General features: G+C 54.7%; 1 protein-coding gene across 1 annotated transcript; it reads left to right on the forward strand.

Moving 5' to 3' along the window:
• Positions 1–10807: 10807 nt before the first annotated feature.
• Positions 10808–35356, forward strand: SDC1 (syndecan 1). The gene is made up of 5 exons (XM_081253669.1): positions 10808–11177; positions 30909–30990; positions 31943–32421; positions 33025–33160; positions 33280–35356. The coding sequence occupies exons 1-5, from the start codon at positions 11112–11114 to the stop codon at positions 33447–33449; spliced, it is 933 nt and encodes a 310-aa protein (XP_081109795.1). The 5' UTR covers positions 10808–11111; the 3' UTR covers positions 33450–35356.
• Positions 35357–69881: the final 34525 nt, after the last annotated feature.

Here is a 69881-nt window from a genome sequence, read left to right on the forward strand (position 1 = left end):
GGGGACAGCGATACTCACCAGGGCACGGATGGCCCTGGCTCTTCCAGGCCTGGCAGGCAAGCCCTCGTCCACCTGGAACAGACCTTCCCGCTTGCTGCTCTGCCCAGCAAAACTCTACTCTTGGGAAGCCTTCCCTGTTCAGTTCTGGGCCCCCATGGCTCCTGAATCACCCCATCATAGGACCCTAAGACTGTATCCCTGCCAAGAGCTGTGTCAGGACCTGGGTCAGGACCAGGACCTGGGTCAGGACAGGTGTTCAATGCCATTTTAACAGCCCTGGGAAGGGATGTGGAAGCCCAGCCTGCAGGAGGACCAATTCAGCAGAGTTCTCAGAATCTCCTTCCATGCAGCCCATCCGCTGCCATCCTAGGAAGGTTTATCCCCTGCATGAAGAAGCCCATGTGAGGATATTCAGCAGCATTTTGTTTGTTTGTTTGTTTTGCGGTACGCGGGCCCCTCACCGTCACGGTCTCTCCCGTTGCAGAGCACAGGCTCCAGACGCGCAGGCTCAGCGGCCATGGCTCACGGGCCTAGCCGCTCCGCAGCATGTGGGATCTTCCCAGACCGGGGCACGAACCCGTGTCCCCTGCATCGGCAGGCAGACTCTCAACCACTGAGCCACCAGGGAAGCCTTTCAGCAGCATTTTTTGATAGCAAAGTCTTAACACCACCACCCATCAGAAGGGAGATGGTTAAAGATCAACATAGAGCCAAAACAGGGAATCGCCACAAGACTGAGTCTGGTTATAGAGATTGACATTTCTAAGACATGTTAAGTCAAAAAGGCGAGTTGCAGATGTTTTTGTAAGTACCATTTATGTGTGTAAATGCAGAGGAAAAGGTCGGAATAAACCCCACCCTTCTCGTAGCGTTTGAATTTGTTTGAACTTTTGATAGCCTGAATATATACTTGGGTTACTTGTATTTTTAAAAAATTGGATGGATCTATATATGTTGACTTGGAAATAGGCCCAATATATATTGTTAACCTAAATATTAACACACACATGCAACTGTGTATACATAGGAAAAAACCTGGAAGGATCCATAACAAACTTTTAACAGTGGTTACCTTGAGGAGTGGGCTAAAGGAACTTTTCAAGTTTTGTTGTTTGCTTTGACACTGTTTGAATTTATTATGACCAGCAAACTTTAAAATAACAATAAAGCCCATTTTCTAAGGAAGGGTTTGATGAATGAATAACTGAGCGATTGAATGGATCAACAAGATGGGTAAATTAAGAGACCCTTTGGCAGGAAGTTCAGGCTCTCACTCCTAGCCTGTCTCCTCCCCAAAGAGGGCTCATCTAGAGGACTGGAGGGTGGCCCAGACCCTCCCCCTCAGGCCAGGAGAAGTGTGGGAAAATTGCCTTCTCATCAGAGGGCTCTCCACCACCTGCGGGTGCAGGACCACCACCCAGCGTTGGCATTCACAGCCCTCCACGACCCCAGCCCACTGCACCTTCCCAGCATAAGCCCAGTGATCTGGTTTCCAGTAAAACAAGGCACTTTCCAGCCCCTCCCACTTTGCTCACTCTGTGTCCTCTGCCTGGAGGGCCCTTCCCTTTCTGCTCTGCAGAGACAAGGCCTACTTGTCATTAGAAGCTCCCACTATCTCAGGGGCCTCCTCTGAACTCGCCTGGCCTCACTGCCTGGCTCCTATTGGGCCGAGTATCCTGAATAAGTGTCCGTCTGCCTGCATGTCCATCTATCTCCTCCTCCACTGACCCCACAGCTTAGTCCTGATATTCACTTAAAGGAATTACTTTTCAGCGTCACCAACATTCCATACCACGGGATTCCAAAAGGAGGATAGGGAGATAAACAAATATGGTACCCCATGAGAACTCACAGGGGTTCTGTGTCAACAATAAGTGTCTTTCCTGATTAGGCCTAAAAAGTCTGGGCAATGTCGGGGGACAATATTGGGTGGTCAACACATACACATGTGGAAACATCAGGTCTGGGGAGAGAGTTCTGGTTCCTACAGTGCGGTCCCCAGGGATTATCAACCGGCAGGGGTGAGACCAGGGAAAACAAGCTAACCAAATTAAGGAAATTTCCTCCCAGTCTTCATAAAGATCAGCTTTGATCTCAAAATCATGGGCTGGTACCAGAAGCAATAATAACAGCAATAGGTGGAAAGTATAGCATGCTTCCTAAGGGCCAGGTGCTAAGTGCTTTACATATAATATCTCATTTCACTTTCATCACAATGCATGACAAAGGTACAATTATTATACCCATTCTACAGATGAAGAAACTGAGGCTTAGAGAGGTTGTATGATTTGTCCAGGGAGGCAGGGCCAGAGTTCAAATCCAATCTGATGGCAGAGTCTGGAACTCAGACCCCCGCAAGGCCCAGGAGCTGGTGGATGAGCTGGAAATGCACATACTTCACGACTCGAGACTTCGGCTGGTCCTTGCCATGAAGGGATGTGGGTCCGTTGTTACTAGCTCTTCTCATTCGTCTAGGAAAGCAGAAATCTGGATTCTTATGTATAATCACTTATGGAAATCTCTTTTAAAATACTGTGAGGGTGGGAATTACCTGGCGATCCAGTGGTTAGGACTCGGCGCTTTCACTGCAGGGGCCCGGGTTCAATCCCTGATCAGGGAACTAAGATCCTGAAAGCCGTGTGATGTGCCACCTCTCCCCCGCCAAAAAGTAAAACACTGTGAGGGCAAAACACTTTTACAGGCCAAATGCAGCCCTAGAAGCTATCAGTTTGCAACCTCTGCCTCATACAGTCTCTGTAAAGTGTGGACAGAGAATGTCACCTGCCATTTCGGTAAACAAAGGATGTTACAGCCACCAAGCCATCAGCCACGGGAGCCATTCCCCCACCCTCCCCATGGTGTGCCCTGAAGGGAATTCAGAGAAACAGGATGCTAACCCTAGGTAGTTAAGATGCAGATCAAAGGAACAATTTCAATGAGCCCAGACTCTTGCATCTTCTCATACCTGGAAAAGCACTAAAAGCTTTAACTTGAGATGTCTGGTTTTTTATGAATGGCAGTAATCTTTTGAAGTCCAACAACATGTTTGTTTGTTTGTTTGTTTTCTTCAGCAGAAACTCTTATATATCCTGGCTCCTCCCTTACCCCCTTGGAACTGTCTCTCGGAGCCATCTGAGAGGTGTATCCTGGGCTTAAGTCCTCAGTGAGTCTGCCGAATGAAACATAACTCACAACTCTTAGGTTGTGCATTTTTTTTCAGTCGACAGATGGAATTCAAAGTCACAGTCTGTGGAGTGAATCTGCGTATGTATCCTGGGGCTGGACGTGAGGCTCACGTGTGTGTGCAGATGCGCACACGTGTGTACACACAGGTACCTGCACCCACATAACACCATGTTTTCTACAGCCCAACTGCTGTGAGTTCAGGAATCTCTTCAGAGCCCACCTCGGGGTGTCCCCTGGGGGGCTTTAGAATGCTTAACTTCTCTAAAAATTATTTCTATTTACCTGGCCTGGAACCGGGTAAGGTGCTAATGGTCGTTATGTGCATTTTCTCATTCAACTTCACAACAGCTGGAGTTCAGAATACTTAAGGAACTTGCCCCTGTGCCCCATGCCTGCCTGCCACCCTGTCAGAGCAGTCCCCAAGAGGAGCAAAGGGGCTGCACACCCTTCAGACTCTGAAAGAACCCCCTCACTCCAACAAGATATTTCTTGTCTATACTTCTTTTGGGGACGGATGTTGTTAGGTGACTCAAGTCAAATCCAGAATCTAACTCACAGTCCAGGACCAGGAAACTGGCTGGGTTTCCTCCTATAGGGACGTATTGGTGGCATCCTCAGAGCCATTCCTCTCTCCGTCCTCCCCAGGGACAACTGTCTTCCCACACTCCCTTCAGTCCTGTGTAGAAGACTGAATTGATCAGTATATGGTTAGATTGGATTAGCTGGTGAGGGATAGAAAATACAGGATAACAGTGTCTGAAGCAAAGCAGAAGTCTATTTCTCCATCATGAGTATGTTTGGGTGGGCAGTCCAGGGTTGGCGTGGTGCTTCATGGGTCAGGGACCCATGCTCCTTCTAACCTGTTCTTCTGCCATGCATGCTTTGGTTCCCAAGTTCACTTCGTGGTCCAAGATAACTGCTCCAGCTGCAGCCATCATATCTGCATGCCAGCCAAAAGGAAAGGGAAAAGGGAAGGAGAAGGTCATGCCTCCTCCCTTTGACGCTTCCCTGAAGGTGCGCCACTTCTGTTCACGTCTAATCAGCAAAACACTGATCACGTGGCTACACCTAGTTGTAAGAGATGCTGGGAAAGGTAGTTTTTATTACAAGGGGCCATGAGCCCAGCTGAAATTTAGGGGTTCTTTTACTGAAAATGCGGAGTAAAACAGATGTGGGAAGCAACCAGTAGCATCTGTCCAGTCAGCAACAAAAGGCCTCAGCAAAATGTTTCATAACAAGAGAGCCATTCAAAATCAAAATGGCGATGAGATATCATTTTACATGCATCAGATTGGCACAGTACAAAAGGTCCAATAAGTGTCAGGTGACGTAGAATGTAGAAAAATGGGAACTCTCATAATTGCTGCTGGGAGTGTAAATTGCTGTAAGCCCTTTGGAGAGCTTTAGAGATTTGTTTAGAGAAATTGCTTAGAGCAATTCCTAAGAAAACCAAAGATATTTATACCTATAGCCCAGGAGCTCTATCTACTTCTAGAGAAAACCTCACATGCACTCAAGGAGAAAGGTAAAAGAATTGACTGCAGACAGGAATAAAGGTGCAGACGTAGAGAACGGACTTGAGGACACGGGGAGGGGGAAGGGTACGCTGGGACGAAGTGAGAGAGTGGCATGGACATGTATACACTATATACACTACCAAATGTAAAATTGATAGCTAGTGGGAGGCAGCTGCGTAGCAGAGGGAGATCAGCTCGGTGCTTTGTGACCACCTAGAGGGGTGGGATAGGGAGAGTGGGAGGGAGGGAGACGCAAGAGGGAGGAGAGATGGGGATATATGTATATGTATAGCTGACTCATTTTGTTATAAAGCAGAAACTAACACACCACTGTAAAGCAATTATACTCCAATAAAGATGTAAAAAAAAAATTGACTGCAGCACTGTGTGTAATTTTGAAAAACTGGAAACAACCACGTGTCCATGGATGAACAAATTGTGGCATATGCATGCAAAGAATTATAATACAGCAATTAAGATAAATGACCCAGCACCATATGTATCAACATGGACACATTTCAAAATAGAAATTGAGAAGACTCAGTCGAATCTGTGATGTTTCATTTCATAAAAAAAGAAAAAGAAAAGACATCATGTGAAGATTGGACCAACTGGGTGTTCATCATCGTATTATTATTGTACAGGTGTTCATTATAGTATTCTTTTTTCAGGGTTGCAGTTGAAGGTTCTTTTTTTGTATTCTTTTTTACTGTAAAATATACATAACAAAATTTACAACTTTTTTTTTTTTTTTTTTTTTTTTGGCGGCGCGGGATTTCAGTTCCCTACAAGGGATGAAACCCCGTGCCCCCTGCAGTGGAAACGTGGAGTCTTTTTTTTTTTAACATCTTTATTGGAGTATAATTGCTTTACAATGGTGTGTTAGTTTCTGCTGTATAACAAAGTGAATCAGCTGTATGTATACATATACTCCCATATCTCCTCCCTCTTGCATCTCCCTCCCACCCTCCCTATCCCACCCCTCTAGGTGGCCACAAAGCATCGAGCTGATCTCCCTGTGCTATGTGGCTGCTTCCCACTAGCTATCTATTTTACATTTGGTAGTGTGTATATGTCCATGCCACCCTCTCACTTCGTCCCAGGGAAGCTCAGAGTCTTAACCACTGGACCGCCAGGGCAGTCCAAGGCATTATTGTTTAATAGATATGGAGTTTCATTTTGGGAAGATGAAAGAAGATCTATACTGTAGATACATGGTGATGGTTGCACAACAATGTGAATGTGCTTAATGCCACTGAACTGTACACTTAAAATGGTTAAAATGGGGACTTCTGTGGCCATCCAGTGGTTAAGACTCTGTGCGTCCACCGCAGGAGGCATGGGTTTGATCCCTGTTCAGGGAACTAAGATCCCACATGCCGCATGGTACGGCCAAGAAAAAAACAAAAAAATACAACAACAATAATGCCTCATTCTCCCATCTCTCCAGCCCCTGGCAACCACTACTCTATTCTCTGTCTCTGTGAGTCTGACTACCCTAGGAACCTCATGTAAGTGGCATCATACAGTATTTCTCCTTTTGTGACTGGCTTATTTAACTGAGCAGAAAATCTTCCAGGTTCATCAGTGTTAGGGCATGTACCAGATTTTCCTTCCCTTTTAGGGCTAAATAATATTCCATTGTATTTATATACCACCTTTTATTTATCCATACATCTGTCAGTGGAAACTTGGGTTGCTTCCACCTTTTGGCTGTTGGGAATAATGCTGCCATGAACATGGGTGTACAAATATCTGTTCTAGTCCCTGCTTTTAATTCTTTTGGGTATATATCCGGAAGTGGAATTTCTAGATCATATGGTAATTCTATTTTTAATTTTCTGAGGAACATTATTATTTTTCTTTTTTTTAAAATTTTTATTGCAGTATAGTTGATTTACAATGTTGTGTTAGTTTCTGCTGTACAGCAAAGTGAATCAGTTGTACATATACACATATCCACTCTTTTTTAGATACTTTTCCCATATAGGCCATTACAGAGTATTGAGTAGAGTTCCCTGTGCTATACAGTAGGTCCCTATTAGTTATCTATTCCATATATAGTAGTGTGTATATGTCAATCACAATCTCTCAGTTTATCCCTCCTCACCCCTCTCCCCCTTTGGTAACCATAAGTTTGTTTTCTGCATCTGTGACTCTATTTCTGTTTTGTAAATAAGTTCATTTGTACCATTTTTTTAGATTCTACATATAAGGGAACCTTATTTTTTATTATATGTTTGAAATGGTTCACAGTAAAACGATAAACGGTATTTTAAAATGCTTCATAATGGGAAGAAGTTACTCTGAAAACGCATCGTCTGGAAGAATGCCCATACATGCGTCTAATACTCTTTAAGAACTCGAAATATTTAGTGGATGTGGCATTGGCTCCGCCAAATCAAAGCCCCTAGAAGGTTAAGCTACACCCACACTGGTATTCAAGCTCCCCTTGCTAGTGCTGGCTTCATGAAGGCATGGGACACACTTCAGGTCAATGAGATGGGAAGAGAAGTGTGTGTGTGGTGGGGAGTGAACTTCAGGAACTATTTCCTTACTCCTAAGAAAGACACTAGGAGAAGGTGGCCTCGGTTCTGGGCGTGGCTGTAACGCTGCCATTCTGCCACCATCTTGAAGGTGGAGCCACAGAGGAGAAGGCAGAGCTGAAGGGTAGGAGGGGCTTAAGTTCCAGTGTTGTGGAGGTTTTGGCTGTTGAGGGGGTAATACAGGTATAGGTACATGCAATAAATGTCCTATTGTTCAAGAGACTTGAGTGGAAGCTATTAGTTGAGGTTGAAAGCATCTTCACTGATTGAGTAAATAACCTCTAATTTAAAAAATTAGATAAGTAATATATATATTCTAATTATAAACACTTTATAATACTGAGAAAATTTTAAAGTTCTCCTTCACTTTCCCCATCCCATTTTCCTTCCCTAGACCTTTTTTACTATATACATATGCAGTCTATGTTTACACACTTTTTTTTTTTTAGTTTCTGCTTTATAACAAATTTAATCAGTTATACATATACATATGTTCCCATATCCCCTCCCTTTTGCGTCTCCCTCCCATCCTCCCTATCCCACCCCTCCAGGCGGTCACAAAGCACCGAGCTGATCTCCCTGTGCTATGCGGCTGCTTCCCACTAGCTACCTACCTTATGTTTGTTAGTGTATATATGTCCATGCCGCTCTTTCGCTTTGTCACAGCTTACCCTTCCCCCTCCCCATATCCTCAAGTCCATTCTCTAGTAGGTCTGTGTCTTTAAAACACACGTTTTTGTTTTAAGAAAATGTTGGCTATACTACATATAGATCATTGTTTACATCACTTTTTTTACCTAAAAATAGGTTTTGAAAAATGTTCCATACCATTTTCTTATTTAAAAAAGTGTTGTATAGTATTCCATGGTGTGGGAATACCCACATTTATTTCACTGTTCCTTTATCAGTGAACATTTAGACATGCCTCTTTGGGCACTGGTGAAAATACTTATGAAGAGTGAATTCACTGAAGCAGAATTCCTGAGTTAATGGATAAATGCATTTTAAGATTTGATAGATGTCATTTTGCCCAGAGAATCCTTGTGCCAATGTAGGTGACTAATGCATCAAAGGGGCAGCCCCCGTGCCCAAGGTTCACCCTCCCCCCGCCCACACACACAGCTGCCGGCCTCTTCCTACCCTCTCTCCTCCAGCTGCCACCCCAGTGGCAACAGCAAGCCTTTCTCCCAAAAGGAAGCCCTGTGTGTACGTGGGAAGAACGACAGAAACGAGGGGAGGGGACACTGGCCCTGCCTTTCAGGAACTTCTTTTCTCTCATGGGAGAAGGAAGCAACACTGAAGGCAGTTAGTGACTCAACAGGGATGATATTAAAAATATTTAATATCCCCTATTAGGAACACAAACCAGGAGGAGGCCTTGCCTTAGTGCCTCCAGATGGGAGGCTAGAGGCCCTCTGCTCAGCCAGACATTAACCCTTTAGTTGTCAGATCTATGAAGGTCTGGGGGAATCCCAAGGAAGGGGCTGATGAGAGTGCAGACAGGGTGGCCACAGCAGTGCATATGGGCTGACGTCCCTGTGGCATTCCAAGGGGTCGTAGGGGATCTGAGGAGGCACATGTCCTGGGTACTATGGGACTCTGAGAGAGCTTCTGGGAGGAAGATTTTCTTGCAGAATTTGGGTTGGGAGGAGAAGCAAACAGGCCAGGAATCAGCTGGGTCAAGGCAAGCCCTGACCCTCCACTTCCTTTCTCTGTTTAAGTGTCCTCCTTGAGTCCCCTCCTCTTCCTAATCTGCCCAAAGAAATATACATTGATCTGGGGCCAATTTACTCAGTTTGAAAGAAACAATGAATGGTCGTTTTTATAATATAAAAAGACTCCATCAAATGCTCCCTGACCTCAATTTTTTTAAATTTTGTGCATTAGAGAAAGGCAAGATTTCAAACGTACCTACTTTTCCTCCATATTGGGTTGAAAGGGCTAGAGAGCTGACTTCAGACCATGAGCCACCCCCTGGCAGACACACTCATGGTCTTCTACCAAAAGGGCATTTCACCCCACCAGGACCCCCTGAGCTCCTTGGAGGAGCCCTGCTTGGTGCCATGCCGTTGGACGATCCTTGAAACCGAGGCACTAAGAGACCCTGCAACAGGCCTCAAGAACCCGGATGAGGATCTGTCGTCCCTCATAGACAGATCCGGGGACACTGAGACCCCGGAAGGGAGAGCTGCCTGAGGTCAAACAAGTACACAGGAGCAGAGGCAAAACCAGGGCTGAGTGCTGGGTGGGGGTGGGGGTGGGGCATCACTGTTTAGTGGCCTGATGGAGGAGCGGCTAAGATGGGGACGCAGGAGGTGGCTTAGCTCACCGCAAACCTGCAGGGTGGGTGGAGAAGAATCCAGGGGCCCGCAGCCAACTGTCCCTACTTGCAAAACCCAGGACCCAGGAACGTTTAATCCGTTTAAAGACAAACACGGGAGACTGCCCAAGAGGCCAAGACGCCTCAGGAGGCTTTTTGGTTCCTAGTTCCGGCCAACCGGGTGGGCCTTGTCCTCTGCATGGGGAGGGCGGCTGGGGAAGACGCCATCTTTGGTCTCCAGGTCCAAGGTCGTTTGGCACCTTCTCTCCCGCCTACCAGATTCCCGGCAGGGCTCCGCTGGTTCTTCCCCTTTTCCTTCCCTGCAGTGGAAGCATGGAGTCTTAACCACTGGACCGCCAGGGAATTCTCCCCCCCTTTTCTTTCGGGGCCTTTTGCACTACACCCGCAGGTCTTCCATAGTCTTTTTGCACCGAGGTTCCAGATTGGTGATGGGAAGACTGAGGTCTGGGGCCGCTCAGGGAACCATGAAGGAGCAGAAACCTCAGTGGTGCTTCTCAGACCTGCAGGCCGGAGACCACCTGGACACAAAGCCGTTTATTTTTCCTTTTAGCTCGGAGAATGAAGGGAGAGGGCACTGTTTTCTACAGAGACACCGGAAAGTCCTTTCTTAATTCCCCACCCCGCCTCGGCAGGCGGAGGTGACCGGAGATTCTTACATTTTTTTATTTTTTAACAGCCCCTCCTGAGCGTGTCCAGCTGTTTAAAGTAAGGCCCCGCGTTCCCAATACTGGCAGAAGGCGAGCGCATGTGGGAACCTGTGCTGGGGGGACGGAGGGGGGGCGCTGACAGCCCCATCCGCAGCCAGGGAAGGGTCCATCCGTTTAAGGCCCCATCACCTCGGGGCCCCGCACAGCCTCGAAGTGTTCCTGCCCGGATCTGGGGGTCCCACGCACCTGGAGGGCGCTCGGTGTCCACTCCCAGAGGGCGCTGCAGACCGTCGCCCACAGTCGACAACCAACTGCCGCCCCTCCCGCCACGCTCCCGGGCAGAGCCTCAATACCCCGGGCCGGGGCGCAAAGGAGTGCGCTCGGCCCCCACCACCCAGCTGAGCTGCAACGCCGGAACCTCGGCCAGCTGGGAAGGTGGCTCCGGAGGTAGGCGAGGCTCTGCCCACGCACCGCGGGCCGGGGGCGGGGCGACCCTGAGGGGCCGGACCACTCAGGGGGCGGGGTCCTAGGGGGTGGGGACTGGGGCTGGCCCCAGGACCTGGAGAGCTGGGGGTGGGGGGCTAGTTTTTGCAACGGCTACGGGCCTGCGGCTTTATTATAAGGCGGAGCTCGGCGGGAGAGGTGCAGGCGGGAGCCGAGCTGAGCGGGGAGGAATCCAGCCGTAGAAAGCCGATTGCAGCCGGCGGACCCCGCAGCCCTCGCCTAGGACAGCCAGCCGCGGGCTGGACATCGCTCGAAGGAGCTGCGCGCAGCGCAACCCGCGGAGCCGACCCGGAGCCCCGTGCAGTCCGGGTAGCGCAGCGCAGCCCTGACCCGCGCAGCTCGCCGCGCTCCAGCCGCCGGTCCGGGCAGCATGAGGCGCCCGGCGCTCTGGCTCTGGCTCTGCGCGCTGGCGCTGCGCCTGCAGCCGGCCCTCCCGGTAAGTGTGGCCCGGGGCCGGGCTGTGAGGCGGCGGGAAGCCGGGGTTGGCAGAGCCGCCGATGTCGGCGGCTGCACGTGGAGGGGGAGGGGAAGCGGGGACTTCCCTTCTTCCCGCGCTAGCCCGGCGGGCCCCGGTACCCGGAGCCCCGAAATCAGGGCTCCTGCCCCAATTACCTCCGCCGTCGGGGGGCGCCGCACGAGTTCCGCCGTTCGGGGCGGGGACCCGGGGCCCGCGGCGCCCAGCGGAGCGGAACCTGCGCCGGGGCTCCGCGCTCAATTAGGTAAAACGGTTCCACAGGCGAAGGAGCCCGCCAGCCTGCGGCGGCGCCTGGGGTCTCCGGCTCCTACCCGGTCACCCCGGGCGCCGCGGCGCCGGCCCCCCCGCCTGTGACCCGGGAGGATGCGGTGATCGCGGCAACTACGCCCCGTCCGCGGACCCTAATTCAAACCAGACTCGCCGAGCCCCGGCTCCTGGCCTCTCGGGCGGAGGCAAGTTTGGGCGCAGCGGTGTCGGCGCGGGAGCAGGCGGGCGTGTTCGCTAAGGAGCCCCAGCCAGGGCTGCGAGGGGGACTGGGGCGGGCGGGCGGGCGGGCGGAGGCGGGGTCTTCGGCTGTCCGTTGGCTGCCCGAGAGGAGCCGGGCCGAGCTGGTAGAGGGAGGTTCCGGGAAGTTGGCCCTGGAATGCTAGAGACCCGCAAGAACCCAACTTCTGGGCTGCTGAAGTTGTGCTGCCCGGGGAGGGACGCGAGCCGGCGCTGGGCACAGCCGCGGCGCGCGGGCTGCTTCCCCAAGAGTGGACCCGCGAATGGCTCTTCCCCTCCCCCGGCCTGGCTTTGTGCTGGAGCCGCGCCGAGGGAAGGCGGGTCCCTTGGCCCGCCCAGTGGAGCTGGAGGAAAAGGGGGACAAATGTGGAGCCCGAGGCTGGGGGGGCGGCCTTTGGGTAGGACTCCAGCATCCACCTTTGGCGAGGGGTGAGTCCCCTCTGAAGAGGGACCTGGCCGACAAAGAGCATCCCGAGGGTCCCCAGAAAGTGATCTCCCGCCTCAGCCGCAGTCCGCTGGCCCGCCTTCCCCAAAGGGGGCGCTTTGTTCTCGGCCCCTGTAACCCTTTCCTGGGAACCGCCCCGCAGCGCCGTCCCTAATATGGGCTGGGACCTGGGCTGCCGCCAGGTGTCAGCCCTGGCCGCCGGTGGTCATGTCCACCCACCCCCCCACCCCAGTCCCCACACCCATTGCTAGAGTCCCGGGGTCCTCCCCGCGGGCCGGGTCGGCCATCCCCCAGGATGGAGAGGGGAGGTGCGGACCGAGGGGCTCTTCCCGTGCCGGAAGTGGCCGTCTCTGGCCACCACATCTGGACGGCTCGACTTCCCTAGCTCTGGCAAAAGGAGGCACGTGGGAGAGGAAGGAGCGGCTGCCGGGAGTGGGTACTCCGGTCCTCCACTTACAATGTATTATCTGGACAAGTCCCTCAGCAACGCCAACCCTCTGAAAGCGGGTCCCTCCATAATTAATAGTAACTCCCAGTTATTGAGAGCCTTGCGGTATTTTGCAGGGTCTGGCTCAGGTGAGGTGCTTTTCAGGCTGATCTGTGAAGTGCCCTCCTTGCTTCCCAGGTGACTCTTATGCTTGGAAACAGTTTGGAGTCCAGGAAAGGGTCCCTAATGCCACTTGAATTGCTGATGAGTTGGAGTGTTCATGTGGGGTGCCCTATCTGGGGGAGCCAGGGGGAGGGACAGGATTTCTGAGCTGGGTCTCCATAGCACGCCTGGCTTTTAGGTCCAAGAAGTTGGCATCTGGCTTCTCCTTCACTCTTGAAGAGCATGGCTTCTGTGAGATTCAGACTGCACCTTGAACCAACAGTTAATACTCTGGAGAAGAGGGTGAAGGTGTTTGGTTTACCTCCCTGGCCCACCTGGCCTTTCCTGGCTGCCCCCCTCTCTCCAGGCACAAGATGGGGCCTCAGCAGTACTCCACCTATTTGCAGCCAGAATCAGGAGTGCTGGTGGTGGTTCCTTTGCTTGCCTTAGGTGAAGCTGGCATTCCTGAGCGGGGATCCCAGAGCGCCTTTTAACACGGGGAGGCAGATGGGATTAGAAATTCTCTGTGGGCCACGTTTCCCGGACTTTTTCTGTGTGCTGGGAAGGAGCAGATGCTGCATTTTTTTTTCTACCCTAGAAAATGTGATACATTATGGAAAGGCAGGGCAGTTGAGTTTCAAGGGGGAAACGAGGAAGGGAGGGAGGCTCATTAGAGCTGCAGTGGTGGGAGGGCTTCCTGGAGGGGGTGTTTGAGCTGAGCCTGAAAGCACTAAGCTTTGAGGTCAGACACCGGCTCAGAACTTAGGTTTTTGTTTGTTTGATTGTTTGTTTATTAAGTTTAGTTTGTTTTCTCTTTCCCAGCCCTGTCCTCTCCCTTTTATAGTGGCTGTCCATATTTGGTTCAAAGTGGGGGCACAAAGTACCTTCCCAGAGCCCTCTTCTACCCTCTTACTAAAAGAAATAAGGCAGTGGGATTTGCTGAAATAGGAGAAGGTGTCCACTGGTTGCAGAGATCTGGCTTCTCCCAGGGTTCACTTTGGCCCCAGTGGGAAGCAGGTCAGAATCCCCTGGGGATCAGTGAGGTAGGGTATGATCCTGGGCGCCTTACTTTGGACAAGGGAAGGCTGCTAGGGCAGGAGGTTGCTCAAAACCACTCCCAAGAGACGAGAACAGGTTTGTCTAAAAAGGTTTCCGCGTGGTTGTGTGTGTGTGAGATTCCCATGGTCTTTTGTTTCTGCCATGCAAGAAAAATTGCTTGTTCTGGAAAGTTATTTGCTGTTTCCTCTCTTTCTCTCTTCTCTTTCTTGAAAGGCAGAAAATCCCTTTTTGCCTTAATTATGGGGGCTAGTAGAGACATTTCCCGACGGCCTGGCGGAGTGGGTGGGGCTGGGGGAGGCATTAACTTCCTCCGCCTGGGCTCAGAGCCTTCTGGAGGTGATGTCACTCCTGGCTTGAGCTCCACCGGGAGGGTGGGGCTGGTTTAAGTCTCTACCTGTGGCTCATAGTGGGTTTCAATAAAACCTCATTAACCCAGATTCGTGGGGAGAGGGATAAGAAAGGGAGGGAGAGGAGCCTGGAAAGAATTAATGAAAAGCTTGAATTTTGGAGTAGTTTATAGAGGAATCTTTTTTATTGCCGCAGAATTTTGGATTCTGAAGTCACTTGAGAATGAGGTATCCTTGGTGTCCAGGTTTTTTCAGGAAGCTAAGAATCCTTATTACCCTCAAAAATATTCTTACTTTGGGCGGGACTCTGAAATATTTATTTCCCTTCCTTTATTAACAAAAGAGTACTAAGCATAGTTTAATCTCTGGATGCCAGGGTCCTCATAGCTGTCACCATGTTAGGTTATGGCGTTTGTCTCCCGGGTTTATTGAGCTCTGAAGAGCACTTTGCCCCTGGGCCTGGTGCCTTTCTGTTGGTGCACTTGGAATTCTGGTTTGCTCTTTTTCCTCTTCCATCCCTGTCTGATAGCAGCCAAAAGTGACATTTGTGGGCCTAAGTATAGCAAGCGGCTTTTCAGTTCAGTTCTAACTGGCACTTTTCTCCAGCAGTACTAAGAAACTAGTCAGATTTGTTAGAATTATTTCTAAGACAAGAGTTTTCAGCGCTGAGTAAGGGTCTCACCTGTGAGCAATGACCTCTGTGGTGTCCTGATAGTACCTAGAATAACAAAGAAGCTGTCAAGGGAGGTGCTTATGGGCTCCCTGGGGGAACAGATGTCAGTGATCTCTGGAGTAAGCACCTGATGATGACCCCATATTCCAAGTTCTTCCACCTGGCTGAAGTTGTAAATGACTTGCCAGTCATGGGTAGCCTGGACCCAGTAAGGCTAACTCCGTCTAAATCTTGGTTGGCAAGGGCCCTCATTCCTTTTTTTTTTTAAATTTATTTATTTAATTAATTTATTTTTGGCTGCGTTGGGTCTTCATTGCTGCGCGCGGGCTTTCTCTAGTTGCGGCGAGCGGGGGCTACTCTTCGTTGCGGTGCGCGGGCTTCTCATTGCAGTGGCTTGTCTTGTTGCGGAACACGGGCTCTAGGCACGCAGGCTTCAGTAGTTGTGGCATGTGGGCTCAGTAGTTGTGGCTCTTGGGCTTTAGAGCGCAGGCTCAGTAGTTGTGGCACACGGGCTTAGTTGCTCCGCGGCATGTGGGATCTTCCCGGACCAGGGCTCGAACCCGTGTCCCCTGCATTGGCAGGCGGATTCTCAACCACTGCGAAGGGCCCTCTTTCTTAGCTTGGGCCCTGTCTCTATTTTTCACACTGTGTTTTATTCGGGTGGCAGTGCACCTGTACTGTTTGGCTGGCCAGAAACAGCTTTGGATGAGGTAGACCCCCGGTATTGGGTCTCTGCTCCGCCACTAATTTACCACGTAGTCTCAGGTGAGTCACTTCACAGCCAAGTCTTGATGTCCTGTGTAAAGAGAGCATCATACCTGTTCTTGTCCTCGTTCTGGCATTTGCGTATTCATTTCATAATGAAGGTGTGAAAGTGTTTGGTAATGAAAGCGCCAGAGGAAAGTTAGCTGTCGATAGAATTAAGATCACCTTTAATTGAGTGCCTGCTATTGGGTGCTCGATGCTTTTCCTGCATCCCTATTTCATATCTACCCCAAACCTTTACCATGTATGTCACTGTCCCCATTTTGTGGATGAGGCCTGCAGAGGTGAGCCCCTACAAAGGGCCGACGTGGGAGAACCAGGATTTGTACATATGTGTGTGCATATGTGTATGGCGTGAAGAAATTGAAGAACTGGCAAGTCTCCCCCACAAGCCTAACATAGGAGACTGGCTGAAACCAGCAAGGTTTGCCCTTGTGCTTGTCCCCAGGGCAACAACCAGCCTGCACTGACTTTCATCATGGACACTGGGGAGACATTTGTGGAATTAGTAGATCTTTTTTTAAGCCTCGAAGCCGGGCACCGTGGCCCCTGTGGGGCGACCAGAACCCAGGACTCGTGGCTCCTGTGCTGGGCTCACCTCCCGGCCCCTTCAATGCCAGGTCCCGCCGCCGCTGCTAGAGCAGCCACATGAGGAATTGTCATTAAATGATTTCTAGTGCTGGAACCCTGGGATTTTTACAGAACAAACGATTTCCTGATTTCCTCCTTCTTTTCAACAACGAATTTTGGAGTCTTGGGTTGAAAGCCGCCCCTTGAGGGCCTGCGTAAGTGTGTCTAGAGAGAGGGAAGGGGATTAACGGAGTCTGTGGAAAGAGGGCTTTTGGCGCCAGAATCCTGCACCCTGGAACAGATTCAGTGCGGTGTCATTTCCCTCTCAGCTGTTCCGGCAGAGGTTGGGCGTGCGTTCTGGAACCTCTGAGTGGCCATGAGCGCCCTGGCGGTGCGGAGAGAGGGCAGGCGTGTGGGCATCCCCTCACCCACGGAGGCACGACCCTGCGCTAGGGGTTACTTCAGCAACTGTGCAACTTCCAGCTCCAGGTGGATGTGCGGAGCCCCTTCCACTGCCCCCCAGAAGGGCTAGCTTTGTCTGTGTGGTGTTACCACCTCTGCCTGTCCTTGAGATGCTGACATTGGGTGGGGAGTCAGCACTAGAAAGTCCCCTGCATTTCCAGGTCCAAGGCAGGGGCACCTGGTCAGCTCCCTGGGGCTTGGTACCCTGCGGGGGAGCAGTGCAGAGGAGGGGTGGCACGGGCCAGGGTGGTCTAAGCTTTTTCTGGAAAGGGTCCTGCTGCCTGTCACGCTGTTGTGGGTTTGGGGAGCCAGGGGGTCTGGCAGGGCCTCAAGGCTGTGGAGGCACTGGGCAGTCGTGGGGCTCGGGGCCGTCGGGTCAGGAGGGGGTAGGCTCGAGGGGCTCTCTCCCACGTTTATGGCTCTGTGGTGCTGCCTAATTATATGGAGAGGCTGCTCTTCCTCTGGCCTTCAGCCCTGGGAAGAAACTCCTCTGCCCAGTGACTCACGTGAGGGTTGCAGCCCCACGAGAGGCCGTGTGTGCGTGCGCACGCTGCATGGGTTGCAGCTATGGCTGGGCTTTGCTTGGCCCGTCGATTTCCCCACTGGGCTTCCCCACAGGTTAGGCTGCAGTCTGAGATTTTGGGAAACCTGGTCACCACCTGTCTGCCACTTCCTCCTCAGAAACCAGGAAGCTGTCTTCCTCCCTCCCTCCCTTTTTTTTTTTTTTTGCGGTACGTGGGCCTCTCACTGTTGTGGCCTCTCCCGTTGTGGAGCACAGGCTCCGGACGCGCAGGCTCAGCGGCCATGGCTCACGGGCCCAGCTGCTCCGCAGCATGTGGGATCCTCCCGGACCGGGGCACGAACCCGTGTCCCCTGCATCGGCAGGCAGACTCTCAACCACTGTGCCACCAGGGAGGCCCCCCTCCCTCTCTTTTTAACTGCAGCTCTTCCTCTATCCCAGGCTTTAGAAAAGTCTGCGGAAGTTACTCCTACAGACAAGGGTGGCCAGGACCCCTGTCCTGCCTAGTCTCAGTTTAATCCTCCATGGTATGACTTGGGCAGGTCGGCGCCCCTCTGCATCTCAGTTCCCCTGTGCACTCAGGGGGCCCCTCTTACCTGCTTCAGCTCTAACAGCCATGTGGCTGCAAAGAGACCTTGTCCTGGGGAGGGTGAAGGTGGCACTGGGGGGACCTAGCGGGGGCTCAGAATCCCCCAACATTATTCCTCTGGGGACTCGAGGGGGCACTGCCTGCCTGAGGGCTCACCTGTGGGGTGGAAGTCACGGCAGGCTGCTCTTGGAAGAGGTGGACTTAGGGCTCAGTGTGGGAACCAGAGGTGGATGGAGGCCCCTGGGCAAGGTCAGGCTGGGGGTGAGGGCCGGGTGATGTTCTCTGCACACACCCAGGCCTCCTGGCCACCCGCCCCAGGTCCGCTCATCCGCAGGAACGGAAGCCGCGGCGGGCAGGTTGTGGCAGTGGGGTGGGCAGGCGTGGTTATCGCTCCACTCATCGGCTGAATCATGGCGCCAGGCCCACAGATCCTCCCCTGAGACTCATCCAACCAGCTTGTCCCTGAGCCCACCGTGTGTGAGGCAAGACTAGGGCTCGGGGGCCTGGCTTCCAGCCCCACCCCTTTTACCGCTGAGTGACTCTGGGCACGGGCCTGTCTTGGGCTCAGTGAGTCCACGTGTGAAATGGGAGTGCAGCTGAGAGGCGGAGGTGAGGTCACGCATTTGGATGTTGGTGACGTCTTGTGGCTGTGTCACAGGGCTGGTGGCGTCTGGGTGGGGCCTGCCTCTGCTCCTGCTGCCTCAGGAGAGTTCTGCCGCAAGCGTGGGGTGTTGGGAAGCCTACCTGGCTTGACCAGATCTAAAGCCCAGAGCCTGGCTGCCTGCCGTGCGCACAGCCCTGAGCAGGTGGGGAAGGGTCCACGCCTGGCCCGGGGCTGCGTGTAAGAGAGGGTGGCCATTACTGGGACCAGACCAGACGGCAGGGTCGGTCTGTGCAGACAGGCCAGGGGGCAGTGACAACCAAAGGTCTTTCAGCCTGAGAAAGGGTTCATCCCAGAGCCCCTCACATCAGGAGCTCAGGCCATAAGGCAGGGCATTTTCTGTGTTATGACAGGGGGCCCCCCGATGGAGGCAGCGGGAGTGGCGGAGACTGCCAGTCCTGCTCTGGGACCCCTCTTGGGCTCCCTTGTCTCCGGAGCAGTGCAGAGAGAGACTTGTCCCACCACGGGACGTTGAATTCACAACCTTTCCCGCTTGGGCTACCTGATGCTTCCTGTGGCCACGCTGGCCCTTGTTGGGTGCCTTCTGCCTCCAGCAGGCTTAGGAGACGGGGTTCTGGGGCCTGGCCCAGGGTGGGTGGGACGTGGGGAGGTGGGGGGGATCTTCTGGAGGGCCGAGGTGGCTTGTCCACCCCAGCTCCTAGCACGTGCTGGGCCCCGGGAGGCCTCAGGAGGACCTGAGGACCCGCACTGCTGTTCCCATGTCACGGCTGATGCCCTGGCCGCGTCTGACCTGTTTGGGGACTTGACTGTGTCAGTCCCGTGGCAGGGGCACAGAGTGCATTGGCTCTTCTTTCCAGTAGCTTCTCAACACCCCTGCTGCCCACAACACTGCCTGGGGCCTTGGAGTCCCATCTCTGGGGAGTGTCCCGGATGGACATGTGGTCAGGTTTGGGCTCGCAGGGTGTTTCAGGAACCTCTGAGACTATAGTAAAGGCTGCGGTCACTCCAGCTTCTCCCGGAGAAAACCGCTGGGGGCCATACTGCTGTCGCTGGTGACCACACTCCTCCAGGATGCCATGGGGGGAGGGCCTGGGCAGCACGACCTCCAGGCTGGCCAGGGCCTGCCAGGCTGGGAGAACGGGCCCGCTGGGGCTGAGCTGAGATCCTCAGGTGCTGCCCCTGCCTCTCCTCCCTGCCCCCCACAGGCACTGGGGAGCAGGGGACAGGGGTCGGAGGGTGAGCATAGGTGCAGAGTTTCCCTGGGGCAGGCCTGGTTGTTGTGAAGTCCCGGGAGGGCTCAGGCCAGGAAGTCGGGCCTGAGGTCTTCATGGTAACTCTGAAGGAGTGGCTGAGGCCGCCTGGGTTCTGGGAATTGTGTGAATAGCAGAAAGCCCCCAGCCTGACCCCCTCTCCCTTCCACCCCTCTGTGGAACAAGATCATCCTTCCAGAGCCTCATCTAGGGGCTGGGCGTTCAGTGGACGCCCTGGTCCAGCTCTCCTCCCAGGGTAGTGGCGGCAGCCTGAGCCTGAATGTCTGAGTCTGCCTGCCTGTGGAGTGGATTTGGGGCCCCGTCTGGGGTCCTGAAACCTTGGGCCTGGGCAGGCGAGGTGGGACCCAGAACTGGCTGGTCAGTCTGCCTTGGTTAGTCCCACCTGGGGCTGGCGCAGAGAGAGGTGCTGTGCAGAGGCCGGAAGAGCACAGGACGTGGAGTCTGGCCAGCCCACATCATTACCAGGCTCCACCGCTTCCTCCCCGGAGCATCCTGGGCAGGTTTCGTCACCTGCCTCGAAGCTTCAGTTTCTTTACACGTAAAATGGGATTTTTTAAGTCCTGCTTCGGAGGGCTTTTGAAAAGATCCTGTGAAATAACCTGTGTGGTGTGATTGGGAGCCTCTTCCTTGTCTGGGCTCAGAGGAGCAAGTCTGGGGGAGCTTTGGGGCTGACGCTGCTTAGGGAGTCCCCTGGGGAGAGCCCCCTGTGGCTGTGACTGGGGGGAGGGGCACAGTCCGACCTGACCTGTGTAGTCGGCACTCAGTGTAAATGGCCAGCTGGTCTTACCCCAGGGTGCTGATGTAGCAGGACCTACAAACACGGCTTTTGCCCCTTCTCAGAAATATGAGCCTTCCCTGTCAGGCCAGACTTTGCTCGCCTCTGCCTGAGCCTTTGCCAGGGGCCGGCTCCTGCCCCGAGGAGGTGTGGGCTAGGTTGGTAAGCAGTGGGAAGAGGCCCGGTGAAGCCAGATGCCTGGGTACCTGGTGGGGGTCTCAGGCCAGCTGAGCAGACCCCCCTGGCTGTGGGGGACCCATGGCCTGTGCCCAGAACTGCAGACTGAGGGGTGCCCTGGAGTGGGAGCGGGGCTAGGCTGCAGGGGGGAGGGGGAGGGCCCCACCCCTGGGTCCTCCTTCCTTCTGCACTTTCTCCTGTGCTGCCTCCAGTGGAAATGATGGCTGTTTTCTCCCTGAGGGTCAGAGAGCCCGCAGTCCTCCGTGTGATGGGGTGGCTGACTGCACGCCTGGAGCAAGACTTCCTGGCCCCAGACCCCCTCTCTAAGCACTTCAGTGGCTGTGTGCCCTGGGACAGATGACTCGTCTCCTTTGCCTCAATTTTCTCATCTGTAAGATGGGTTTGGTACTAGAATCTAAGGTTATCATGAGGTGTAAATGAATTCATTCAGGTAAAGTGCCTAGATTAGTGCCTAGCACGTAGTACTCAAGACATACTAGCCGTGATTACTGTTTTTCCCCCCAAGACCTAATTCCGATATTTCTATTTTTCAGGTGACCCCCCACCCCCACCCCCAAGCCCAGGTCAGATCCTTGGGTTCTTCCTTCCGCCCCATGACTGTCCTGAGTCCTGGGCAGGTGTTAGGGCTTCCTCCCCTTTCTGGGGTTTCTCTGAGTTCATAAGACTGGGGCTGCATCCACAGTCCTCCTTTTAACTGCCTTAGCACCTACTGTGTGCAGAGGCTGCCAGGGCCTGGGAACTCAGTGCCGGGCATTTGAAGCTATGCGAACCTTCTAGCCTCCAGGAAGCCACTAGAGGAGGGCAGCCTGACAGTGAAGGGGCCCAGGCTGCTTTGCTTCTTATTGGCGGGGGTCCCACCAGTAATCTGGGGAACAGGCCCAGCCTATTGAGATCTGGCCTTCACAGGAAATCCTGCCTCCCATCACTCAGGCCGGAAAGTACCAGCTCTGCTCGGCCACTGGACCCCTTCAAGGACACTCTGACCTTTTTCTTTGGGCTCCAGCAGCCTCAGTGCCTACTTGGTCTGAATCGTACTTTATCCCAGAGGCAGGTTCCCAGACTAGCCTATTATTCTTCTGGACGTGGGAGGAGAAGCCGTGTACACCTGTGGCTTAAGCAGGAGCAAAGGGAATTTCGTCGTTCGTTCTTGGGTATGGGGTTGGCTGGCAGCCACATTCTGACACAGGTTAAAAAACTTGCTCTTGGCATCTTTCAGCCTCCTTTTTGCAATCCTTTCCCATCTTCCAAAGCCCCTACCCATCCCCAGTGCCCCAGTTCCAAAACTACCCTTCCCCCATAGAGCTAGTTTCTGCTCTAGTGTGAGTGACTAGCTCCCCTTAGCCCTCCCAGAGGCATTTTCATCTTAAAAGGGATACTCTAACTGCACGGACACTGCTGGGGAGATTTGGAGGATAAAGTTCTCCCCCCCACCACCACATACACACAGCTGGCGCCCTGACCAGCGGCTGCAGGTGTGTCAAAAGCTGCAAGTTTCTGCCTCCTTGAAACTTGAAGACACTTTATTTAGCCAGATCAGGGGGAGGATGTCTCTAGAAGCCCATATGCCCCCTTGGGTGTCAGGCCCCCAAGCCAGGCGGAGTTTGGGGATTAATCAGCTAGAGAGCAGCTCCAGGGGCCCTCATGGGGTCCGACTGGGGGGTCCTGCCATGAGCTTCTGGCCTTAGCTGTCTCGTTGGGACAGCCAGGGCTGGGGGAGGGGGGGAGAGGCTCGGGGGGCTTTGGCTGCTCGTTCTGTCCCCGTGGGTTGACAGTTGCCATCTCCAGAGTTACTGATGTGGGACATCTCCAGCATCCTGCCTAGGCCATCATGCCCTTGGGAAGCAGAGAGCGGTGACCCCGAGTCACTGTGATCAAGTACCCCTCCCCCCACTTGCCATTGCGGGTCCTCCCCCTGCTGAGTGCCATGTTGGTGGTTGGCTGCCCCTCCAGGGCGGGCCTTGAGTCGCCACCCACAGACTTGGGACTTGGACCCCCATTGCAACCTCTTGGCCAAGCCCCTGTCGTGCAGAAAGGCAGCCTGAGGCAAGGTCTCTTCAAGGTCATCCAGTAAGTTGGAAATAGAGCCCAGGTTTTCCAGTACCAGGTCTAGTCACTCTAACCTGGCCAGCACTTGTCTGGCTCCCAGGACAGTGCTGGGCACAGAGGCTGGCTGGGCCGGGCCAGGCGGCCTTGCTGAACGCCCAAGTGGCATCCTACCCTGCCTGGCCCAGGTTCTGGCAGGTGGGGAAAAGCAGAGGAACTGGTCTTCCAGCTCCTGGCCTCACACCCAGCCCTCAGCTGGGCCTGTTCTAAGACGAGCCTCAGCACGCGGGCAGTGAGGCAGGCGCCAGCTCTCCGGAGGGGTGGGTACGGGGGTGCTGGGGGCAGCTCTGACCTGGCTTGGGCATCGGGGCTGGAGCTGGCTGCCAGGATCCCCCCTCCTTCAACACAAGCCTGACCCCTGGGGTACTCCAAGGAAGAAAGGCTCTATGACCTTGACCTTGGGTTTCCCTTGTGAAAGCCCTGACGTGCAGTGCCCTGGGAAATGCTACTGCAAAGGGTCTTTAAGCCAAGTGTGGATGGCGCCCTGCACCCCGGCCCTGTCCTGGAATCCCCCAGAGCGGTGAAATCTGTCTCCTAGGGGCAGGGTGGGAACAGCTGAGGTGAGGTGGTGTGTGTGTATGGGGGGGAAAGGTGCATGCCCAGGAGGTCCCCTGAAAGGTCTTCCTCCTCAGGGGGCCCTGCGGGTGCCCTCACCGATGCTCATTCTCAGGGTGAGGGCAGAAGCCCCCTCTCCCCTGCCTGTCTGCTCCCGGGCCCCTCCCGCCTTGAGCTGTACCCATCACCCCTCTGCAGGTCCCAGCCTGACTTAGTTCTTGGTGAGCTGATAAATCACCATGCCTGTCAGGCCAGGAAATGCTGATGCTGCCCCGAGGCACTGGTGGGGCCCCTCCCTCCTGGAAGTAGAGCTGGGTGGGGGGAAGATTTCAGGGTCTTGAGGCCAAAGCCGGGAGATCCGGGCCTCCTCGGTGGCCTCTGCAGGCCTCCCTGGCAGCTCCCAAGTGAGGAAAGCAGCATTCAGAGAGGAGGTGATTTCTCCGTCACCACCGTGACCTCCTGGGCCGGGGGGAGCCCAGCGTCTTCCTGGGCCCTGGGCTGCGGTCCTGCCCTCCCTCCCACCCCGCCATGGCCGTCCGTGGCCGGTGTATCACCCCCCACCACGCCACTCTGGCCTCACTGGTAAGGAATTGGGGCCGCAGGGCCCAGCCTAGCCTTTCAGAACCCTGAGAGGGTTTAGGGCTCTTCAGCCAAGCCCCTTGTATTGTCCAGGCGGGAACCAGGTCCCCCAGCAAGGGAACAGTAGAGCAGGACCTCCGCCTGGGGTGGCTACCCCTGGTCAGGGCTCTCTTTCCCCGGCATCCTTAGCTCTGGTTCTTTCCTGGAGACCCTTTTTTTTTTTTTTTAATTATTAGTTTCTGCTTTATAACAAAGTGAATCAGTCATACATATACATCTGTTCCCACATCCCTTCCCTCTTGCGTCTCCTTCCCTCCCACCCTCCTCCCGGAGACCCTTGATCCAAGATGCTTTGGCCCGCTTGGCCCCTCAGGTCCGTGCTTAGGCCATGTTAGCAAGGCCTGAGGGAGGGAGTACAAATGATCCCCCCGATGAGGGAAAGCAAGAGTCACAAACCCCACTGCTGCCGGGCACCAGGGCGTTTGGTGGGCCACGGGAGGGGGCTGGGTATTTGTAACATTCTCTTCCCCCGCCACCCCTAGGCAGGCAGGTACCCCGGGCCGACGGCACCGAGGCTCTGCAGCTCCCCATCCCCTCTCTGCTCCTTGGCCTCACCCCCACCCCAGAGAGGGCATCAGTGGCTCTGCGCGGCTCCTGTTGGTTTCAGCCTGGTCACTGCATCAGGCCAGCTGACGGGCTGAGAGTTGCCCGGAGAATCGAGGAGGTCCTGCTCAGTCCCGGGCAGGCAGGATGGAGGCTCAGCTCAGCTTCAGGACAGTCGAGTGTTGCTTTTCTTTGTTTCCTGTTTCTAGAACTACTGGGAATTGAGGGGTTCTCCCAGCTCTGCGGCGAGGCCTCTTCCTCAGACTGGGCAGGCACCACAGTGTACTGACTATAGAGAATGGATGTATCAGAAATGTAGAGAGAATGTTCTAGAACTTTCTCGGATCACTTTGTCCCTAGGACTTGTTTTCGGGGCTACTTGGTACCTCTTCTTTGAACACTGGACCTGAGTGGGGCTGGGGAGGGGGTCTTGCCTCCCCCAGCCCCCAGGCCACTCTGGGTGAGGCGTTCCCCTGTCCAGACTGTCGTTCTTCACGTGCAGTCTGCAGGCCACCTACAGGAGCTGGAGCTTGCAACGTGCAGTGTCCAAGGCCTTTGCCCCAAATCCACTGAATCAGCCTCAGGGATGGAGCTTGGAAGACTTCATCTACAGCAGTCTCCTGGTGATGCTTAGGGACCCCAAAGAAGCGTGCCCCTGGCCTGGAGGCAGGTGATGGTGTGAATGTCACCCTGGCCAGTTTGGCATCTTGATACACAGGTCAGGGGCAAAGGCTGAGGTCCTGTAGCCCAGACACCTCAGCCCCCAAGAGTTGTGTGGGGTTGGGGGAATCAGCTCTTTTCCCTTAGATCCGTAGATCTGGCCAGGAAACCGAGGCGGATAAAAAAGATTTCAAAAAACCATGAATCTCATTTCAGCCTCCCGAGGATGCCTGCTGTTGGGTGGGATTTTGGTGGGATGGGAACGAGGGGTGTTTATCCTGGTGTGATTGTGTGGCCCGCCTGCCTTTGGGCTCATGGAACAAGTTGGGCCCCTACCCTCCACCCGCTGTCTTCAGCCCCAGCACGGGCACCAAGGCTGGCTGCTTGGGAAAGGCTTTGACCTGGGCACTGTGACAAGGGGCAGCTCTTTATCCTTGTGGGTTCAGTGACTGAGCTCCCACCACGGCAGCCAGGGCTTCTATCGCCACACCCAAGCCTTCCAACCAACAGATACCTAAACCTCCCTTTCCCACTTTGCTGCAGAGGCCGCCACACCAGTGAGGCCCCAGCGTCGCCGAAGCTGTGATTCAGGGCCGAACGTTGTTCTAATCTCTCCGGGGTCTGGCTGGAGGCTTCATCTGCCGGCCCTAGCGTCCCCAGTGGGGTGGCCCTCTGTGCAGCTCCCCCTTCCAGAAGCGTCCTGGAGTGGGGGCTATACCTGGGAGCTCACCAAGGCCAAGACGAGACCATTTCTTACCCTCTCTTCTCCCCAAAACCCCTGGATGATGGTCCCCTGAGTTTTGAAGTTGAAGACCCTCTTTACTATCAAAGGACCTTGCATGATATTGTACTTTCGGCATGTGACCTCAGTAATGCTTTTTTTAAAAAAATTTATTTATTTCGTTGTGCCAGGTCTTCTTAGTTGTGTCAGGTGGTCTCCTTAGTTGTGGCATGTGAACTGTTAGTTGCAACATGCATGTGGGATCTAGTTCCCTGACCAGAGATCGAACCCAGGCCCCCTGCATTGGAAGCGCGGACTGTTAACCACTTCGCCACCAGGGAAGTCCCTTCAGTAATGCTTTTGAAAGGATTTGTGTTTATCCATCACTTAGATCAAGCAGCTGGTAACACATCAGTGATTCAGGGTGTGGGTTGGAAACCACAGGTCTTTGGATCTGATGGCTGCGGGTTGATGGGGTGCTGGGGTCAGGGGTCAGACAGGCAACCTCTTCAGTCAGCCTGGAGTTAGAAGCCCCTCACTTGAACATCTCTGAGATGCCCACTTGGTGTCCTGACTTGTGACCCTCCCAAGGAACTTTCATGCTCATGCCCAAGGTGTCTTGGAGGGATGCTGCAACACAGCCCCAGGCCCCCTGGGCCAGCCTGGGCAGAGGTCTGCTCAGATGGAGGTGGCCCTCCTATGGCCAGTGTGGGGTGAGAGATGGCAGGAGTGGGCTTGAGGCTGCCTTCTTGAAGCTTCCTCTGCCAGCCCTCTGCCCGCAGACTACCGACATACTCTTGGGAATGGCTGACAACCTGGTGATGGAGACCCTTAGCCCCCTGGTAGCCCTGACCCTGCTTGTCCATGCCCTCCTGTCTCCACCTCTGAAGCTGGGCTGGCATCTTGGTCTCAGCTGCTGGCAGGGGTCAGGAACTTTTTTTTTTTAATGGCTTGCCTTTTAAAAAATTTTATTTATTTTATTTATTTATTTTGGGCTTCATTGGGTCTTCGTTGCCGTGTGTGGGCCTTTCTCGAGTTGTGCTGAGTGGGGGCCACCCTTCGTTGTGGTGCGTGGGTGGCTTCTCGTTGTAGAGCACGGGCTCTAGGCGCACGGGCTTCGGTAGTTGTGGCTCGCGGGCTCTAGAGCACAGACTCAGTAGTTGTGGCGCACGGGCTTAGTTGCTCCACGGCATATGGGATCTTCCCGGACCAGGGCTCGAACCCGTGTCCCCTGCATCGGCAGGCAGGTTCTTAACCACTGCGCCACCAGGGAAGTCCAGGAACTCTTACTTGGTGAGGATGACATGCTCATCCCATGGCTCCTGGGGCCTGCGGTGCATTGAGGAGATTTAGGCAAGTTTCCCTTAAAACAGCTGGACCATCAGGGAAGGTGGTCCTTCGGGGCAGGGGAGGGAGAGAAATGGCAGGTGAAGGGAGCAAACACTGCCTGCAAGTCTGCAGATACTTCACTGCCCGGTGACCCTTGGCAAGACCCTCACCCTTATCTCTGGGAGATGCTGATCTCAGCCCTGCCTGCCTCAAATAAAAGGATAATGGTAGGAAAGGGATGGAAAATGCTTCCAGTGTCAGAGAAGGCCTCCCTCCGCTCACACTCCCTTTCCTGCTCCGCCAGACCCCTGAGCCCAGGTCCTCTCTCGGAGTGTCCTCCTCACGCTGCCCCAGGTGTGGCCCGGAGACCAGTTTGGCTGAGATGAGATGGGCTGGCCGTTCCTCTCGTGTTCCTTGTCCCCCAGCCTCCACGTGTCTGCCCCCCAACCTGAGCGAAAGATGCCAGCAAAACCGGGGAGGCCCAGGCTCTCGCCTACACAGAGAGGCCCCAACAGGTTAGCAGTTTCCCAGGAGAAGGGCTTCTCTCGGGACTAGGTAAGACTTTGGATATGCCCAGTCCCTAAAACAATTTGGGACAATTTGGCTTTGACCTTTCAGGCCCTGGGCTTCCAGGGTCTGTGCTGTGTGTGGGAAGGGCCAAATTCGCCTTTGCCCTGAGCAGACCCAAGGTGTGGACATCTAGACCTCCTCATATGGCTTTTGATTTGTTGTACAAAAAACTGATTTTCCTGGGCCTTACAGAGGTTAAAGGGCCCCATTAAAGGTACAGCTGGCTCGCCTTTGTCTTCCCAGGCTGTTTGAAGTGTGTTCCAAACTGGGCCAACCCACCCCTGGCATCCCCGAGTTGTGGCCAATGTGGTCTCAGAACAGTGTCAGAGGCCGTGCCGAGGAGAGCCCCATATGGGGCCTTGGAGGCAGCTGACCACAGGCTCTTAGCACAGCAGGCCTGCTGGTGAAACCGGAAGTCTCACCCCAAACTCCAGAGTCAGCTGGCACCTGGTGATCCAAGTTCAGCCTCAGCAGTTTCTGCTAATTTCCTCCCCAGAGAGCTGAGGCTGTCACTGGAGGTTCAAGCTGGAGGTCTGGGAGATCACTACAGCCTATCCCCTTGGTGGAGACCCAGCCCCAAAGGGGAGAGGCTGCCCTGAGGCCTGGGAGCTGGTTTCAGGGGAGAAAGTGTTTGCTTAAGAGCTTGTTGTATAAACAAGATCACGATAAGATGAGGGGACAAATTGTTTTAGGGACTGGGCATATCCAAAGTCTTACCTAGTCCTGAGAGAAGCCCTTCTCCTGGGAAACTGCTAACCTGTTGGGGCCTCTCTGTGTAGGTGAGAGGCCGGGCCTCCCCGGTTTTGCCTGCATCTTGGACGGTGCCTCCAAGGTGGACGGGGTCCTGGTGCATTGTGTTCTCTGCAGGCCTCAGTGCCCCCATCTGTGAAACAGGGCCTGGGCCCGGGGACCCTGGCTTCTGCTTCACAGTGTACGGCCGAGGCTGGTATGGCTGCGGCCCTGGCCCCCTGCTCCAGGTCCAGCTTTCTGCCCAAGGCTGGGAATTGGAGCACTGCCGCCTAGGGTCTCCTTCAGAGCTGCAAGGGTATTGGGCGAAGTGAAAGGGGGTCTTGGTGCGTGTGGGTGGGGCGTGTCCCCCGAATGCTTGTCCCCCTCAAGCTGCCCTATTGGGAGCATCTGCCGTGGGCCTGGGGCGCGGGTATGTTAGGGTGTGGGTACCCACTCTGCGCCTGCCCGGGGGACAGTGTTCTTTGTTACTGGAGGGGGTGAGCTTTGGGGAGGCGAGGGTCAGCTTCGACCGAAGCGCCGTGGAGGCAGGACAGGTGTTTGAAGTGCCACCTGGGGACAGTACAGACAGGATGTGGCCTGAGGTGCAGGTGGAGGCCAGGGACTGTGACTGTGCATTGTGGATGGGCCGTGGCAGCTCATACAGGCCCTGCTGCAGCCAAAACGTTTCTCTTGGGGGGCGGGGGGCTGGTGGAGAGGGGAGGAGGTACAGTGTGGGTTTTGTACTTTCAAAGGAAGCTCAGTGGTATTTCGAGCCTCACGGTTTCTACACGTTTCTGAAGCTTCCCCCTGACCTGGGCCCTGGGATGGAGCCTCCCCCTGATCCAACTCTGCCTCAGGAGGCCAAAGGTCTTGCCTCTCCCTCCCTGCCCTGCGCCACTCAAGAGGGAGGCCCTGTGGCCCGTGGCCAGGACCTGGCGAGGCCTCTTGGGCTGAGGAGGCCCATTCCCTGGAGCCCAGCCTTGGGCAGGGCCTGCCCTGTGACGAGTCTGCACAGAGCTGCCCGTGAACTGGCTCCCTTCTGCCCCTCTTCTCCTGAAACCCTACCAATCTCCACCCCCCCTCTTCCTAGAAAGGCCCCAGAATCCTGTTCCCCAGGCTGAGTGGCTCTTGCTTCCCCAACTTAGAGCAGCCACCACTGTTGGTGGGACCCTTACTGTGAACCAGGCTCTGTTAGGTTCTCTTCATGCATAATAACCTCATTAAACTTCTGCAACAGTCCTGGGATGTAGATATTACTGCCGTCCCCATTTTACAGATGGGAAGACTGAGGTCGTAGGAGGTTTCATGATGTCCTCAGGGCCATTCAGCTAGGAAGTGGAAGAGGTCAGGGGGGCTTGCAGAGCCCATGTACTCTGAACTAGGCTGTTCTGCTTCTTCATTCGTTCTTTGTTCTGGCCCTTGACATTGGGACTGCAGCACAGGGTCATTTGGGTCAAAGTCTTGTTGCTGAACAGGATACTTACGGCTACTCTTCCTGCCACCTGGCTGCTGGGTCCTCCCTTCCCCATCTGCTGTCCTGGAGCCAGTGTCAGGGGTGGGGGTGGTTCCCCCGGCCGCCGGGTTTCCGCGCAGGCCAGCTCGGCTGTGTGTGGTGTGTCCTGCCTCCGCCTGGTTCCACTCCCTGGCCCTGCTGGCACAGCCCCTGCTTCAGGGCCTGGGTATATGTTTGCACTCCGGCACCTACAGCCTCTTAGGCTCGGCCAGGCAGGCAGCATTCCTGGGGCAGCTCCTGGCACACAGGGCCCATCCCAGGCTCACAGACCATTTGCCTCCTTAGTGCAGGGTCCCTTCTAGATCAGCCTCATCTATCCCCAGGCTGATGGATGGCCTGTCCTTCCTTCCCCAAGTGGGTCTGGACCCAGTTTTTCCAGTGGATGAGAAAACAGGCTGAATGTGGGAAGGAGCACTGTGGCCAGGCCCGCCTCGGCACAGACAACTCACCCTGCGCTCATCCCTGCCCCTCCCTGCCATGGGGCCCTCGGTGTCCGCACCCTGGTGCTCAGCATGCCTGGAGGCGGCCTCCCTGGAGCCAGGTGGTTGTGATGTTGTTCCGGGGGGTCCTTGAAAGCCCCACTCTTGGACCCTGAAGCTCCCTGGTCAGTGGCCCCCGAGACCTGATTCTCAGTGTAGGGTGGGCTTTGGTCCCAGGGGGGCCACAGTCTCTGTTCCCACCAATGGTGTTGTCTGTCTGCTCCTCTGAGAGGCCTGGGACGCCCTGAGCAGACTGAGCTTCTAGGAGGTGTGTGTGTGTTGGCGGGGAACCGAGGGTTCCAGAGCCACACACGAGGGCTTCCTTCCTGTGCTGTGTGTAGTGGTGTGTGTGTTTTGGGAGCAGGGGGGTGCATGATTTACCCAACTACCTAGGATAGGGACCCCAGAATAGCAGGGCCCCAGCCAAACCTCCACTCATATCCTTTTCTGATTATTTTCCAGCAAACTGTGGCTATAAATGTGCCCCCCGAAGATCAGGATGGCTCTGGAGATGACTCTGACAACTTCTCTGGCTCGGGCGCAGGTAAGTGGGCATGAGGGCTCCACCCCAACACGGCAGCAGGCCGTGGGCTGGGGATGGTGGTCAGACAGCCCTCCTAGCTGGGCCAGAAGGGTGATGCTAGGGAAGAGAATGGGGACCGTGCTGCAAGGAGAAAACATGTGTGGGTTGAGGTGGGAAGGATGTGGATTCCATGAGGTCCTGGGGGCTGCCTGCTGCAGACAGACTTGGGCTCATGTTCTTATTTTTAACTCACTGGGCAATCTTTGGAAGGTGATTTGACTTCTTTGAGCCTGTATTTCCTCATCTGTACAATGGGAATAACATCTTGACTTCATAAGGCTGCTGGGAGCTATTAGGCTGCGCAGAGCCTACTGGAGTATAAATGTTCCTTTATCTTTCCTATTTCCCCTTTCCCTGGGGGAATGAAATCCTTGAGCCTAGAGGTGGTCAGGGAGGCTCTCTGAGGAGGTGCTCTTGAACTAGACCTCAGAAGAGGGAGGGCTACGGTCATCCCTGGGGAAAGTGACCTAGGCAGGGGCCCAGGAGCTAGGACGTAAGACACAGACCTCTGTACTTGGGAGGCTGGGGAGAGGGCAGGTGGATCAGGGAGGGGACCAGAGAGGTGTGTGTACGGGGATATGGCGTTCAGGCCCCTAAGGATGCCCCCACCCAGGGAGCGGGCTTCAGCGGCCGCAGGAAATATCCCTTCCCAGATGGCTCCAGAGACCAAGCTGTCCCCAGGCACGTGCAGCAGAAAAGGGCAGCTTTGCTGGTTCATTTTCCAAAGTTGAGTTTCGCCTTAGCTAGCTCTGCCCCAGGAAACACAGCTTCTCACGGGAGGAAGGGTTTGCTGTGCTGGCCTGGAAGTCAAAGCCTCGGGTCCTCGGCCAGGCCTTCCTCATGGCCTGAGCTTGGCGGGTCTTGATGTTCAGGGGCCTCCCTCACCCCACACGCTGTGCTTCTGGCCCTGCAGGCGCTCTGCCAGATATCACCTTGTCACAGCAGACCCCCTCCACCTGGAAGGACAAGGGGCTCCTGACGGCCACGCCCACGGCTCCAAAGCCCAGCCGCCCGGATACCACCGTCACCTCCACCTCCATCCTGCCGACTGCAGAGCAGCCTGAGGAGGGAGGGCTGGTGCTCCTAGCAGAGCTGGAACCTAGCCTCACCGCCCAGGAGAAGGAGGCCACCCACCCACCCAGTGGGACCACGCTGCACCCAACCACCCAGCGGGCGTCAACAGCCAGAGCCACCACGGCCCAGGGGCCGGCTACCTCCCATCCCCACAGGGACATGCAGCCTGACCACCATGAGACCTCCGCTCCCACAGGTCACGGTCAGCTCGAGCCTCAGGCTCCCAGCGTGGAGGATGGAGGTTCTGCTGCCACCGAGAAGGCTGCTGAGGATGAAGCCCCCACCCAGCTCCCAGAAGGAGAGGGCTCTGGCGAGCAGGTGGGTGTCGGCCTGCTGTCGTCCTCTGCATTTCCTGGGACGCCGGGTGGCCAGTGGGTAGGGTGGCCCTTAGTGCCTGGTGGGGCACAGTGCATTGGGTGGGGGGCACTGGCCTGGACACCCGGCACAGCCAACCCCCTACGCCCTGTGAACACGTCGTAATCCCCACAGTGAAGGCAGGGTCCCGAGGTCCCATCCTCCGCCCCGCCCCCAGGGCTGAGCCCAGGGCGGGATAGACTAAGTAGGAGACCAGTGCAAAAGAGCCCTTCAGGATCCCCGAAGAGAGGGCGTCCTAAAACGCACGCCTCTGCGGCGAGTGTGAAAGTTCTACCAGGTCTTACTTTTCGTCTTCTAGCATCGTGGTCACGTTACACTTTACACTAAAATGAGCCTATTTATTTTCACATAAAAACGTGGGCTTTCTATCACTTGATGGGGTACCTTGGCCACAGTCCAGCAGGGCCCAGTGCGATGTGGCGAGAGGGGCCTGGGTTGGGGTGTGTCTGAGCCGATGGCAGAGGTGGCCAGGGAAGCTGGGAGCAGACCTGGACGCAGCCTTCGCTGTGGTCGCCCTAACCTGACCCCACACCTGCCCTCCCCTAGGACTTCACCTTTGACGTGTCCGTGGAGACCTCAGCCGGGGCCACGGTGGAACCTGACCAGCGGAATGGGCCCCCAGGGGATCCCGGGGACACGGGGGCCTCGCAGGGCTTCCTGGACAGGAAGGAGGTGCTGGGAGGTGAGTTTTCTCTCCGATGCGTAGGATGGGGGACAGACTGCTGCTCTGGGGGCGGGGGGCTGTCTTCAGCCCAAGGCGCGGCTGAGCTCACCTGGCCTCTGTCCTTCCCGCCCGCCCAGGGGTCATTGCCGGAGGCCTCGTGGGACTCATCTTTGCTGTGTGCCTGGTGGGTTTCATGCTGTACCGGATGAAGAAGAAAGACGAGGGGAGCTACTCCTTGGAGGAGCCGAAACAAGCCAACGGCGGGGCCTACCAGAAGCCCAGCAAACAGGAGGAGTTCTACGCCTGATGGGGGGGTGCCCCTCCCCTCCCCCTGCCACTCGCTAGGCCCCCACTTGCCTTTTCTGTGAAGAACTGCAGACCCTGCGCTCCTCCACCACGCCTCCTTCCTGGCTCACCCAGCCTCGCCGGCGGCTCCCTCCCCGCCGAGTCCTGGGCATGCCAGGGAGAGGGCTCGTCTCCGCTTCTCTGACTTCTGCCTGGAGACTTGGGCACAAGGGCTTTCTCGCATATGACCGACCTTTCCATCACAGCCGGCACCTGGCAGCCCACCACGCTGACTCAGTTTCTCCAAACCGGAGCAGCCCGTCCCCAGGCCCAACTCTGGAGAGAAGGGGACCCCGCTGCTCGGGACCCGGATGGCTGGAAGATGCTGTGGCTGAGGGCTGACACATCTGTAGCACTTACTGGTAGAGACCAGCGGGCCTGGCTGGGGGTGTGTCCCGCTGAGTGGTGGGGACCGGAGGTCAGGGCTCTGTCGGAATTCACTTTGTTTTGTGGAGAGGTCTAAGCTAGGTGTCAATTCGTTTTTGCACATGTTTCCTCTAGTTTCTTTGTTTATAGCCCAGTAGACTTTGTTACTTCAGAGGTAAGTTAAGTAAATTGATTTGGTTACCCCCATCCTGCTTCCCTAATCTATGGTCAGGAGACAGCGTCAGGGTTAAGAAGACTTTTGTTTTTTTTTTTTTTTTTGGGACTAGGAGAACCAAATCCAGAAACCAACATATAGGCTTAGTTCTGTGTTGTCTCTTGAGTTTGTCGCTCACGTGTGCAACAGGGTATGGAATGTCTGTTGGGTGGCCCTGTTGGTGGGCTGGCCCATCCCGGCTGCCGTGGGTAGTCACCTCTTTGAGCAGTCATGCCTGTGTCCATGAACTCGGGGCCAGGGCCATGGCCCAAGTGGCTGGGATGCTGGGGAGCCTGTGTGAGAATTGAATCCTGGAGCCTCAGGCTTGGGGATCGAGGAGAGAGGACCAAGCCCTTCCTTTGATGCCATCTCTGGGGCACACTTTCTCCTGGAAGGTGACGAGAGGGGTCTTGGCCCTACCTGCCACTGAGCTGCCCCACGAAGGACCAGGTTCACTTTGATTAGCTCCTGTGGCCCGACTCTGGGCTGGAATCAGGAATGTTCCAAAGAGTTGGTAGTCTTTTGCTTTTGGCAAAACTCTGCTTAATCCAATGGGTTTTTCCCTGTACAGTAGATTTTCCAAAGGTAATAAACTTTAATATAAAGTAGCCATGTGAACTCTACTGCCTTTGCTTCTTTCTGTGCTGGTCTTGTGGCCGTGACCAGCCTTTTCGCTAAACGCCAACGATATTGGGAAACTTGGCTAAAAGCTCTGTGCCTTCATCTTTCTCGTGGGGAGGGATTCTGGGGCCAGAGTCCCTCTGGTTTGTTTGTTTTTTTGTTTTTTGTCTTGCTGAAATTATTCTGGAGATTGGTAGGTTCATTCAAGGTTATACAAGGCCTGATGTAAATTTCCGTGTCGCCAAGTTCAAAGGACAGTCTCCTAAATGGTGATGAAGCTGTGTCAGCCCCAGTCCAGTTTGATCCGAGGCCATGTGCCCCATGGAGGCCTGGGGCCAAGGCCTGCCTCTCAGAAACCTTTGCTGGGACCAGAGACCCCCAGCCCTGGCTCCTGGGAACTCCTGTGGTTGCTTATTTAATTTGACAGCGTTCCAGCTGCTCTGTTGGCCGCTCCGAGAGGGGACCGTCTGTGATTCGGAGAGACGCCCTGCCCAACGAAGGGAACTTGTGTGGTGTGTTCCATACAGAGACTTTCGGCCGGAGTGTATGACTGGACACGACTCCCGGGTGGAGAAGGGGCTGTGACTGTGCTCATCTCTGCTGGTCCATGGGACGGCGCTCAACCCATGGCTGGGCCCATTCATGTAGCTAATAAACGGTACTTGTCATTCGGGCTGTGGTGGTGGTTGAATCTCCTCTTGGCCTGGTGATGTCCTTGCCTATCACCTTCTTGTGGGGAGCCTGGCTCTGTGCTGTGGCAGGATGGGTGCCAGTCCCGTTTGCTGTAAGGGAATCCGTGTCCACCTCTGCCCCCCTCCCCCAAGCCCTGTGTCAGACCTTCATCTCACCTCTTCCTAGGTCTTACTCTCTGCCTTACTCTGTTCTGCCCAGCCTCTCCTTCTAGATCATTCCCTTCCCCGAGGACACAAGGCTCCCTGCTGACTCAAAGTTTGCTACCTATTCTGTTTGCTCATTGTCGTACAACTCCTGGAAACTCACGAGCAAACGGTCTCAGGGCCAAAGGTCTAAAAAAGTCTGCACGTTACGGGAAAACTATAATGAAAATTTGGGGGGTTGAGAAAACGCAGTGCACTGCAGGAACCCTAATGTTCTAAGGGCATCTAGCCACCCTCCCCTTAAGTCTCGTCCAGGCTGCTGACCCCCTCCCAGCCCCTCAGGTGCCCCTCCATGGCAGGTCTCCCCACCTGGGGCCCTTGGCACCAGACCTGCTCTCTGGTCCTGGGTGCAGGCCAGCCCCTGACACCAGAGCCCGAGTGTGTCCTGGGAACACAGAGCGGGAGGGACTGTTGCTCCCAGGGCCCTGCACCTGCTGGTGGGTTGGGCACTGCGGGTTCAGGGCGGCTTTGCAGAGTGAGTTCTGTTCTCCCTGACACATTGTGCTTGAAGGGTTCAGAGGCAGAGACGAAGTCCTCAGATCATTCATTCAACAAACACTGTGTCTATTTTCTGCCTGTCCCTGGACTGGACAGTGAGGGCACAGTTGCAGAACTGGCCACCTGAATATTAATACTTTCACTGTGGGCTGGACACTGCTAGACATAGCACCTGGGTGATTTCATTCACTAGGAAAAACCGTGTTGGAGACACACTTCTGTGACTTATCCTCGCTTTGCAGGCAAAACCTGCAGTATGGAGGGTAAGTACCCTGCCCATGATTGCATGCCAGTGAGCAGTGGAGCCCACAATGGTGACCCTGGGTGACAGTAGGACTGGGGAGGACGTCCCCGCAATGTGGAACCTGCACAGTCCCAAGACCCCAGCGTCCTGGGCCACTTGCTTTCCTCGTATTCAAATGGGCTAAACCACGCCCCGCCTACCACTCTCCTCTCACTCTGCTGATAACCCTACTGCTCTGTGCTTGCCCCGGATCACCCCCATCCCAGGGCACCGCCAGCACAGGGTGGTGCCATAAAACAGGCTTTCCTGAGTGTTTGAGACGAACAGTGAAGAAATGACAATGTGAAGGGTTCCTCTAGTGTCCTGGCCTCAAGCAGTTTCTCTCTGCCCATCTCTCCTCAGAGGTCAGCTTGCTGCCTTACTTCCCATGACCTTGACCCCCTTCTCCTGCTCTCTTTTCTGCTTTCCCAAGATCCTGCCCTCCCGCCCACCCCACCCCTGCCATGCCTGAGAACGGAGCATTTGAGCACTATTTCACTTTTCCCCTCACCTTTAGATCACGCCCATGTGGCCTGTGTGTGTGTGTCCATGTCTGTGTATGCCAGTTTGTACATTGTATGGGGATGGGGGACTTGCTGCATTTCCACTGAGTTCTTTCAAGTTCTTTTCTTTTCTTTTTTTTTTTTTTTTTGCGGTACGCGGGCCTCTCACTGTTATGGCCTGTCCCGTTGCGGAGCACAGGCTCCAGATGCGCAGGCTCAGCAGCCATGGCTCACGGGCCCAACCGCTCCGTGGCATGTGGGATCTTCCCGGACCGGGGCACGAACCCGTGTCCCCTGCATCGGCAGGCAGACTCTGAACCACTGCACCACCAGGGAAGCCCTCAAGTTATTTTCTAAACTAATGAGCCATCTTCTCTTAGATTGATTGTGTTGCCTTCTTAATTTGCAGCCAGTTTCTGCTTGAAATTGCATTTTCTGCCTTGCTTGCCTCTTTGGGTTTTGCCCTGGAGAGCAAGCACTGTGTTTTCACTTATAGAACAAAGATGCGCAGCCCTGCTCTCAGGGAGGTTGGGGTCCAGGGGGAGACGGACGCCAAGAGAGTGGTTTCAGTGGTAGAGCTCGGTGCAGGCTGGAGGGGGAGTCAGGGCACCTCGGTTCCCAGAGGTGGCACTTGATCTGAGTCTTGAAGGACATATTCAAATCAGCCTCTCAGACAAGGGGGAGAAGGCATTCCAGGCAGAAGGCACAGCTTCAGCAAAAATAAAGACTCGAGAGGCTTCTTGCTGGATGTGGATTGAAAGCAGGTGTGAGAAGAGAGGGGGCTGGAATGTGGTGAGAAGGTGGCAGTGACCTCTCCGAGGGCTGAGGGCTGCAGAGCGGATGCAGGAAAGATTAGGAATTGCGGAGGGATGGGGGTTGGGTGGCGACGGAAGTCCGGGGACAGAGGAGGGCTGAGGTGGGGAGGGCTGGGGAGGAGGGGCTGGACTGGAGAGCTTGGTAAGAAGTAAAACTGGCAGGACCTGCCAGGCGTGTCTCCACCTTGCCAGGCGTCACCTTGCTCTTCCACTTTCACACGGAGCCCGAGGGAAAAGGCACCTGTGATGAGGTTGTCCTCGGAGCTGGCAGTCTAGGGTGGGGTCTAACAGGGGCAGAAGGGACAGTAGTCCCAGAGCTGGGCCTCGAGGAGGCTGGTCTCACCCCTAGGTTAGACACTGCTGGTAGGCAGACCTCCAAATAGCATCTGGGAGAGAAGGCAGTTTTGAACAGGTGCAGGGAACTCCTGCACAGAGAGGCGCCCCGGGCCACGCTCCCATCTCTCTCCCCATCAACCCCACCCACCCCCTGTCCCTGGAACCTGGCAGAAGAGAAAGTCAGGCTGAGTTGACTTTGGGAGGAGGGGAGCTCCTGGTTCCTGGAGCTACAGGGCCTGGGGAGGCCCCAGCCTAGGGAGCCTAGAGGGGCTTGGGATCCTGCCAGCTCTGCCGGGCCGCGGGCACAGCCCTCGCCTCGATTTCTGCCTTCCTCCCCCCGCCCTAACAGCCGCACCCCCTCACCCCCGGTACCGATCCTTGAGCCATGCGAGCTTTGCACCCACTCATGGTGTACAGGTGTGAGAGTGAGTGTGAGGGCACCCCCAAATCAGGCCCTCGGCTGTGCTACCCCAGTGCCTGCTTGACTTCAAGGCTCAGCTCAAAGCTCCTCCAGGGAGAGGCCCTGCATCCCCTGTGCCCCCATAACTTCTGGGTCACTGCTCTCCGCACCTCTCGCCCCATCACCGCAGGTGTCCGTTTCCACGCTGGCTTCCTGTTACCTCGGGTGCTTCTTGAGGGTAGATGCTTTATTATGAGCCCAGCGTGAGGCGTGGCATGGGGGAGCTCGCTGCAGATATGGGAGCCTCTGCCTTTGGGTGTTCCTTGGGGACGCCTGGTGCTACTGTCCTGTTCTGCAAGTCAGGTGGTTGTTAGAAGCTTATTAACGGTGCAAGACACTACCACCCCCCCCCCCAGAAAGGCTGACGTTAAAATTGGACGATTGTTGAAGGGCACGTGGAGCCACTGGGAAGCTCCTGTGCTGCTGGAAAATGAGCCAATTGTACAAGCACTTGGGAAACTGAAGCCAAACCTATGCCTACGCTATGCTCCAGGCAGAAGGAGAGCACGTGTCTGCGGAAAGGTGTGCGTGAAAAGGTCCACAGCAGCCTCACGCATCACAGCCCAGACGTGGAAACAACCCAAGTGCCCACCAACAGGAGAACAGATAAATAAATTGTGCTGCAGCCCTACAATGGAGTACTACTCAGTGATGGAAAAGAACCAACGACTGCTACGCATCCAACATGGATGACATCACAGGCTATATATTAAGCACGAGAAACCAGACACAAAAGAGCCCAGACTGCGTGATTCCATTTATATAAAGTTCAGGAACAGGCAAAACTAATTGGTGATAGAAGCCTGTGGTACTTCTGCTGGGGGTGTGGTATTGACAAGGCAGGGGCATGAAGGACCCTTCTCTGGAAGGTTCCCTGGCTTATTGTAGGTGGCGATTACAAGGGTGTATGTATCTGTAAATAAATCATCAAACTATACACTTAAGATGTGTGTACTCTATTTTATTCTGCAATAAGAAAGTTAAAGGGAGGCGAAAATCAGCTTATAAAAGGGTTTCTGAGATTCTGATTAGTTCCTTTAAACCCACTGTAGCTTTTTCAGCAAAAATGAGGGAGGCCCGCATGACCCACGTTTTCTTCAGGATCCCAGAGGATTCTAATTTATGGGCAGAGAGGCCCAGGGCAAAAGCCTTCCAGGGCTGCTGCTGATTTAGAGGCTGCTTCCCCACCAGGAGGGCGGGCACTGCCCAGAGGGCAGCCCTGATGACCCCCTCCTCTCCCAGCTGCAGCCAGACCCCGCTCTTCCTCTGGTTCCTGGAACCTGCCCGACCCAGCGGTGTTTCCAGCACTTAAGGCTGGGAGCTCAGCCTCTCCTCCACTCCAGGAAAATATTTGTTCAGGGACTTGGCACCCGTAGAGGAGGAAATAAAAGCCACCTTGGAGTCGAGCGGGCTGCTCTGCTGCGGTTGCTTTGTCTGCCCCTCCAGGTTGCCTCGCAGGCTCTCAGGCCCGCCGTCCGGGGCCAGGCCCAGGAATCCCACTCCACAGACGGGCCTGCTTCAGGGATGGGCCTGGGGTGCCAGCTGCTCCTGCATTCCTCATTCCGTTCAGGCAGTCATCTGTCAGTCTAGTCAGCAGATGGTTATGAAACCTACTATGTGCCTGGCACAGTGCAGGGCCCTGGACGCTGTCGGTGAACAAGGCCCTGCCCTTGCCTCAAGGCTCTTGTGAGCTAGCGAGGCAGGCTGACCGGTGGGGAGGCCGTGACAGCCTAGGGGGAGCTGTGGAGTGACGGAGTTGGGGCCAGGGTAGGCAGGCAAGGCTGGCAGTCGGGGGAGGATGGGCGGGCACCTGGCGTCAGGCTGAGGGGTGAGGAAGCAAAGGTTAGGGGCCATCAGACGGGGCACCATGGTCAGATGCCCAGAGGCGAGAGAGAGCAAGGGGCTTTGGGGTGTGGACGGGGGGTGGGGTCGGCCGTGGCTGAGACCCAGGAGTCAGGAGACCGAAGGCGGAAGTTGCCCCTGGTGCCGTGGGACCTCCCAGCATGAGTTCAGGAGAGTGGACTTTATCCCAGGGCAGTGAAAGTTTTTGTTTTGCAACATTTAAACACATTGATTTCGATTCTTTTTGATATAGCAAAGTATAAAGAAGAAACCAAAATTGGCCTCAAATCCCCCACCGCCCAGATCTTTCCTGATGACATTTTAAACATTAAAATACTCTGTGCACACGATTCGAAATCCAAGCAGAACAGAAAAGTACACAATGAAAAGTTAAAGCTTCCTTCTCCCCACCTGTCTATCTCTCCAAAGGCAATTTCACTTAACAGATTTTTGGTGTGTGCTTCCAGAAATATTTTCCATGCATATACTTGTTAGGATAAGTCTACACTTTCGCAGAGCTACACCAAAGGGATGGTGCTATATGCCGAGACTGCAGCTCCCTTTTCTGACCTGGTTTCATTTCAGCACGTGCATTTGGTCCTACCCCGTTGTTCTCTTTTTTTGGGGGGGGGTGCTGAGCCTCATGGCTCGGCCTGCGGGATCTTAGTTCCCCGACCAGGGATCGAACCCATGCTCCCTGCATTGGGAGCATGGAGTCCTAACCCCTGGACCGCCAGGGAAGTCTCTACCCTATGGTTCTTAACATCTGCGGAGCATTTGGTTGTACAGATGCAGCAGATGAACACTACCGACTCTTCCCACTGGGTGGGCATCTTATTTCCAGGCGTTTGCTGTTATAAACCTTGCTGGAGGAAACCTTCCCTGACAGCAGTCAGAGTATCACGTGGTCCAGACACAGGCAACTGCTGGGAGGATATACCATGGGCACCTCTCTTGCAGTGGGTTATGGATGGAAGGGGCCGTTCTTTATGATCATCCTCCAAAATTTCCACCAGTTTGCCACACCTGTCACCACACCCAGCCTCTGTGGGAAAGGCCCTGAGACCACCCCCTCCCATGTCACCACACATATCATCAAATGTTTCCATTTTCTTTTCTCCACTGGGATGGGGGATGGAGGTGGTATCCCATGGTTGGTTTTTCTTGTTTTTTTGCGGTACGCAGGCCTCTCACTGTTGTGGCCTCTCCTGTTGCGGAGCACAGGCTCCGGACACGCAGGCTCAGCAGCCATGGCTCACGGGCCCAGCCACTCCGCGGCATGTGAGATCTTCCCGGACGAGGGCACGAACCCGTGTCCCCTGCATCGGCAGGCGGACTCTGAACCACTGCACCACCAGGGAAGCCCCCCATGGTGGTTTTGATTTTCATTTAACTATAAATGAAGTTAGGGATCTCTTCATATGTTTTTGCCATTTGCATTTTTTTTTCCACAGGCAAACTGCTTCTTCATATTATTTGGCCCGTTTTTCTAACGGGCCCCTTGTCTTTTCCTCATCGATTGGCATGGGTTTCTTGCACACTAATGATTTTGAGTGAGAGCAGCCTGTCAAGCTTTGGTCTTGAAAATATCCCTCTGGCTGTGATGTGAGGGGAATGGGGGACTGGTCTGCTGGGAGGCCTGTGAAGGGGTCCCTGTGAGAGCAAGCGGGCCTGGAGCAAGCGGGGGCCTTGGGGACGGGGGCTGACGACACAGGACTAGCCAGGGGATTGATTTTTTGCACAATAGTCCAGGCACTCTTGGGTCAGTGAAAAAAAACATTGCCAGCTGCCCTCCCCAAGTGTAGTAACACTGGATTCGTACTGATAAGACACAGTTGGGCCAGAGCCCCTGCCTGGTAGTTTATGCCACACCCTGCTCATCTTCCCCGACTGTGTGGGGCACCAGAGGGGTGAGGTGACAAGGAAGACGGAGGTGTCGAGGACGGTTCCCAGGTTCCCACTCAAACATTGTGGTCCCATAAACCATGGAAATGTCTCAGAAATTCCAGTGTTTCAGCACACAGATATCAATTGACCCACATTAGGCAGAAGTGATCCAGAGTCCCCCAGAAGGGAAATAGGGGTGCACTGGGCCTGAGCCCATGTGTTGGGAGGTGTAGGGGGAGGTACGGGCTGACAACACAGCTGAGGAGGGCCGGGAGTCCCACTGCCACCTCCGTGCAGAGCAGAGGGCCTGGCACACAGGAGGCACTTCAGAAATATCCACTAAGTGCAATTCGCTAATATTCAAATTTAGGTTAAGGTCAAAATGAATGGGAAAGGGACCGAAAAGGAAATGTAGTTTTTTTCTGTTTTAAAAAAATTAAGTTCTGTTTTATGTACAGTAATTCATTCTTTTTTTAATTAAAAAAATCAAAATCCAGTATTTTTTGTTTTTTAAATTGAAGTATAGTTGGTTTACAATCAGTAATTCATTCTTACTGTTGTGCACTTCTTCTACAAACACATACAGTTGTGTAACTCACCACAATTATGATATACAACAGTGTCAGCTCCCCTAAAACTCCCTCCCGTCCCTTTGTAGTCGAACCTCCCATGCCACTCCCCAGACCTAACAACCATGGATCTGTTTCTGTCCCAGTAGTATTGCCTTTTCCAGATGTCCTATAAATGGAATCATATAGCATGGAGCCTTCTGAGTCTGGCTTTTTTCATTTAGAAGACTCCGTCTGAGCTTCATCCGAGCTCTTGTATCAGGATTTGCTCCTTTGTGTCACTGAGTAGTGTTCCATGGTACCGATATGGCGACTTTATTTGTAATCGCTCCGAACTAGAAAAACCCAACTGCTCTTCAACTATAAGAATTTCCTTATTTCTAGATTCATAAGTCAGAACACTTCCTTTGTCCAAGTACAAATCCTGATTTAGGATGCAGAAAGCATGGTGCCTATTGCCTGAGGATGAGTAGTTAATTTCAAGACCCTGCAGAGGTTAACAGGCCCCTTGTGAAGAGGGGGACCAGGGCCAGAGGACGGGACACCTGCTCCAGGACTGTGGGACTGACTGCCCTACCTCCTTAGGGGCAGGCCCACCCCCAGCCTGCACAGTGTGTCTGGTGAATCGGAAAATGTTCCCCATTTGGGGCCCAGCTCCTTTGGTGGATGGTACCTTTATCCGTTAAGACAAAGGCACCGTTCCCTCTAGGCCGGTGAGCCTCACAGCAGGACAACAGGATTTCAGCCCCAACTTGCTCCTTGACCCAGACAAAGCCCACAGGCAGCCCAGATTGGGACCTCCCACCCTCAAAGGCTGCAAAGTGCTGAGACTTCAGACCCAGGAGGCAAGCAAGCATGAGACCCTGTGTGAGCCTCAGAGCTGGCCTGTGTGGTGTTCCCCGCGTTGCCTCAGGGTCCCAGTGGGCAGTCGGGGTCCCAGAGACCTTGCCAGGGGAGCATCTTGACCTGTCAGGAGCCTAACCTGTCAGGACCCACATTGACCTCCCCTTGGCACACCTGTTCCAGCAGCCCCAGATCTAAGGGCTTCCCCCGACGGGGGCTCTTGGCCCCCACGTTAGCTCCCAAAGTGAAGGTGGTGTGTGAGAGCAGGAGGTGTGGTCACCTCTTCAGAGCTCGTGGGGAAGGCAGGCTAGCATGGTGGTTAAGAAAAAGCCCAGAGCCAGTGGCCTGTGCTCAGATCCTGGTTGCATCCTCTGCCAATCATGTGACCGCCCTCACGGGGTGTCCTGAGGACTACTAGGTATCATACAGACAGCATTTGATCATTGCTTGCTCTCAGCAAATGGCAGACTTTGGGGTTAAACCACTGACAGCAGCACCTGCTGACAAGATGTCAGGAGCCCCAGGTGGACATTCTCTCGCTAGGGTTCTCTCCCTCTGCCCTGTTCCCCGGTGGCATGTGGCTGTAGGTGAGATTACCCCTCCCACCTTTCAGGATTCTGCCAGAGCAGGCTGACCAGACCCCGTGAGGACCAGGTCCAGGGGCTTCAGTGATGCCATCCCAGCACCCAGCCTTCTGGGAGGCACTCCTGCAGCCTGAGGGTCCACACAGGGCTCCAGGTGTCCTCACTGCAGAAGCGGCCTGAGCCTCCCCAGTGGGTCCAGCCTGGTGGCTCTGAGCCACGACAGAACCTGCGTGGGCTCGTCCAAGTTCCGGCTGATGGCTGCCTAGCCACAGTCCACAGAAGGAGGAAGAATTTTACCAACCACTTTTCCCTATACCACCAGGTTCTCAAGGCCACATAAAATATGTATCTGTTTTCTCTTCTTAAGACGTTTTGCCATATCAGATGTGCTACCACTCGAAACTATGAAAGAAGTCTTTCCTGGTGTGACAGACAAGCAGCTTTCAGGCCTGAGAATGCAGACAAGAAGCAAAGCCTCCTTCCTTCCATCACAGGGACCTCGTTATGCTCTGTGCACCTAAGTGCCCACATAATCACTGTTCCCAAGGTGAGCTTAGCTGTCCCTGAGATGTGCTTTTCAGCTACAGTTCAGTGCGAGGTTGGCTACCCAAGGCTCATAGGACACCCCTCCCCAGACAGGGCTCCTTCCCTCGCTACAAGGTTTACGGGGTGTTATCGATCATCAGCTCCTCACGTTCTCACAAACTCCTGGGGCCTCACAGTGGTGCAGGTATTGGTATTGTTCCCATTCTACAGATGAGGAAACAGAGGTCTGGAGAGGAGAAAGATTTGCTGAAGGTCAGCCCTCCCCCGACTCAGTTCTGTGGCCCACGGTGGGGGGCAGAGGAGGGGGCTGGTGGGGAGCGGAGGGTCTCTCTGCCCAGACACGCCCGGTCCAGACCTAACGGTCAGCCCTTCTCCGTCTTTCCAGCCCCCTTCCTCACTACACCCACAGACAGAGCAGGTTTCTCCGATGAGCCAGGAGCAGCTGCTCACCCCGCAGAGGGCAGCCAGGGAGCCTGGACCCAGTGCTCAGGCAGAGTCTGCCAGGACTATATGTGGGGCCAAAACCTGAACCTCCTTAGGCCTCATTTTCCTCGTTTGAAAGCTAGGAAAGCTGGTGCCTACCTTTAGGTTCAGGTTCAGAGACTTTGGTAGAGTTTTTTTTTTTTTTGGCCACACCGCGAGGGTTGGGGGATCTTAGTTCCCTGGCCAGGGATCGAACCCGGGCCCCCTGCAGTGGAAGTGTGGAGTCTTAACCACTGGACCGCCAGGGAGTTCCCTGGAAGAGACTTCTTAAAAACTCCATGTCCTGACACATGCCAGCCAGCAGGATTTGCGATAATTACTAATAATAGCCCGACACACGTGTACCCTCTAAGTTCAGGGGCTCTGCAGTTTGACCCCACTTTACTTGCTGTGTGACTCCCTTAGAACCTCGGTTTTCTCGTCCGTGAAACGGGGCTAACAGCTCTTATCTCATAGGGCGGTGCGGGGATTAAATAAGATAATGTGAGTAAACTGCATCACAAAAACTGAATTTTGCTGTGGCACTTTGTAAGCGCTCCATAAATAGTGGCCGTTACTCTTATGTTGACGAGAACCCTGAGAGGCAGGCATGACTACCCCATTTTACAGATGAGGAAACTGAGGTCCCAAGCCATGACTTCATACAGCTGCTAAGTGAGCAAGCTGACATGTAAACCCAGGTCTTTTTCACTCAGAAGCACATGGCACTCCCTTGAACACTGCTGCTTCCTGTTTCATCCATTTTGGTCACACAGGACCACCTGGACGGGACGTGCAGGAGGCTCTTCGAGGCTGGGGCTGCCCCAGCAAGCCCTGAGGCTATTCCCAGGCACAGGATAAGATGCTCCCCCACCCCCGAAATGCCTGGGTGCTGGTGCCAAAGTCAACAATGATAACCTGCCCCGCAGGACACCACGGTCACAAGGATACAAACAGCAGCTCCCTCTGCCCCAGCCCCTGCCAGCTCTGTGCCCCTGGGGGTGGGCTGGGGGTGACACCTGGCATATCTCAGATCCAGGAGCTGAGGGACGGCCCCCTTCCCCCAATCCCTGTCCTGTAGCTCTCCTAGGAAGCTAGCCAAGAAGGTGGCTCTGGGATCTGCCGGGAAACATCCAAGATCTCGACTCGGGCCCCTGGGGCGGCTCTCCCCCTGGAGCCCTGAACATGCAACTTCATGCATCTCACGCCCTCAACACAATCACTGAGGCTTTTCCTGGAGAGCCCACAGTTTCGTGTTATGGACAGACCCGCATTATCGAACAGTATAGATGTCCAAGGCAGTATCCTAGGGACACAGAGGAAGGGCACCAAGTCCAGCCTGGGGAGTCTGAGAAACGGCCTGGAGGGGGAAACACCTGAACGGGGTATTATTAAAGGAGCTGGCCAGGCCGAGCAGGAGAGGGGTGTTTGGGGCACGTGCTAGGTGCACTCAGGGACCCGCAGGTCCTATCTAGTGGGCAGTATCTGTAGGGGGGCAGGCGGGAAAGCAGTGGGAGATGAGGCAGGAGAGACCACTGGGGCCGGTAAGGGAGGGCTTGCACCCTAGGCCGGGGTAAAGGGAAGAGGTGTGCGGAGCCGGCTCCTCCTGGCTTGCGGGAGCTCGAGTTCAGTGCCCTCACGCTGGTGGTTTGAAATTGGCCATGGTGGGCATTGGCAAGTGCTACAGATCAGAGCCAGTCGTTTAAAAATAAAAAAGGGCAGACTTTGGCGGATTGAAAGGTCAGGGCACAGGATGATTAACGTTGTTGCTCAGAAGGATGCTCTGTCTGGCGTGAAGGATGGGTGGAAAGCAACGCCCTTGGAGACTGGAGCTTGGCCTTGGGTGACCTCCCGGCAAGGGTAAGGGGTAGCGAGGGAGTGGAGAGGACTGGCCCATGGGTCACCTGACTCCGCTGTGTCGGCGCAGCCTGGGGGTGGGGGAGGAGGCTTGGGTAACCCTGCAGCCTTCCTCAGCCGGAGCCTGAGAATCTGCAATAAAACCCTTAACGAGAAACACCTGGGCTCTGCCCCAGCGCAGGCTGTGAGCTGGGACCCGAGGGGATTAGGGGATTGGGAGTGAGGTGGAGAAGGACCTTGTACTCCATGCATTCACTTGCTGGTTCATCAGCTCCCGGGGCCTGGGCCTGGGGGAGGAGAATGGGGTGCTGGGGGAAGAGGGGCAAAAGAAGTCACCGTGATGGGATCACTGCACACGGGCCCCCGGGGATCATCTGAGACAAGGTGCTGATTGTGGGGGTGCTGATTCTATGGAAGCTTCTGGTCAAGGTCACAGCGTGTCAGAGCCGCAACAGGCAGGGTCCTGGGTCTCCCACGACTTCCCCACAGAGTCCTGTGTGGGGCTAAGGGGTTGATCGGTCAGAACGCAGGAAGGATGCAGGCTGAGCGTCACTCCCCCGTTCCCCCACCACCCTGTCCCCCACTGCCCGGGATGCACGGGGCAGCGAGTGTCTGAGACCCCAAAGGGGAGAATGGGCTCATCCCCAAGCCCACTGGGGCTTGGCCTGGCCTAGCCTGGCCTTCATATCTGAACTGCCCCATGGACTTTGGTGCCTGGAGAACCAAGGCGGCCACTGGGGAGCCTGGGCCCCAGTCCTCCACCCACACTTCTCTTGAAGGAGGTGCTGACAGGGCAGGACTTGCCTTGGGTGGGAGGGCACTTCCAACTGGGCAGCATTTCTCTTGGCTTCTCGAGACCGTCCAGGGCTGGCGCAGAAGCATCCATGGGGCTCCCAGTCCCCGTGCCCACTGGCAGAGCTGAGGCTCCCAGTTGGAAGTGCCAGTGGTCAACAACCGGGTGGGTCAGGAATTGTAAAAAGGCTGTTCTGGCACCAGCTTGTGAACTGAGTTCCCACGAGTTATGCACCTTCAGAGCCCCCCTCCCCCCCCCATATTCTGCCCAGGGATGGGTGACTCCCAGGCACCGTCTCAGGGCCTCAGGGGCACACAGATCACCTCTGTGTACATTAGAAGCAGCATCCCCTCTGGGGAGACCCAGCCCTCTGGGCACATGGCTTGGTGAGGAGACATGGCCTTGATTGTAACTAGGAAGGAGGATACTTTCTTCAAGCAGACGCAGCCCTTCCGAGGTGACCAGTGGGCACACGGTGGCCCCAAGCACACGCTCCAGTGGCTGGAGGAGAGGCTCCGTGTGCACACACACACCAGGGCTGCCATGCCCGCCCTGCCCTGACCCCAACCACAGGCCACCCCAGCCCTTGTCATAAACAGCCCTGCAAAGGATCGGACGGACCTGGAGGGTGGGGGGGTTGCCTTGAATGCAGAAAGCGTCACCCACTCTGCACCCCACTCGGACCACCCACCCCCTGCTGACAGTCCTGCTGCGGCCGCTTCCAGGAGAGGAAGGCCCGCGCTCCTTCTGGGCACCAGGTGGGGAGGGAGGCCCAGGCGTCTGGAGATGAAAGGCACAGGACCAGCTGCAGCCCTGCCACCCCTCCAGGGCTTCCCTCCGGTGCCATGTGGTCCCATCTGGCCCCCACCCCACCTCCAGACAGGTGGCGTCAGGGGCGGAGACACAGACCCTCCTGGGCAGAGGAACTGGTCTTGCCGGCTGGGCTCTGAGAGGTGGCTCCTTCATCTCAGCCCTTGCAAGTGGAACACCCTTCCCAGCACGCGGGCCCTCTTCTGACCGTCCACCCTCTAGGGCAAATCCTCTGGGAAAAGAGGGGAAGGACACAGAGCTGCAAGCCGGCAGGCCCGGGGACCGGCCCTAGATCGTGGGCACACTCTTCCCTCCGTGTGTGTGTTGGGGGACCCTCCGGTCTCCCATCTGTAAAACAAGGTCAGAAAGTTAAATAATGTGCAAGTGAGAGACAGAGCTGGGATCAGAACGCCCAGCTGCTGGCTTCAAAGCTTCCTCGCGTCACCACAGGGCCGCTCGGCCAGCCGGGGCGGACGGTACCAGCTGGGACATGCCCCTCACGGGCTCCTTTAGGGCATGGCCCGCTCCTCAGTGCTTCTTCTCAGATGTGGACTTCTGGAAGTCACAGAGTTGTGAAGATTCTTAGGGTTCTTGCAGCCACACCCTTGAAATTGAGGTTCAAAGAAGGGAAGTGATTTGCCAGGCAGAGGGGGAACCAAGACTCCCTGGGTCTCCTTGCTCCCAGCCCAGTTCTCTTTGCGCTGCTCCGGGTGGGCTCTAGAAACCCATGCTGGTTAGGCTGCAGGTACATGGAGCCCATGTTGTGCCTGGGGGCCTCCTTCCAACGGGAGGAGCCGTCCCCCCCGGGAGAAGCAGAAGCGATGCGCCCCCCTCTGTGACTGTAGCTGTCACATGAGACCACCCTCTGCCTGTGCCTCCAGTTACTGACTCACAGAGGCACTTAGTTCCTCGAAGGGAGAGGAGCAGAGGCCAGTGACCGGAGGAGCGAGGTTGTTGAGAGCCCCCCGGGCAGCCAGTTGCGAAGACCGGGCCCCAGGTTTGTGCAGGCTGCAAGAAGCTGGGCTGCTGCCTGCATTCCTGGAGCAGGGCTGAGCCTGCAGGCAGGAATTCCGGTGGCTCTTACAGGCGGGCCAGCGCTGGCCTCGGAGAGTGGCGAGAGGGTGTAGACCAGAAGGGGCTGGACCTGGGGAATCAGTCCATCATCAGAGTCCCCACTGAGCACCCACAGAGACCCAGCCCGGGCTCCCCTCTGGGATAGGTGCCCTGCCCTTAGGGACCCCATGATCCTGCTGGGAAAACACATATCAGGGGACTTGGCAAACTGTGAGCTGGACCCTAAGTCCTGCAGAAGTGCAGGAAGGAGGGAGAAGCCTGCTGAGGGTGGGAGGGGGGGAGGGGGGTGGTCAAGGAGGGGTCCTCGGCCTGGCCTGCAAGGATGGGTAGGAATTCCCCATGGGAAAAGTCTAGAGATATGAAATAATCGGAAACTAAAGTGCAGGCTGGGGAAGTAAGTTGGCCTGGACCGCAGCCTCTCTGGGTGGTGCTGGTGAGGGCACTGGCTCTCCGGGAGCAGCTCCCTGCAGCAGCCACAGCAGTGGTCAGAGCAGGCCACCCCCGAGGGGCCTGATGTCTCGTGGAACTGTGATGACATGGGCTCCAGTGAGTCAGGGGCCACCCCATGACCCCTGATTCCCAGCACTCCCTCGCTGCTCGAGGACCACTTCCTGTGCCGGTTAGTCAGCTCTGTGGGTGCCCCCAGGCGGGGAGCTCAGACAGCACAGTTAATAAGTGTGTCCCCCATCCGCCCAGCGCCTCCTCTGGGTGGGGGGAGGGGCGTCGCTTGGGCCTCCTGGACGCTCCCTTTGTCCTGTCCAGAGAGCTTCCCTCTCACTGCTGCCTCTCCGCATAGCTCCCCTTGTGCCATGGGCGGCCACCTGGAGGAGGGGTCTTCGGGAGCTGGGTCCCCAAACCCCCAGAGCCAGCCTCCCGGGGAGCAAGAGCCCAGGATGCACTGGGTGGCTTCTTCTCCCCCTCCTCCCTCCTCCCCCCCCCACCCCCCCAGTGTACTCCCCTGGCCTCTTCTTCTCCTTATTACTTTCTCAGCAGCTGCTCTGATTCTAAGGCCATCCGCACTCACGGGGAGGACTTCCAGGGAGTGTTCACTCAGCTGGGTCCCTGAGCCCAAGGACCATCTGTCTGTGACTTTAGAAACTTCTGGGAGTTTCTAGGAGCTTCCAGGGGAGGGCCGAGACTGTGAGGGGAAGCAGCTGGGCCCCCCATTCCCCACCCTCACTCTGACCGGCAGATCCTCTTCCGGCACAAGTGGAAGCAGGGGGTTGAGCAATGGGAAGAAGGTAGGACTAGACTGAGGAGTCCTCAGGGTACGGGACAAAGAATTTTGTCTGTCTGGTGGGGTCTCCAGGTCCGGGGCTGCCTGGGGACGCAGCAGGATTTAGAACCCAGAGAGAGACGGGAGGGGGTGAGGCTGTCTCTCCTCGGTGCCCCTACGTCCTGAACACAGGAGCGTTCCTGACTCTCACATCAGCCTCCTGGCGTCTCTGTTGCCAGGCAGCCCCTCCTCGGCTTTCCCCTGGAGCCCCTGGGGATTTTAGGATGGTTCCATGGTGCCCGTCCCCAGAGAGGCCCTTCTCCCTGTGTTATGCTGTTGTGCGGATTGCTGTGGAATCCAGCCTGGGTGCCCGGTGCAGAGAGCCCGTGCTTCAGCCAGGTGCCCTGACGGTGGCTGGACGCTGGACTCGTGACAGTTACAATACCATGCCCCTCCTCCATCCTGCCAGGGAGACTGATGACTTCCTGAAAAGGGGTTAAATGGAGGGGGTTTGTGACATGGAACATCTGACGTGACCTGAGAACTTCCTGTTCAAATGACCCCTGGGGCTCCTGACCTCAGAAAGTGTCCCGTGCACAGTTAGAACGAGCCCCGAGAGTCACGCTTCTCTAAGCAGAGACGCTTACAGGCTGGGACTGCCCTGGGCAGCGGAATCCAGGCTCCTCTATCCTCACAGGCTCATCTGAGCTGCCACAGAGGCCTTGAGGCTCAGAAACTCACCAGGGGAATCCCAGGAGGAAGAGGATGTCATCACATCCCATCCTCCACCCTTACAACTGGAGCCCTAGAGTTACAGTTTAATTCCTTTATGCCCAGTAAGGTGTAGGTTCACTAGCTGATCACCTAATGGGTCCTTTGGAAAGCCCGAGTCCTCAGCAGGCTCTGGGATGTCAGAGAAGAAAGATCCAGATAGCATTGCTCAGCCGACTAACACACCCTACACCGTGCACTGACCAGGAGAGATTGCTGGGCTACACTAAGGAGAGGTCCCAGGCCTGATGGCAGAGCCGGGAAGGCTCTCTGGGACAAAAAGCCCTTCCTGAGTTTTTCAAGGTGTCAAGGCATCACGTGGTGAGTCAGGGCAAGGGGCTGCTCCGTGGGCCCTGTCTTAGCCTCCCAAGGCTGAAGTACACCCAGCGGTTCCTGTGAGCTGTGTAGACCAGCAGTCAGTCAGACCTGGGCTGCCCACAGCATCAGCTCTCTGCTCACTGGGCTGCCTGTGAAGCCGTGTGGCTGAATCAGGCCTTGACTAGACATTAAAGGACTGGGGCTCGAAGCCGTGGTGGCGGGGGCTTGAGGGCGCCTCTCAGGAGAAGGCAATGTGGTAATTCACCGCGGGCAAAGGGAGAGAAACGTTGTGCAAACTACCGCCCCCTCAGAGGCATTGAGTGTAAGATAAAGACCCTAAGTGCCTGGTGTGTTCCGTGGGTGAGAGCCAGCAGAGGAGCCTGGAAGCGGTCCCAGGAGAGGGTAAAGCATGAGTGTGGTCAGCACGAGGGAGAAGCAAAACCAGAGTGTGTTTGATTTCCTGGGAGAAGGCAAACTGAACAGTGACTCAGCTGAGAAGTATTCAATCAAGTGTTTGTTTTTGGAAGGACGATGTAATCAGAAGGCAGCCCAGCTATGAAAGGGGTGAAGCCCTGGTGAGGTCTGACAGACTTATCCCCACGCCCCCTTCACCCCATGTAGTTTTGTCCTAGCACGAGGACCCACCCTGGAGGAAAGCCTGGACCTGACCTCCTGCCTCCCGCAAGCCACAAAAGATGAGCGGGAAGATTTAAACCAAATGTCCCCCAAATGGAGGTCCCTCATGGGGTTCCGCATCCCTGGCTGGTGGGCAAAAGCATCTCCTGTCAGCTGGCTGCTCTGGCTTTATTTAACCCTCAGCCCCTCTGGGGATGGAGTGCCCGTAGACCTCTCCTGGAGACCCCAGCATCTTCCCATCACTCCTCCCAGCTAAGTTCACACATCTGAGAGCCTTTTCCCTGCATCAGAAAGAGAAGGAAAAGTCCAGCAAATATTTATTCACGGACTGTTCTCCAAGGCTCCCAGGTCATTCCCAGTGTGGTGGCTCATGTGGGAGAACTGAAGGTCATGGCTAAAGGTCGGGAAGAGAATCAGGGCTGCAGGAAGGCAGGGTACACCAGTGCATTTAGCCACCTGGATATCCTTCAGGCACCACCACAAACTCATCGTTTCCTTCCCAAATCCCTGACTCTCCCCCTGGGGATCCTCTCTCAGCACCTCCAGCTACCCCCGCCAGCAATGCCACTCATCCTGGAGCTTCTTTCCATTCCCTCATGCTCCCCCTTCGGCCTGTTTAGCTTCTAAATGTCTCCGTTCCAGGTCTTCCTTACCCTCACCACCACTGTCCCATTTTGCTGCTTCATCTTCCTTTATCAAAATCGCAGCGATGGTCTCCTAACTGGTGTCTCTCTCCAGTCTCACCCTCTTTGAATCAATCAGCCAAGTTGCACTCAGGATAAATTGAGAAGAGTTGGCAAAGATGTGGGCAAGCGTAGTGAGAGCCCTAGCACTGGTGAGGTCAGTCAGGCCTCAGGCTGTGGCTTTCCCTGAGGGAGGCAGCCAGCTTGCAGACAGCCCGCAGGGAGGGGTTGGGGAGTTCGCCTCACTCCCCTCTCTCTCCCGCTTCCTGCTGGGCTCCCCGTTGCCTGAGCCCATCAAGCAGTAGGAGAGCGGAGGAGCCCGTGACTCTGTGCACACAGGTTGGTCTTCTCAGCACAGGGCAGCGGGGAAGATGGTGGAGGAGGGACCTGGAGGGCAAGCAGGGGTTCACACAGATGCCCAACCGTTCCCCACGCAGCCCCCAGGGCAGTGCTGCCAAAACCTATACCTGAGCAGGTTCCTGCCTATGAAGCACATGAATTAATAACAGTCACCCTCTCACCCTAGGTGGCCCCTTTCACAGGACTTTCAAGGTCAATGCCAGGTTCCCATTTTACAGCGGAAGCTCAGAGAAACAAACGCCTGGGTCTCACAGCCAGGGCCTGGGGACACTGGAGCCTGAGGCTGGACTGACCCTGCTGTGATAACGCCTCCTCCCTGGGTCCTCAAGGCCCCCTCCCATCTTGGCCAGCCCCGCTCCTCCCTCCTGGGGCTCCTGGGCTCTGGTCAATCTGCGTAACTAGTTCTCTGAAGCCTGCATACACTCTCACTTCTCCAAGTCTGTAGGACGGGGGTCAGCAAACTGTGGCCCATGGCCCAGTCACTCCTCCGGGCCTGCTTTTGTACAGCCTGAGACCTAAAAACACTTTCTACGTTTTAAACGATGGAGACATGTACAAGAAAAATATTTTGTGGTATGTGAGAATCACGTGATATCCAATGTCTGTTAATAAAGTATTATTGGCATATGGCCAGGCCCATTTGTTCATATACTATCTGGGACTGCTCTGGGGCTCCATGGGCTGAGCTGAGTAGTTGTGACAGGAAAGGCATGACCTGCAAAGCCTCAACTATTTACCATCTGGCGCTTTACGGGAAAAGTTTGCCATCTCCTGCCTCAGAGTGTCGCTTTTTGATGTGCTACTCTCTTCATTGTGTTTGCGTGTGTGTTTATGTTGCACCTGTAATCCAGGCCTAGCTCTGCCGCCATCCCGTCTGGGAAGCTTCCCTGGCCCTCCCTTGCTTATCTACCTTGCTTTGTAGACAGCGTAGCATGGTGGCTAAGAGCACAGGCACCCGGGTTTGCATCCTGGTCCTGCTACTTATGTCCTTGGGCAAGTTACTCGACTTCTCTGTACCTTGGTTTTTCCCTTATCCTGCAGTGAGGGTCATGAATTTATCTCCTTCATATCTTGCCGTGAAGCTCATGTGATGCAAACAAGTAAATACCTGTGACCTGCTTAGAGCAGGGCCTGGTATCCAGAAGGTGCTGCTTAGGAGTCACAGCTCATCAATCGTCACAGCAGCCGGACTGGCCTCCGTCATGGAACTTCTCACTCATTCTCTGCCATTTGTTCACATGCCCTGAGGGCAGTCAGCACATTCTAGTCTCTTCACCAGAGCAGGTGTTCAGTAAACACACAGCTTTCCCGTAAGGAGGCAGGTGGGAGAGGTCAGGGCAAGGGTCTCACATGGCCCTGAGAAGGTGAGACCCAGGTCTTCCCGGTCCAGGCTGGAGAGGGGGTCCTCCTATGAGGGAATAAACAGCATATGGTACCCCTGAGTACATAGCCCAGAACTTGGGGTCCTGGAGGCTGGGCAGGTGAATCGGGGGCAAAACAGGGCCCAGCCTGTCGGTCAGCAGGAGCCCACCCTGTGTTGCTGCAAAGTTTTTGGAAATCCTCGAGGTCACAACGTCCCTGGTTGTGAGGAAGGGCCGGGCAGCCCAGTCAGGCCCAGACTCCTGGGCACCATTGGGCCTGGGAGATGGTCTGCTGAGGGGCCTTTCCGGAATATCGAGGAACCCAGGTGGGGCTGGGGAGAGGGGCAACCTCATCCGAGGCGGCCTCCACCCCCTCCCACCTTCAGAGAAAATTCTCTCTCACTGCCCACTCCCCACCCACCTACCCACACGTCCCAACCTTCTCCAGGCTCTGGAGTGGCGAAGCTGGACCTGAAACGGGCACAGAGTTTTATTGAGGACAAAGGACTTCAACAAACAAACGGAGGCCCAGCTTCAGGCGAGGCTGGGGTGCGAGGGTACGGGTGTGGCAGTGAGTCTCCAGGTGGATTTTGGCCTGGTCTGAGTGTGAGTGCACGCCCACCAGCACTCTGGGAACAAGGTACTCCTGGGGAAGGGGCCCCGGGGACTGGCGCGTGTGTGGGTGCACCAGGCCTGGGACGCATGTGCGCCTGTGTTCTTCGACCAGCAAGGAGCAGGGAGGGAGGTGCGAAGGAGCTGTGTGCGGGGCTTCCTCGCTATCTCGGGCCTGGAGCCGGGGTGGAGGGCCCAGGGTGAGCTCCTGCTTCCTCCGGTCCAATCTGGCGTGTGCTGCTCTGTCGCTGGAGCCAAGGGGGCCGTTTCAGGTGACACTGTTTGAGGAACATCTTCATCAAGGCGGACCCCATGAGCACTGGGGCCGGAGTCTGCTCCTGTGGTGCCCAGGAGTCCCCAGAAGAGGCTCCATGAGCTTGGGGGCTTGGGAGGGACGGAATGCGGTGCTGGTCACGTCTGCAGGTCCAGCCAGGGTGTCCCTTGTCCTCCCCAGGGCCGTTGCCCCAGCTTCTGGGAGCCTGCCCGGCCCTGCCCCCTGGGTCACCCCCGAGCTGGGCAGGCGGGTGCGGCAGCCGTTGTGCAAGGGGTGAGCTCACCTGCCGTGCCCGCCCTGGCCTGCACCGTCCTGCCCGCTGCAGTTAATCATTGTTCAAACACCCTGGCAGGCGAGCGGGCTGCGGAGGAAGGGCAGGGCCCCCCCCCCACGGCCAGCTCTCAGCACAGCTCGAGCCACTCCCCAGGACCCCACATCCTACAGTGGGGCTGGGACCACCCCTCCTAATTCTTTCGTAGGAACTCGGCAAACATCTTCCATCCCATCAAAGAGCGTCCTTTTGTCGGTTTCCTCTCTTAGGGTGAACTCAGAGCAGTTCAGGGGCAGGGCGAGGAGGGCAGCCCCAAAGCCAAGAGGCTTTGGTTCAAACCACAGCTCTACCGCTTACCAGCTGTGTGACGCTGGCCAAGAAGCATAGTCTCTCTGTGCTTCAGTTTCCTGGGCTATAAAAACCTGTTGCTGCTGCTGCTGCTACTTTCCTCAGAGGACCATTGTGAGGATTACGATATATATATACAAAGTGCTTTTACTGTGTCAACAACACAGAAACCCCAGTGTCCAGAGCCAGGCCTAAAACAACTCATCACTGGGCTCTGCTAACTCCCAAGAGGAAGCCAAGGTGCTGGGCTGGGCTGGGCTGTTGGTGCACGTTGTGTAATCACCCTTCATGTGGTTCGTTGTGAGTCAGGTACAACTGTCCCCATTTCCCTGATGAGGACACCCAGCTCTGGGAGGGAAGTGACTGCCCATGGTCACGTGGTATAAGTGACAAAGCCGGGATTCAAGCCCAGGTGCGTCTGTGACAGAATTCCGAGTTCTCTCCGCTAGCTGGCGCGGCCAGGTTTGCAGATCAAAGATGTGCCTCTGAAGTTGTCAGGACATCCTTGGAGCGTGGGGGCGGGGGTGGGAATGGGGCGAGGGGTTCCGGGCTGGGTTCTGCCGTGAGAAAGTCAGAGATGAAAAAGGCCCAGCCCAGTTCGTATGCTCAGAGAACCCCAGACAGACGAGGAGACAGGAAGAGCCGTGCACAGGCCTGCAGAACGCCAGCGCCACTGTGGGCTGGGATCTGGGGGCCCCAGGACCCCAAGGCAGGCAGGGCTTGGGCCATAGCGGGAGGGACAAGGGCCCTGAGGCACGCTGGGGCATCTCGGCATCTGTGTGGACGTGGCACGGCTTGGGGAAGGGGCGCCGGGAGAGGCCTAGAACCCCTTCTCCAGCCCACCCCAAGCCTCCCCACGGTGCAGCAGGAGGCAAAGACAGTCGTCGCAGCGGGATTGTGCCAGAGATTCCAGCTGAATGACCCCCGCAGAGGAGCACACGCCTCCAGGGAGGGACTCTGCCCCCTGCAGGGGCTCCTCTGCTATTTCAGAGGCATACCTCGAGGGAGAGTCCTGGGACTCGGGTAGCCAGGCCCTGGGCCAGGGGGAGCATTTGAGGGCCCCATGGGAGCCAGCACACCGTGGGATTAGCAGCTAGGAAAATCCCTGTCCGACATGTGATCTGAGACCTTGGGAAAGAAAGGGCCATGAGGGCAACTAATGCAGCCCGGAGACCTCAGGTAGGGGTGTGTGTGTGTGTGTGTGTGTGTGTTTGTGTGCGTGCGTGCCTGTGTTGAGAGCTGGCTAGGACGTCAGTGCCCCTCCTCAGAATGCTGCAGTTCATTTCATGGCAGCTCTAGAAAGCTCCCTCTGGATCCTCCTGCCACCCTCCCTGTGTCCACGTGTTGGCATGGATGCCCACCCCTTTCCTCCCTCCCCCACCCCCTTCAAACACTCAGTGCCCTCAAACCACTGACCCTCTCTCCAGCCAAGCAGGCCCTCAGAATACGCTCTGGTAAACTCACTTCCCCTGAGCTGGTGATGGCTGAGAATAAGGCTTCCTGAGGGGCCCCTCCCAGGCCCTCCCGCCATCCACGACTGTCGCCCTGCCTCTAAATGCATGGCTACTACCTGTGACTAGGGAGCCCAGGGAGTGCGGCTCTGAGCAGCCAGGCCCCTGGTTTCATAAGACAGTGAGGCAGGCTGTTCCTGCCTGGCTACAGCTGGAAGCAGATGAAAGGAAGCCGAAAACCAGTCTTGGCCACCACAATGAATCCCAGGCCCAGAGGCCAGATTCTGGCCACAGAGCTCTTCTGCATGTTTACTGTCGTGCCTCGGAGGCCTTGAGCACAAAGAGACCTTTCTCGGCCGTGGTGGAAGCCACAGATGCAGGCGTTGGGAGCATGGGTGAGACCCTGGTGGGGTGGGAAGAGGTGTGATACGTGGTGCTGGTGCCAAGGAGGTACGTGAAAGAAAGGAAGTGACGGGTCTAATCTCCCCTCTAATCTACCCCCTCCACACACCACCAGCATTATCCTCCTGATCTCAGCCAATCTGGCTGTTCAATGGCTATCAGGGGCTTAGGTGAACACTGGTGTCCCCAAGGATTAGGCTGGGACTCTGAGTCTTTAGGCGATGCCTTAAAGGAGCATATGTTACATAAAAGCACATTTCAGACCAGATTCTGCCACAGTGACATATTTTTAATAGCAAGTAAGCACCGAAACAGTCATTTGACCCCCTCACTAAGCTTGGGGGCGTCCCCTCTCTTTGTCAAGCGCTTGCATGAAAAGTTCAGTGCCCCCAAAATAAGCCTATTCTGTCATCAGGACCAACCCACCTTCTAGCTGGACCAGGAGACAGAGACCTCTGTCAGAACTGGGGATGGCTGGGCCCAGAGGAGAGCCCAGAACCGCAGGGGAATAGACCCGGAGCACTGGTCCATGGGCGTGAGGGCACTGGTCCACGGGCGTGAGGCAACGGGTTTGCTGGATCCTTCTATCTCCTTTAAGCAAAGACAAAGTTGCTTGCACAATCATTCCAGCCAAACACATTTCTTTTCTTTGTTTTTTTCCTTTTTGCCCGTGCCGTGTGGCATGTGGGATCCTAGTTCCTCGACCAGGGATTGAACCCATTCCCCCTGCCTTGGAAGCACGGAGTTTTAACCACTGGACCGCCAGGGAAGTCCCCAAACATGTTTCTTGAACATCACTTATTTCTTCAATAACAAATTATCTAGAACACCTTCTGTTTTTGTTTTTGTTTATGTTTTGGCCGTGCTGTGTGGCTTGCGGGATCTTATTTCCCCGACCAGGCCCCCAGCAGTGGAAGCGCAGAATCCTAACCACTGGACCACCAGGGAATTCTCTAGAACACCTTTTATACTAACTAATGAATTCTGGGGAGCAGATTTAGACGACTATACTGGAAGCCCTGGCTAGCCACTTCTAGAGTGTGAATTCCTTTCTGTGTTAACTAATCATCCCTAGAGCATAAATTACCGTGAACTCACACATGGATACACATTCCTCCTGTTCATACAGCAGTGCTTTAAGGTCAATTGCAGGCGATTCCACATGCCTAGGTTCCTCAGCCTCAGCGTGACTGATACTTTGGGCCGAGTAATGCTTTGCTGTGGGGCTGCCTGAGCACCTAGCAGCATCCCTGGCCTGTACCACGAGATGACAATCACACCCCACCCCAGCTGTAACAGAATGACCCAAAACGTCTCGAGACACTGCCAACTGTCCCCTGGGGACAAAATCCCTTCTGATGAGTGAACTAGAGTGACCATATTTCTGTTCAATCTAGGACACTTTTTAAAAACTTTTTTATATCAGAAAATTTCAAACAAATATAAAAATAGAGACGAGTTAACGAACACCCATGTGTCCACACCAAACCCCAGCAATGCTTAACTCAGCCAGTTTTGTTTCTGCTCCTACCCAGTCCCTCCCACCAGCCCGCCCCTCAGATTTTTTTTTTTTTTTTTGCGGTACGCGGGCGTCTCACCGTTGTGGCCTCTCCCGTTGCGGAGCACAGGCTCCGGACGCGCAGGCTCAGTGACCATGGCTCACGGGCCCAGCCGCTCCGCGGCACGTGGGATCCTCCTGGACCGGGGCACGAACCTGTGTCCCCTGCATCGGCAGGCGGACGCGCAACCTCTGTGCCACCAGGGAAGCCCCCCTCAGATTTTTTGGAAACAAATCTCAGACAACATTCGTCTATAAATATTGAGGTATATATCTCTAAAAGACAAAAACTCTTTAAAAACATAACCACAAGGCTCTTATCCTATCTTTAAAAATTAAAACTAATTCCTTAATATCATAAAATATCCAGTAAGTAAAACCAGGATACTTTTGAGAGTGTCACGGGGAGTGGACGGGGATGGCGGGCATAAGTCAAGACTGTCCAGGAGAACCAGGACTGAGCCAGGCACACTGGCACATTTGGTTTCCCTAAACAGAAACCTCCTAATGCATATGTCCTAAGGGTCATTCCCCAGCTCAAAAACCTCCAAAGCCTCCCTGGTGCCAAAACACAAAATCCCGACTCAAGCTGACCCTCAAGGCCCCCATGATGTGGTTCCACTTGCTTCTGCCTTATCCTCTGATGGTCCCTCTCCTGCCGCTGCTGAGGTTACATGTGGTGACCAAATCTCCCAAGGAGGCCATCTGCCTGCTTCCTGCTGCCCAAAGACCATGCTGGCACATGGGGCAGGGGGTGTGCAGCGAGGCACTGGGCGCGCCCTGGACGTGGTTTCTTCATTCACTTTAGTTCTAGCTCTCCCTTCCAGGCACATGAATTTGACTGCTGGCGGAAGTAGGATGTTTGGGGTTTGCTGTAAAAGACATGCTCTGGGCTAGTGAGGGCTCAGACTGGTCTGAAGGTTGTTTTGTCCCTTTCCTCCCTCCTCTCTTTCTTTCTTTCTTTCTTTCTTTCTTTCTTTCTTTCTTTCTTTCTTTCTTTCTTTCTTTCTTTCTTTCTTTCTTTTTTTCTTTCTTTCCTCCTTTCTTTCTTTCTTTCTTTTCTTTCTTTCTTTCTTTCTCTCTTTTCTTTTTAATTTTTTGGCCAGGCTGCTCAGCTTGCAGGATCTTAGCTCCCCAACCAGGGATGGAACCTGGGCCCGGGCACTGAAAGCACCAAGTCCTAACCACTGGACTGCCAGGGAATTCCCATTTTATTTTATTTTTTATTTTATCTTATTTATTAAAAAAGTTTGTTTTCTTCCCTCCTTTCTTTTTTTTTTCAAACACATATCCAGGACCTACTTTGCTTTTGCAGGACTGAAAAAACTTACTCCCCAGTGCAGGCTCTCGTCCATCCTCAGCCATGCCCGGGGAAGGGTGCAGAGCTGGGGCTCGGCCGAGGTGTGTAGCCAGAGCTGCCAGCAGTGGAGGTGCCATCCCCCCCGCACAGATGGACAGACAGACATACACAGGCTTCAACTTGTTTGTCCAGAGTCAGTACTGCTGCTTCCCAGGAGGGTCTCCTCAGAGCCCAGGGCTCCCAGGAAAGGAGTCTTGCCCTCTCTGCCTGGAAAAGGCAGAATCTCTTTCCTCTCTGGCAACCCCAGCTCCACACAGCCAGGCTTGCTGGGGGAGCTTCTATCTCTGCACGTCTCTACAAACCTCCTGATCTGGGGGAGCTTCTCGCCGAGCCACTCTGAAGAATGAAAGCAAGCCATACTGCCTGAGCTAAAACTTAAAAATAACCAGAAAATTGTCCCAGATCCCACAAGGCCATACTCCTCAGATCTGTCTCACCCCACATACCCAGGACAGGCTGGAGACTGGCTTGTTCAGGTCCTGGCCACCTACCACCAGGATACCATCAAGACAGGCCTTGCCCTGGTGCTTGCAGAACCCTGTTCCTTGGCGTTCCCCGCCCTAGACAGGTCTCCCTCTGCCTGCCCAGTAGGGAGGCCTCATTTGTCCAGATCTCTAGCCAGTCCACTCTAGTACCCAGTGTCTGGCCCAGGCCTTGAGTTGGCCTCATGTTTGCCCTGTCTTCCTGGTGGGTACCCTTCTGGGCCCTTAGAGTCCTTTCCTGCCAGCACAGCTTCATTCATTTATTCATGAAACAAATACTGAGGACTTACCAGGTGCCAGGCACAGGATTAGGTGCTGGAACACATTGAAGCAATACAAACCAAACCTGCATTGTGGGGCTTTTATTCCAGGGGCCATTTGCACCCAGGTCACCATGATGAGTGTTCATACAGGGGTTGGGGTCCCTTCTTTTTTTGGAAGCCCTGGGATTCTTATGCAAATGATTCCCCTCTTCCAGAGGGACCAGGTTTGCAGGTCAAAGGCCCTGAAGAGAGGCCTACCCTGGTCAGGCCACAAAAGGTCGCATTACCCCCTTACCCTGGACACTGGGGGACTCCAGCCCCTACCTTTACATAAGAGATAGATCCGTCAAGTGGCCTCTCTCTGAGGAAAGAAAACGCAGTTCAAGGTAACTTGCTCTTTCCCTTGGCGAGGACAGGAGTGTGTGTGTGTGTGTGTGGGGGGGGGACAGTGGGGATTTAGGCTACTAGAAACAGTCTGATGAATTCTATGTGAATTTTATGTGGCTTCTAAAAGTATTCGATGAATCTTCTACGTGGACTCCATTAAGATCTCATAAGGATTTTAGGTTCATCCACAAGAAGTCTACACAGATTTGGTAAAGATTCTACGAGATTTCACTGTGTCAAGCATTGAAGCCCTGAAGTGTGAGCTGGATGAACAGCCTGCTTTCGGCTGCACCCGGCCCACCACAAACGGCCTCCCACCTCCCCTTCCCCTATAAATTATATAGCATTTCTTTTCCGCTGGGTTCCTTCTTTTGCCCTTTACAGAACCAATCAAGATGAGTTTATAAACGAATAAAAGGAAAACCCCAGAGCAAACAGCACATGGCTGGCTTGGCTAGGGACATCCTCCGACATCAAACGCTCTGAGGAGCATCAAAGATGCCGCAAAACAAACACTCAGTGCCCTCCCCCTCCTGAGGCCCCTCGTTAGGACCAAGGCGAGTGGCTTCCAAAAGGCACACAGAATCAGCTCTCTTCCCAGTGCTGGGTTTCCAGATGCAAGAGCTTGGGATGCAGGCAGGTGGGCGGCGGCCCTCACAGGCCGCAGGAGGCTCAGCAGCTCCCATGACAGCTGCCTCCTGGTCAGCTGCCTGCAGGTTCCCACAAGCCGCATTCCTTGCCCCCGGGTGGGTGTGGGCAGCAGCAGACAGGCATCTGGTCAGGTTAGGCAGCCCAAGAAAGGGGTTCAGGCCTGGGCCCTGGGTGGGGCCCTTTCCCAGCTAGCTGGTCCTTCAAGGTCTTCTCCCTCCAAGAAACACACCTCTGCATCTGGCTCAATTCCAGCGTTTTCTATTTCACCTGGCTTCCTTCTAGGGCTAGTGCTGTCAGTAGAATTTTCTTTTCTTTTTTTTTTTTAAATAAATTTCTTTTATTTATTTATTTATTTATTTTTGGCTGCGTTGGGTCTTCGTTGCTGCGCGTGGGCTTTCTCTAGTTGTGGCGAGCGGGGGCTACTCTTCGTTGCTGTGCGTGGGCTTCTCACTGTGGTGGCTTCTCTTGTTGCGGAGCACGGGCTCTAGGCGCGTGGGCTTCAGTAGTTGCGGGCTCAGTAGTTGTGGCTCACAGGCTCTAGAGCACAGACTCAGTGGTTGTGGCACATGGGCTTAGTTGCTCCGCAGCATGTGGGATCTTCTTGGACCAGGGATCGAACCCATGTCCCCTGCATTGGCAGGCAGATTCTTAACCACTGTGCCACCAGGGAAGCCCAGAATTTTCTGTGACAGTGGATATGTCCTATGCCTGAGTATCCAATCCAATAACCTCTGACCAAATGTGGCTCTTGGACCTAAGGAACTGAATTTTAAGTTTTACTTAATTTTAATTAATTTAAATATAACTTGTGAAACGTGGCTAGTGGCAGTGGAACTGGATGGTGCCACTGTGAGCAGGGCCTCCTTTGGCCCATGACTGCTTTCCTCCCACGTGCTGTCTACACAGAGGGCCTGGCACAGGCCTGGGCACACTGCAGGCCTCAGGCTGACTCTCCTCCATGTGTCTCATGCAGCTTCTTCCCAGTTCACGCCTGTCTGCAGTGGTGGTTCCTGTTGCCCAGTCCCCACTGGGCCCAGGTCGCAGGGGCTGTGGACGTGCCTCGGCCTGGGGATGATGGAGGAGACCTGGGTTCTGGTCCTAACTCACTGAAGACTTTGTGGTGCCCTGGGCTTCTCTGCTTCTCCACCATGGCAGAACAGGGCTTGACGGTGCCTGAGTTCCATGGCTCTCCCGTGGCCTGGGGTCCAGAGAGGTACAGTTCAGCTAGACATTCTTCCTTGTTTCTCCTTCTCTTCCCCATCTGGCCCACCAGTGGCTAATGGGACAGCTTTCCAGAGCCAAAGAAAAATATTGGAGACAATTACCCCAGTGGTAGCGGTTAAGAACGTGGCTTTGGAGCCAGACTGGTTTCAAATCTCAACTCCGCTATTTACTACCTATGGACCTCTGGTATGTTTAGCTGTGTCAAGTAGGATTCAGAGCCTGGGCTTCTGTGTCAGAGGTCCTGGGTTTAAGTCAGTGTGTGCCGTACCCGGCTTGGACACTTCACGAGAATGACTGTGAAATTTTTGGAGATTTTGCAAGCCTGTTAATAAACGTGGCCATTGTTATTAATTAACTTAAACTTGAATAAATCATATGAAAAACAAAGATAACAAACACTCAAAACTCACCACTCCCCAATTATTTTACTATTGTCTACACTCTGAGGTCATTTACAACTACTGTGTCTGCAGATGGAAATCCTACATAACAGCCAGCGTCCCGCTTTACATGTCCTACCAACTCTTTTCCCATAACGTCACTTTGGTAGCTTGAAATCAGCCACAGTGAGAATATTTACAGTGTGGAAAGTGGCAAAAACTATAAATCATGGCTTGATTTATTGTTTAGTTGGTTGTCTAGATGTAAGAAAGCCCTGGAGAAAATGTTAATAATGCAGGTAAAATGTGTGTCGTGTCTGTAGTTATTACATTGTGAATAGCATAAGAAACTAAGGAAATATCCAATGTAGCAAAGAAGGCACTTGTGTCAGTGATGAAAGAGTGAAGCTTCAATATATGTCTTTGTTGTTTCACTTCTGTTTTATTCATTACCAGAAAGAAAAATATCAACCAACATTCCTGTTGGAATGACACGTGGAGAACTGGTTTTCAAAACTTTGCCAGCCCTCTACTGGCTTAAGTCCTTTAAGTCCTGGTTTTGCCAGTTGCTAGCAGGGTGACTAATTAAAATGCTTCTCCTCTCTAAGCCCCAGTGTCACCATCTGTAAAATGGAAATTTAACATGTCAAATATGCCAACAGCTTGATGGACTGTCGGCATCCATTTTCCCTTCCTAATGTGCCTTCCCGTTCACTAGAGGTGAGAAAGATCAAACTACATTTATACATTCCCTTGCAGCTAGGGTTCTGGGGGTGAACTGGTTCCCCCATATAGATGCACTCACAAAAGATCTGGAAAGCAGAGGGGGGGCAGAGCTACGGTTCTGGTGCAGATGTGGGATTGTCTGGCAGCAGTGCCTCGGTGCTCCACCAATCCTTTAGTGTCATGAGGAAGTCGAGGTAGGCTTCCCTCGGGCTCTTCTTAGTAGCAGTGTCAGGCTGAGGCTCCCAGGCCCTCTCCGAGCCCCAAGGGAGAACCCCAGGGACACAGTACGTTGAGGACAGGTGCACAGTTATGCACAGGTGAGCTCTCTAGATGTAAGAAAGCACTGGAGAAAATGTTAATAATGCAGGTAAAATGTGTGTCGTGTCTGTAGTTATTATATTGTGAATAGCATAAGAAACTAAGGAAATATGGCCCAGGCCATACCCGGTCTGACATGGACCCACTCTCTCCCTCAGAGGGCCACATGCCCTCCCAAGCCCCGGCCTCTCTTCCATGGGCCTTTGATAGCCCCTCAGCCCAGGCTGAGGTTGACTCGCTTTCTGCCCGCTTGAACCTCTCTGGGCTACGTTGGATCCAAGGACAAACTTCCCCATTTCTGACACCAAGAATAAAGTCACACTTTGGAGGATGTCCATGTCAGCCAGGAAATGTTTAGGTGCATTTCCTATGCTCAGAAGAAGGTCAACAGTAATCCAGCACCTCAACCTGACAGTGACACCACAGCAACCCCAGAGAAGCCCTACAAAACCTCCTTTCAGAGATCTGTACCCTTCCTGTAGGAACTTTACCATGACCACACTCAGAATGGTGCATTTTCATTTCCCCAAATCAGGTGTTTCCTTTTCCTGGAATGACCTGACTTCTATCGCTGTGTGTCTCAGCCCTTCTGGTCCTTCAAGGCCAAGTTCAATGTCTTTCAAGGCCAAGTTCAATGTTACTTTCCCAACTGAATGTGACGTTTTACTACCTCAATCTTCCCAACTTCACTTGCTCCCTGTATATCCCTCTATTAAACTTCTGTCAAAGACCCCAGTGAGATGAAACCTCTCAGCTCCCACCATCCTGTGGGCCCAAAGGAGGCCACGTGAGCATGGCTCCCCCTTCCACTGTAGGGCTGCAGGGCAGTGCGGAGTCACCCCACTGCACTACGGCTCAGGTCTGTTCAAGAACGAGCCACACCTGCTGGGCGCTGCAGCTTTCTCTCCCAGCAGGCCTGGGGGCATTTACCTGAATGCCCAGGGAAATGAAAACCTTTTGTCACTGAAACCTTTGTTGCCCGCTCCTTCCATTTTTGCTGCTCCTTGTTCCAAAGCATCAAATGCTTGAGCCACCAACCCAGGGCAGCGGTCCCTTCAGGCCCCCTTGGGATGGGCCACACCTCCAGGTCTGCTCTCCTTCCAAACTGTGTCACGTTTTGTCACCTGGGCCTTAAGGTAGTAAGCTGCTGATGTCCAGGCTCTCAGAAAGCTCTTTATTTCAAGAAAATGAAAGGAAACAAAATTATTTTCAGTTTTTGTCTATAACCCCTCTCTCCATATAGCCTCAAAAACTAGCCCAAGGGGTGGCAGGGGACCGGATGTGGTCACATCCCTCCATGGCCCTATGCGTTATCGAACACAAGTTTGTGTGCACGACCCAGTGAGGCCAAACTAACTGAAACGTCAGCGTTCAGAGCAGGGAAAGGCTTATTGCAGGACCAGGCAAGGAGAACGGGTAGCTCATGCTCAAAGAACCCTGAACTCCTCGAAGGGGTTCAGCGAGGGATTTTGAAAGGCCAGGTGAGAGAGGGGCGTCCCATGGTGTGTGATCAGCTCGTGCACAATTCTTTCTGATTGGTTAATGGTGAGGTAACAGGGTGGTAACGTTATCAATCTTTAGACACCAGTAGGTCTGGGGGATACGGCTCACGATCATCAGGTAGTTAATTTCTTCCATTTGGTGGTGGTTTTTAGCATCTGAAAAACTCAGAAAATATGCATGAGATACTATTATCTGAGTACTTCAGAGAGGAGCTACAGCAGAGGATACGGGGGAGGGCTTTGTCCCCAGAAGGCCCCATACGTCCTGCTCAGTCACATATGCTCCCCCCGTTCTTTAGACAAATGTCTCTTGCACCTGCGGTTTCCTTTCTTTTTCATCACCACCCCCTCCCCAAAATAAATGAAAGGGCAAAAGAAAACCCAGGGGTAAATCTAGTTGCCTAAAAGGATACCCAGGAAACTCCTTGTCAATCTGACCAGCACGTCTGCTTAGGTGGGCCCTTCCCTTCCCCATGCTGCACATGTGGGTCCCATGTCACTCCAACTCTAAGTACAGATCAGGGGAACACTGCCAGAGGGGGGCTTGTTGAAAGTCATCGGTCAGTGCCAGGGGTGTACCCCACTTTTCCACGTATAAAGCCTCTGTGTCTTCCTCTCACATGCTCTCTCTACCCCAAGGATGGGTGGGCGTCATTTACACCCATCACCCAAAGGACTTTTCAACCCCCCTCCCTCCTGCACCTGTTCCTCCCTCAGGTGTAAACAGAAGGAAAGGAGTGTGGGGACCCACTGTGCTACCCCTCATCGTGTCAAATGCAGAACTTGAACCTCCCCTAGGAAGCCCCTTGTTCTGTTGCGTGGCTGCCTTGGGGCTGCCACGAGGGGAGTCTGGGTCCTGGTTCCCTCCTTCCAGGCCGCTGGAGTCTGCCTGTTGCAGGAATGGGGACTCATTCGGGGCTCGAGGGTGGGCTCTTGTCTAACGCTCGGAAATGAATTCTCTGAGGAGACACACGTGCTGACAAAGCAAGAGGCTTTATTGGGAGGGGGCGCCTGGGTGGAGAGCAGAGGGTAAGGGACCCCAGGAGAACGGCTCTGCCACGTGGCTCGCAGTCTTGGGTTTGATGGTAATAGAGTTAGTTTCCGGGCTGTCTCTGGCTAATCATTCTGGCTCAGGGTCCTTCCTGGTGGCACGTGCATTGCTCAGACACGATTGATTCTAGCAAGAAGGATTCTAGGAGGTTGGTAGGACATAGGGACTGGCATCTCCTCCCTCCTTTTTTTTTTTTTTTTAATAGTTTTATTTATTTTTGGCTGCGTTGGGTCTTCGTTGCTGCGCGCGGGCTTTCTCTAGTTGCGGCGAGCGGGGGCTACTCTTTGTTGCGTTGTGCGGGTTTCTCATTGCGGTGGCCTCTCTTGTTGCGGAGCACGGGCTCTAGGCACGCGGGCTTCAGTAGTTGTGGCTCAAGGGCTCAGTAGTTGTGGCTTGTGGCCTCTAGAGCGCAGGCTCAGTAGTTGTGGCACACGGGCTTAGTTGCTCCGCGGCATGTAGGATTTTCCAGGACCAGGGCTCAAACCCGTGTCCCCTGCATTGGCGGGCGGATTCTTAACCACTGCATCACCCGGGAAGGCCCTCCTCTCTCCTTTTGACCTTTCTCGAATTCTTCCAGTTGGTGGTATCTTGTCAGTTCTGTGTTCCTTACCAGGACCTCCTGCTGTAAGATAACTCAGGCAGGCAGTGACTATCATGCCTGGCCAGGGGGGGCAGTTTCAGTCAGTGGTTCCCCTAACACACACACATAGGAGCAGGAAGGGACTTCTGGTTTTCCTCCATGAGGTGTATATGGGAAGGAGGTCTCGGCTGACACAGCACTACAGCGGTACTTGCACAGCAAGCCTCAGGGCACGACCACAAGCAAGGCCTTCCCCAGACCCCAAGGCTGGGTGCTGGGAGAGGCCTCCAGTCTGCCAGACAGCTGTAGGGACAGGAACCTGCTCCTGGTGCTGGCTGCCCTGGGTGTGGTGGCTGTACTGGAAGCAGGCTGAGGTCAGAATTGTTTTGCCCAGCCTTATATTTTTGGACACTGTTCTGCAACCCCACAAATTTCCAGAGATAAACTCGAGCTCGGAGAATCTTCCCTCAGCCGTGTGCAGTCTATTCATAAGCCCATCAAAGGCATTCTTCATTTCTGTTAGTGTTTTTGATCTCTAGCATATTTCTTTGGGTTCTTTCTTAGAATTTCCATTTCTCGGCTTACATTGCCCATCTGTTCTTGAATGTTGTCTACTTTATCCATTAGAGCCTTAGCATTTTAATCATAGCTGTTTTAAATGCCTGCTCTGAAAATTCCAACACCCCATCAGTGTCTGGCTCTGACGCTCTTGCTCTGGCTCATCCAACTGTGGTTATTTTTGCCCTTTAGTATGTTTTATAATTTTTCTTGCTAGCCAGGCATGATGTACTGGGCAAAAAGTATTGCTGTAAATAGGTGTTTAGTGATGTGGCAGTGAGGTGTGGGGATGGGAAAGTGTTCTATAGCCTGTGACTAGGTGTCAGCTTTTTAGAGCCTAGGCCTCTGGACTCTGTTTCTTAGTCTTTTTCTCCTCTCTTAAGTGGGGCAGG

Source organism: Mesoplodon bidens, assembly GCF_964165515.1.
Source record: "Mesoplodon bidens genome assembly, chromosome: 14".
In the NCBI taxonomy this organism is placed as follows: Eukaryota; Metazoa; Chordata; class Mammalia; order Artiodactyla; family Ziphiidae; genus Mesoplodon; species Mesoplodon bidens.

Bases quoted from the DNA above. Each gene is read 5' to 3' on its own strand.
- SDC1 (XM_081253669.1), top strand. From the start codon at position 11,112: ATGAGGCGCCCGGCGCTCTGGCTCTGGCTCTGCGCGCTGGCGCTGCGC. The intron at 11,178-30,908 runs GTAAGTGTGGCC...ATTATTTTCCAG, and splicing joins GCCTGCAGCCGGCCCTCCCG to CAAACTGTGGCTATAAATGT. The intron at 32,422-33,024 runs GTGGGTGTCGGC...GCCCTCCCCTAG, and splicing joins GAGAGGGCTCTGGCGAGCAG to GACTTCACCTTTGACGTGTC.